The sequence below is a fragment of the Mercenaria mercenaria genome, chromosome 13 (genome assembly GCF_021730395.1).
Source record: "Mercenaria mercenaria strain notata chromosome 13, MADL_Memer_1, whole genome shotgun sequence".
In the NCBI taxonomy this organism is placed as follows: Eukaryota; Metazoa; Mollusca; class Bivalvia; order Venerida; family Veneridae; genus Mercenaria; species Mercenaria mercenaria.
Window position 1 is genome coordinate 57,859,283 of NC_069373.1, and position 72,089 is coordinate 57,931,371.

The window sequence follows — 72,089 nt, forward strand, 5'->3', positions numbered from 1 at the left end:
CCTAGGGCAGACACTCTACCACTTCCCTATAACAGCAGTAGCTAATAGCTATGCAGTTTAATTGCTGGATTACATTGCGTGAACTGGAACAATAATCGGTGAACTCCGGATTATCGGCGTATTCGCTTTGTTACCTAACGGCATTTTTTGTGTAAAGAAAAAATATAATCTAATGCTGCCAACGTAATAATTGGTCAAATCTGCCCAAATTTCTCTGACGTGTTGTTCAGAGTATGAACTTACTAACTGGCAGTACCAGTGAAATATTACTTACACTGAATATTTTATATTTACCCTTTTTGCAGCTGCCGAACGGCAAAGACGATAAGATTTGTCCAAATATAAATAATTATTTTACCAGTTTTGAGAGAATTTCAGTTAATGGGAAATTACAGTTACAAACTAAATACCTTTCTGCAACACATGGAGTCATTAGCATTCACTGTCAATCAGTATTATGACTAAGATCGACTGTCATTCATTCATTTCAAAGTTTCATAGACAGAGTCCGTTGTTTACATTTTTATCGTAACCGGTGCACTTGTAAAAATCACTTTAGTTTGAAAAATCAAAGTATGCGAAGAGCTATGGTACGGTCTCTATCTTTTGGGAGCATACATTACATTCAATGGGAATAAGTTATTTTTCTTGTCTGCCTAGCGGGGAAAGTATACATTTGTCCGAGCACGTACCAAGGATCTTTCCCTTTGCCACGACGATCTATTTTGAAAATGATAGGCAAGAAAAATGATCTAACATGTCTGCCTGTGTAAGACAGCTTTTTACCCAACCCTCGGGAAAGCTAGGATACAAAAGCTCGGTTTTTCATTCCACACTCTTCCTCGGGTAGGGAAACCCCGTCTTTCACAGGCAGCTCTTCCTCGGGTAGGGAAACCCCGTCTTTCACAGGCAGCTCTTCCTCGGGTAGGGAAACCCCGTCTTTCACAGGCAGGTATGTAAAATCCTTGTAGTCTTACATTGTATGTGTAAAAGGCGAACTATACAAAACACATGAGGATAGTAGGTACATATTCATCTTCGTTCTAAAAAGTTGATCGTATGGTTTTCGGGTGTAGAAAATAACAACAAGATATTTATGGTCTTTCACAGTTTTAAAAGGAATGTACAATTTGTGTTGAAAAAAATGTTAGTTATATCGAAGAAAATTGCGGTCAAAGTAGGCCTGAATGAACTAATGTAATGTATGTTCATCGTAATGTAATACCTGATGACATTCAGCTGAGGCAATCGATATCGCTTTTTATCTTCTAAAACCTAGAATTAGCGGATTCTAATAAGCACTAAATTGCTTTATTCCAATTTGCAGGAAACATCATTAATTCATTGATTCTTTCTTATGACTGTGTCGTCTCCTTTCTAATCATCTTCCTCTAATTAAAGGTACCGGTAAACGTCCTGGAAACATTTCTCAAAACAAACGAATAATGACATGATAGCATATCCGCTTGGTGGTGATTTCATGTTTTAACAGTAACTGAAATAATGTTGTAACCGACGCTTTGCCCAAAACAAACAAAATGATTATGAAAGCAAAAATATACAGACACGAAAGAGTTAATATTCGTGGGGGAGGGTAGTAACATTAATTACATTCGTTATGTGTGGGACTTATGGGCGACAAAACATCATAAAGTGATCTTCACCTTTAAAATAGTTATGTTCGTCTCTATGACACCAGTGATATGATACTCTCATTTGGTCAGTCGGATTTGGGACATGTCATGGATTCGTTAGGGACTATTTTCATTTAACATATGCATTAATGCATTGTACATATGCATTGTAAATAAATATTTTCTGAGGCAGATCAGCAGAAATGTGAGTTTTATATTAAAAAAAAAAAAAGCTTGCATGATTACATCCATTTTGCCTATCCTTGTTTCTCAACCGAAATGGACAAAAGAAATGGAATGGCGATGTGAAACATAACATTCGCCCCATGTGGTTCTGGACGATCTGTGTATGAAAAGATGATTTTAATATTCGATTAATAGGGTCTTAACACTTGGTTTTGCAGTAACTCTGTGATTCCAGCAGGTGTGCAAATTTTGATTCCATACCTCATATTTTTATTTCGATGTAAATGAGATGTGGAACCAAAATTTGTAGTTCTGTTTGGCGCCATATAACCTATACTGTGTTGGTGCGCCGTAAAACCCAAAGAAATAAATAAATCGATCTTTGTTTGGAATATTGAAATATCCTAAATGCTATCAAAATAGATGTGAAGAAAGAGAAAATTATAAATCGGACGAAATACTGAGCTTTTAAATACTGTATCCTTGAAAGGAGGCCATTACAAAATTTTATCAAAAATCAATGACATATAAGTCATCTGTTACAGTTTCAGTTTATTGGCAAATCGGCAAATACATTTGCCTTTGTCCATCTAACAAATATCAAAGTGAATATGGCCAAGGCATATATAACATATATAACACAATCATAAATCATAAATGCGACAACTCAAAATATATACAAAGGCATATTAAGAAACAGTCAAATCTCTTAGGGTATCAGAACGCTTAACTAAAGCTTCTTTCAGATATTTAGAAACTCTCAACAAAAGACCTTTCTTATGTGTAGACATTAAATTAACAAACTTTTGCATATTTGGCCAGGACACTGGCCCAAGATACATACGACGCAAGTCGGAATACAATGTACAGCACATGAGAAAATGATATTCTGATTCGATATTATTTTGATTGCAACATTTACATAATCGATTCTCTCTACTGATATTATTATATCTACCAGATTCAATTTCAAGTGTATGAGAACTTAACCTAAAGCATGTAAATTGTTTACGTAATGTATCATTTTTTAAAACATCGAGATAAGTTTCGTAACAAAATTCAGTTTTGTATTTCACATAATAGTCAAGTTTTGGCTTACTACTTACAGATACAAGCCAGTTTTGTATGTACTGATCTCGTAGACGTCTTTTTAGACTATTGAAGTAATTAATATTTTCATCAAAATCAGTTAAAAGGTATGAATATCCTAAATTTTCTAACAAAGAGTTCATACAATATCCCCAACTTTTTCTATCCGTGTTGTTACATTTTTCAGTGTACATAGTGTTAATAGTTGTACCAGCATTCTTTTTTACTTTTAACCAGAATTTAATTGCTCTTTCCTTAGCTAAAACCGACAGTGGAAATCTACCAAGTTCACCGTAAACTGCTTCGTTTGGTGTTTGTTTTCGTACTCCTAATATTTGCTTACAGAATCTAATATGTAATTTATCTACTTCCTTATAATTGTATGCCCCCAAACTTCTGCTCCGTATAATATAATTGGTACAACCATACAGTCAAATAGGTACAATTTTGTTTTAATATCTAAAGGAACTCTATCGAACAACGCCAAAAGATTATGATACGCTTTTAAAGCTTGGCCTGACAATGCTGTTACGGTACTAGCCATGTTACCAGTATATGTAAATTTTACTCCAAAATATGTAAAGCTATCAACTTGTTCAATATTTTCACCGTTTATACATATATCAATATTGTTTACCTGCTTTCGTTTCTCGAATACACAAAGTTTAGTCTACAAATAGTTTTATGCTATCGCCCATTTTACTATAAAACTGCAAATTGATCGAAAAGGATTGACCACCACTGAAGTGTACACTTAAATGTGGCCGCTTTATCAAGCATGCTGCAATAGTTGTTATATCATACCATATGTCGCATTGAATACCCTGAGCAAATAATGTTAATGGAACTTTAAAGATACGCTTGTTATCAGCAATTACCGCGGGGGACGACTGGGGAATAATAGTAAAATATGACTCTCATACAGCAAATATTTTGAAATCAATACGGAATGCAAATATATAGTTATCTCTTTATTATTAGCCTTCATTAAGAATAAGTATCATATCGGTGTGTTAAAAGCAAGATACTCAAATACAGTATGGAGATAACCTGGCAAATAAGTTTGTTTTGACCATACATGAAGAAGTCGAAGGCTATTGTTCGGTATTACTATTAACAATTTACATCTGGGGAGGGCCCCCGATAATGTTGTTATAACTTCTGGCCCAACCCTTTTGTATATTTACATTGATGTATTTATGTATGCTTGTTGTATGTGTGTGTATTAAATATGTATATATATACAATAAAATATGATTAAACTAAACTAACAATTTACACTTTTATAGAAAGTTTTCCTTAAAAATCGATGTACACCAAACAAGAAGTGACCTCCGTGTTACAAAAATTAGTATGAAATATAGTTCAGTTGAATAAATATAATATATTTCAAAGTCAGACCACATTCATTGGACTTCTGAATTGTTGATTGAAAGTATAGTTGTCGAGTTCTGAAACCCATACTTTGTTCGGTTGTGACAATTCATTTCTAAAACGTCATGGGCAAATATCTAATACACGAACACAATTGGTCAAAGCCTCGGAACTGTAAGTGCCAATAATATCACAATATTATCTAAACGGGTTAAATGTACATAAAATATCACTCTTAATGTCTACCATATTCTAACTTTATCTCTAATAGGACAATGAAAAATGTGTTATCACTACCATTCGAACCCCTAATGGCAGAAAAGACACGATATATAAACCACAGGCAAGTAATTGTATAAAACAAAAACAAACTTAAAATAAAAGTAAATAACATCCCCGTAAAAATCAGGTTGTGACATATATGCTGGTTATTCTCAGTTACGATGGATCACGACGGATCATGAGAGAGGAAGTGGTGATAAAATAATGAGAATTAACTGATACAGTAATAAGATCTGAGGCTACGAACATCATCTTGTAATCAATACTGATCTTTTATAGTCCGGTATAACTTTATGTAGGAATCATCAAAGTATATTGTTGAATACTGCTGAAGTTAAAGGTAGTAATTTAACCGCTTAAGGTAGTTATTTATGCTTTACAAGATAAAGCTTGATGAATAAGTACGGACTGCAATATTTTGATATTTAGTCCACCAGTCTTGACAGGCTCTTCTGTCAATGACGACAAAACACTTTCCCCAGACAATTCTATATATCTGCACAAACCCCCGATAACAAAAGTATTCTTCCACACATTTTATAAAACTTTTATAAAATCAGATGACTGACATATAGTTTGCTAATAGTCTGTTAATTAAAAAAAAAACTATTTTTCTCACCGTGTACATTCTTCGTCAAAGACAGAAAATCAAAATACAATACTAGTTTAGAAATACCATGGGGAAGCTTTGATATAAAGAAGGCGTTAGTCCATTTGTTCATCGAAAAAAAACTAATGATATAATGATATATGCAAAAAGACACATACATTTTTGAGGCTTCATTCTAAAAGAGTTAAGGTATTGTTTAAGTTGAAATGTGTACAATTATAATTGTCCCGCTATTACTCTCGTTAGGCTATTCGGCAGTCTTCGAACTTAAAGCTCAATGGGCACTTGGCTTTCCGTAAAACCCGATATCACATAATAAGAATACTAAATTTGCTGATTGTCATACCTTAATAGGATGGTCAATACTTCTTTTTATTATTAAATGAAGGATTGAGTAGGATTGAGTAGAAAGCCAAGCTGATTTGAAACTCTCTCCTTGAATCATTTGATATTATTTACCTGTGTTCTTTCTGGATGTGATGTCTTAATACATGGTATATCATTTCACATTTAAGCAATTACCATGTACATCTCAGAAAAAATGGCATTAATATCGCATTCACCTTGGAATGAATCTTTAACAAAGCCTTCTTCTTTTGACATTTTCTCAAGAGAAATAAAGCAGAAGCTATAACCATTTGAAACATGCAATAACATTGTTAAACCATATCAGAGGAATTCTCTCCAAATCTACATTATTACTGGGTATACCTGTTCTTAAGAGATTGTATTAACCTTAAGCTGAATACGCAAAATATTGTATTGCAGAACAAAAATCAAGATATTCTGAACAATTGCAAAATGTATTTGAAATCTTATATCACCCCGGTGCCCGGAGCTTTCGAAGACGAATTAGATATATTAAATTCAAATCGATTCGTGTAGAAGCACGAAATTGTTAGGATCGCACCTAAATATCTGTAATTATATCTTTGTGTCATCTATGGCAAAGTTATGGTTTCAAGTAATTCAATATTTTCTTTAAGATTATGCTAATCAAATAAGGTTGGGAAGACTGAAATGTATGTAGTTCATTGAGTGAATTTGTTCTGAGATAAGTGGATAAGGGAAAGGTCAATGTCGGATTACTCTTTTCGTATTATATTTTAGAATTCTTGAGTTCTCCAGGTATATATTACGGTTCTCTTAAACACACTGAAATAATATTACAATATTTATATTTGAAACACCACTTAGGTATCATCTGGCAATACTGATCAATATTTCCATCTTTGATATTACTCTGATATTATTTGTTTTTCATTACACAATTGAGCATGAAATCCAACAGAAATTAATCAGCGCAGTTAGTCCCAGTAGTACGTTTACCAGACCTCGTACGTAGTTGATGTAATTAAATAGTGTGGTGTTGATTTAATAAATACCGATTTCAAAACGGATGTATGACCTAGAGTCTCCGTACTAGGAACGTATGTGTCGCAAGTGCGACTCTACCCTTACCTGTTATTTCCTCACTCAAAATAGCTATAACAATAGCCTTTAGTGTGATACTTGTTATTGAAGCCACATGGAATGCTAGTTAATATACGTGTTACACAAAAGAACCAGGTGGGATTTCCAAAGCTTATGGAGCTTTTTGGCTGCGGGTTTATCCCGCTACCAAAGTTACAAGTGTATTTCTGACAACCACATAGCATCTTTATTTTATTCCGAATCACATCCAAAGGATGTTCATGTGCTACACAAAATAGTCCCATTCATGAAAAATGCGGATGATTATCAATGAACAAGCAGTTCTTATTCAACCTGTATCTACCCACACTGACCATTTAGATTATATAAGATCTATCAATGATAAGGTATTTCAGCCCATGGTTACATCACAAGCTAGGTCAGGCAGAGTTCATCTTAGATATGAGGCACATAAAATTTGTATATGTTTCTCATTCATGTATATTCATAGACTGGCATTTAAACAGAAAATAAATCTACCAAAACCCGCTACCATCAGATATTTCAAGGCTTTGATTTCATATTGTTATCATTATTATTTTTGCCTTCTAAGATATGTTCTTTCTAAGTTTGTATGGAAATACTCATTGTAAAATAAAATATGTTTGCCATTTACCAGTCAGTACACCTTTAAATGATTGTAAATGTATAATATGCGATAAATTAGAAGATGAATATCATTTTGCGCTAGAATGTGTTATATATTCTGAACTTTGAAAACAATTGTTACCTCTGTATTACTGGAAACGTCCAAATATCTTTAAATTTATAGAACTGTTGAATTCGGAAAATAGCCGAATATTAAAATGTCTCGGAAGTTTTGTAAACAAAACATTTACTATGAGATCAGATTTATTGTATAACAACACATACCTTAGAAACATACATGTAACTAGTTTTATGTAACGTTATTGTTATGTAATCTAGTGGTTACTAACAGCACATTTATTTCTGCAACAAACAAGCGTTATTTTCCATCGTTTTTTTTTTCTTGTCTTTTTCGTTTCGGACAAGATAGACATCAAAGTGGAATGTGCTTTTGAATAACATTATATTAAAACGATCGTTTGATTAATATGTGTATTGATAATGGCGTTACATATTTTGTAATAATTAAATACTGTTAAACATGTTTATCAAAAACCACTTGTGAATCTTATTTATTAGGTTTACTATGCAGTGGTATAGTATTGATCACACTATAGATTTTTTAAGTGCCTCGATCGTTTTGTTGTTGCAATATAATTATGTATAATGTAGGACCTACGACAAATTGTGTTGTGTTGTAACATTACAAGTATGTGTATGTATTAGGTTTACTGCAAATTTTGATATATGTCATATTATGACAACTAATGTTTCATACAATTATATTTATTAGAATTGTATAATTCAGTGCAAATATGAAATTATATTATAAGTGGCATGTCCGTCATATTACCCGTTATTATTTGTACTAAAATTGCCACATGGGTCTATAACCTAATGGATATATGAAATAAACTTGTAAACTTGTAAAACTATTTATTCCAATTTGTGTTTCCTTTTTTCTGTACATAACAATAAAAAAGTTAAGATCAATTTGATTTCTTTAGTTTATATGTCGTATTTTTGTTATAAAAATACAGCAAATAAACAAACAAAATATACCTGTAAGGCCGATTCTAAATATCGCGATATAAAAGGTAGAACGGCTAAAATTTCTTCATTTTCTTTTCATACGAAGCATAGACATATTACCTAGTAACCTAAGATTCTTTGTCAGTAAAATGAGAATGTCTTCCCACCCTTTGCGTATTCATACTTGTAAATATGGTATAAATAGAGTTGTTAGAAATGAATATTACCGTATTTACAGTAACACGTATGATTTGGAAGATGAATACCATTTGAGCCGCGCCATAAGAAAATCAACATAGTGGCTTTGCGACCAGCATGGATCCAGACCAGCCTGCGCATCCGCGCAGTCTGATCAGGATCCATGCTGTTCGCTAACGGTTTCTCTAATTGCAATAGGCTTTGAAAGCGAACAGCATGGATCCTGACCAGACGGCGCTGATTTAATTTAGTAACTGGATGATACTTTCTTCGACTTTTCCATTTGCTGTTAAACAAGCTATTGCCATCCTGCACATATAGCTATGTCCACCATCAAATAAACAAATAAACTGATTTAAATATTAGATTTACTATTGCAGTCTTTTGGCCCGGAAATAAGGGTTACAAGAAGGACTTCCATTTTGAGACATTTGGTCAATAGTAACACTATGTCGTTACTATTATAAATTGCAATGGAAAAACTAAAATTTATCTTAAATTAGAGATTAATATTTGATTGCCCTGTGCAATGACGGGACAATTGCCCAAAGAACTGCACAATGACGGCCATCATGTCTTCAATACCAGTGTTTTAATCACTGGGCAAAGAATTTTAAAAGGGAACCGGTTTGTAAATGGGTGACGTCATAGTGTACAATTATAGTATTTTGTTCATAATATTTTGAGTTTTTTTCATGAGTTTTAAAATCATGAGACATTATATGGAAATCAGCAGCTAGCGCGCAGATTAAGTTCCATTAATTTAAACGGAAGATTTGGCAGGAAGCTTGCAGTTTGAACATGAACACGCCGAAACAAATTGATAGTGTACGGCTGAATATGTGGATAGGGATACCTGGCTCGATGGAGACTGTGATAACGAGATGAATTGTGATGATTGTTGTGCGCATGTCCCTCTGTTGTGCGCATGTCCCTCTGCTAAAAACGTTAGAAAGAAAATCATAGTTTAGTTACGACTTATGTCATAGTGTTGCATTGGGTCACTATGACATCTTTGTTTATCTCGTGCATTTTCTCTTGTGTTGTGTTAATCGTTTAACTCGTAGCGAAACAATTCCTGAAGTCTAATACAATTAAAGAGACTGGAAAAAAAGACAGAAGTAGACGGATAAAAGGCAAAATAATGGCGCAAAATATTTGTAAATGACATGGTTCTAGCTTTTGCAACACTGTAAGCTGAATTGCTGATGCAGCATAGTATCGTCATTTTATTGTTTTACATCCGCCTTTGTATCGTTATTGAAAATAATTATTAATAGAATTTTTCAAAGTGTTTCTTATCATATCATGTCTTATCATATCATGTCATATAATATCATGTCTTATCATATCATGTCTTATCATATCATGTCATATCATATCATGTCATATAATATCATGTCTTATCATATCATGTCATATAATATCATGTCTTATAATATCATGTCTTATCATATCGCTAGCTCTAAAGTTCAATTAAGCATTACATGAATGCAACTGTTCTTAATGGCATATCATTTAAATGCATGTGCACACGTAGCAGTGCATAATTACTCAGTTAATTCTTTAACAGAAATTCGTTGCTGTTTGTACAGAGTGACTTGCTAGTTTATACCGTGCAAAAACATCTGCACAGACCGATAGTATCACGTCTTATCATATCATGTCATATCATATCATGTCATATAATATCATGTCTTATCATATCCTGTCATATAATATCATGTCTTATAATATCATGTCTTATCATATCGCTAGCTCTAAAGTTCAATTAAGCATTACATGAATGCAATTGTTCTTAATGGCATATCATTTAAATGCATGTGCACACGTAGCAGTGCATAATTACTCACTTAATTCTTTAACAGAAATTCGTTGCTGTTTGTACAGAGTGACTTGCTAGTTTATACCGTGCAAAAACATCTGCACAGACCGATAGCGTTTTTGTGTGTGTTTGGCATCCAGTCATGGCAGTTAACAGATTTTCGGCCGCACCGATTTAAAACAATGGAATATTTCAGGTGTTTATATTTCTGCTATCCGTTTTATTTTTCAACAGACAATTTATTTCTTGGAATCGACTATTACTTTGCAAGTACATCAAAATAAATATAAAACTCCTTTCTAGGAGATTTGCTCCTTATCCAGTTTCCATTGTATATTCTAAACGCGTTGACATTACGAAATTATATCGCCGCTGTTTTTAATGTTGTAGATTGAAAATTGATATAAACTTGAAGTAAATTCTCAATTGCATCGTAAAGGGCACTTTATGATGCCTTTTGCGTCATTTCTTTAGAAGGCACACAGTTTAAAATGGATATTTTGTAAGTCGAACAACTTAGGATTTAGTAAGTCGCACAACTTAGGATTTAGTAAGTCGCACAACTTAGGACCTCATGATCCGTTCCTTACTGTGTGTCTTCTAATTTACGAATCAGAAATTCATCAACTATTTTATTCGTAATCGCAGAGATGCACGTTGACAAAGTCCTTTATTCAACAGTCCATAACAGTTTAATCTTTACTCATATCAAAGTATGCCAACCGCCTTTTCTTACACTACGAAAAAATGATGAAAAGAAATCTTTATTAAACACAATTTAATGTATATAAAATGTATACATATCATTTTATAATACACGCTTAAAACACGGCGTTAAGAAACAATCTTAACATTTGTCTAGCCTATTTGATTGGAATTTTGCTACGTCAGATTGACATTCTGTTCCTGCCAATAACTTGATATATAGTCATTGCCTGGTTTCATTTTATTCCCTGTGATAGCAGCTATTTTAAACAGCTGACAGTGTTTCTATGAAAACCGCTATAAGTATTTTTCACGTCTAGACAGAGTGGAATTTTGCGGTGAAAAGTAGGATTGGTTTGTGGAAATATGCGTCGGCGGCATTTCTTTAAAGAAATCGTCAATATGGTAAGGTTTTAAGTTATTTTTTTCATGATTTTTTTTCATGTAGTAGTATTATTGACTGAAATGCTTGTGATAGCTCTATAATTGCAAATTTCTGTGCATTCACAGATAATAGTGTTAGTGGTACAGAATCATTTATCGACGAATGTATGTGAGCCGTTATGTTAAAAGGTGCAATCCTGTATTGCATACAATACCTTATTTTCGAAATTATCTTTATCATATTCCTTTAGAGTAAAAGTTTTTTTCAAATGCATTGGGGTTAATTTATGAGAAACAAGGAAGATATAGCAAAAGTCACTGAACTATGGCATTTTTCCTTTGTAAATGTTTGAGCCATTCCTATTGCACTTGGGGTGACAAAAAACCCTCCTAGCTATTAACTTAATCCTTTCAAACTTGTACCAGGTTTTCCAAGAGTATTTTATACTTTTGAATATGTCACTGGTTAGATTGTTAACTTATATTTAGAAACATCTTTTTTGACATATTTCAAATCATTCAAATCACAGAAATCAGGTCAAATTGCATTTTAAAAAAAGAAGAGAGAAAAAAGATTATCATCATATGTTATTATATTGTTATATATTATATGCTTATTACTTGGTAAACGATAGACAGGTATTCTTACGGTTATGAAATGTAAAAGATCATATTGCTATTTGTTGTACTTATCATGAATCTTAGAAAAAGGTTTATATTATTCATATTTTACTGATTAGTGTTTATTTTATCAATAAGTGAGTACTGAAGAGCTTTCGGAATCACCTATAATATGAGTCCAAGAAGTCAAATTCCTAGCAAGACTATCTGTTTTATATTCCTTTAAGGTATCCGATTCGCAAATAAGCAAGACTTAGTGCTATTGAAATATATCAAATATTGATGCCTGTTCAGTTCATATAATTTTGGTATCATTTGGAAGTGTATTGTCTGCTGAAAAAGAAAATGAAAATTACACGACACAATATGCTATAGAATATTTTTATTTCTTTACTTTATAGTTTTTAATGATACTTCAACAGAAATCCAGCTAATACAGTGCAAGATTTAACATTTCGCAGTCAAAACATGACTGTCGTGATTCATGCATATTATTTATAGAAATAAGGTCAGTAATTCGGTCGAAAATGTGCTTCGGTGGTGTAGTCGAAAGAAGTCCATAATAAATAGATCCTAATTTTCCCATTTTCTGCGCAAATTCGTGTAGAACGAGTGCTTTTATCACACTTGTTCACTACTAGAATACATTCTGCATGAAATGGGACGGTTTTCATGTTCATACAACCCACATGGCAAGTTTTGCAGATCGAAACCGGAAGTAGGTGTTTATTGCGCGGAGGAGAGCAAATATGCGTCATTTTTAGGGTAGCAGACCACAACTGACTGACATTTCACTAGGAACTATTCAACCCCCTATTTTCTTTTCATTTTTTCGTTAGTTTGTGATAGAATTTTCATGAAAAATTGGTGTAGGAAAAAGTGATGTTCTCTAAAGATACGTAAAGACGACTTGAAGTTGTCGTTTTTTATATGAAACAAAGAAGGATTTGAATTACTGACCTTTAACCTTATGATCCTCTTATTTACCAATTCTTGTTCAGCAGACATAGACCAAAAATATGGGGGCGCCAGGATCGGATACCTTAAGATGAAAATATTGGCAAAGCTTTTACACGCTATTGAAGTTTTTAAGCAAGCATATAAAACTGCATTATTTTATAACATATTTATTTTCAATCCACCCTGAAAAAGGAAGTAATATTAATTTAAGAACTTGTAATTCTGTTGTATTTCTAGTAAATATGTGATTTAAAAATGCATTTTTCCATTTCCAAGAAATATAACTATTTTTATATTTATATGATTTCGTATTCAAAAGTATGTATATCAAATTTATTTTTATTCCTGTCTGGGCAATCAATAAGTTAGAAAATTAAATTTTAAAAACACTTCTTATCAACATCTTACACATAAATAGGAATAAGTGTAAGTGAACTGTCTTAACAATGTTAGACAGACCACACTTAAGAAAATATTAACTGTAGATATAATTTTATTTTTATTTTTTTTTATTATTATTATATTTATAATATTCTCAAATGAAGCAGATATATCTTTATTTTTAACTGTAAAATATTAGGCATTCTGTCTAACAAAATTTTTATCGGTTTGATTTTTTCACAGAAAGAGTATAATATAATTATATGAAAGAAACTATTCATTCTACCTTACATTTAAAAAAAAACCTCGTACTATTTTGTTGTTGTTTTTATCCCCTTTGGTGAAGTCTTTACACTTCTGTACTTTATGTATCATATAAAAATATACGATCTGACTTCTTGAACTACTGCATCGTATACTTATATTATCATTAGCAGATTCTTCCAGTACACGTTTCATCAATTTTAGGTTTCTGTTTATCGCCCTTTCACATGATACGTTGTCATATTAACGAAGTTATAAATTTAGGTTTACCTACCGTGATAATTGAGGGAGATGTTACCTGATCTTTATCTTGATTTTCACCAGAAATGTTTTATATGACAGTGATGGACATGTAGAATCTAGAGGAGATAGTTTTGCTAAAAATCGATTGATACAGGTATTTGTGTTATTTGCCTATAGGAGTACCTGAAGGCTTACAACTATTTATTCCGATCATTACTTAAAAATGTAGAAAACACTTTGAGCCTTCATCTTTGAACACTTTGGTGGATCTGGGACAGATCTCGAGCCACACCCCTACCACTGCCCCTGAAAGCTTCTAATCAACCTGATGCCCCAGACTTCATTTTGAAACCAATGGGCACAGAGGTAATTAGCACAAGTACCATCAATACTGTTTCAGCTATCATTATATTTTGGTGACATCCCAAATGACTGGAAACAGGAACTAGAAAGGAATAACTTATGGATCTTTGAGCATTACATTAATTACATGCAGGCAGCTTGAAAACTTAGTGCACAGCAACATCATGAGCATAGCATACTTGATGACAGTCAACAAGAGTTCCGTCGGAAAAGTGGCAACAGTCTATGAAGTAGCCTCATTAGCAAAGAAATGATAGGTGGTTATGATCTTGCTACATTAAACAAAAGTCTCATACTGCTATTTAATGTCCAGCATGACCTAGTGGACACAGACCTGTCACAGTGCTTAAGAGCCAGCGACTTCCATACCAGAGATCATGCCAAGGCCGTCCAGGAAAGTGAAACATAACAGGCGTTATCCAACACCTTACTTGGAACGGATCGAGCTTGGAACCAGCTTCCTTAATGTACCAGGACTGCGTCTGCATCAGCCTTTAGTCCTCGCTGATTGGTCTCCTTCATCAGCCTATATATATTTTTAAATAACTTGCGATTAAACTGGATCAATGTCCTTGAATCTGAAATGTCACTGCGTTGCAGATTTAGATGGCTGGCCTACATACGGTCTGCGAAGGTCCCAGCTCATTATTAGAGAAAAGTCAGACGAAGTCTCATTAATTGAACAATTTACGAAATTTTATTAAGAACTATTCAGTCTTACAAAGATATTAACATTTTCAAAAATGAAAAATTGGTGCATAAATATGTTTACACGGAATTATAAGATTTTGATTCATTTTGCCTGGTGCTCATGCATATGTGAACCATGCCTTTAACAATTCAGGTCTTTATTCAGTGAGTGAATTGATCGGCCTGGCTTACCACAGTATCTGGTAGTCCAAGTTTATGCACTTATAGGTATTTTAAAACATCTTATAAACGTAAATACTATTTGGATAAAATACCTTTTAAAGCTAAGAGTGTCATCGCACCAACTACATATTGAAACAGGGCATTATGGTAATGATAGAATTAAAGTTAATCATTGATACTGTATAATTATGCAACTCTGGTGACCTTGAAGACGAGTACCATTTTATTTCTTGCTTTTTATATGTTCAGAGAATGACCAAATCCATAGATGTCATATTAGTAGACATTACGTTTGTAGACCAAGTTTTGTAAAATTTCTAGAACTAATTCAATATGTAAGTTATGAAGTTGTATTTAAACTATGTAAGTTTATACATGAAGCCTTTGCAATTAGACAAGGTAATTAAATTTAAATAGTCATAATTAGACATGTAATACATTTACTGTCAAATTATCCTAACCATCATTTACATACCCCGCTTTTATCTTGATATGCCATAATTATTAATAGCATGAAATCTTGGGATTATATTGTACTGTTGTTCCTTTTCATGTGATAATGTTTGAGATGTACTCAGTCCATCCTCATGTGCATGTTGAAATATAGATGGTATTGCCTATGTAGTTTTTCTTTCCATGTCCGTGTAGGCTTACATATTTGTAATGTTTGCAATGTTACGTTTAGGAAAATTATTATAACAAGAAACGTCTATATGTTTACGTTACTTAATAAAGAATCTTGAATGTTTAAACATGCATGCACACCAAAAATATGTATATATAAGCTGACTTTCACAGAGATAGTTATCTTTTGATTATTGTATCAAGTTAGAATATAGATTTTTACTGCATGTAGAGAGAGAGAGAAGGGTAGTGTCACAAGAAGAGAAATGCTTGAAATGCAGATAAAAAGAGTTTATAGCAGAGCTACCGGCGCCGCATTACGGTTAAACGTGTGAAAAACAAAATGAATAAAACTGTGTATAGAATTACTATAGAGCTGAAAATTCGTGGTACTTTTTTGGAATCGGTGTTGTTCGGGTTTCTTCCAGCACACAATGCTCATAGTAATTAATCAGTAAGACGTCAGTAGACACTTGTTGTTTACGGTTGACAAAAGCGTTTTGTTTGCGGCAAATTTGCGGCAATATTGTTTTGTCCATAACTGGAATATGCAAATAAGTTTGCAGCAAATTTGCGGCAAACAAATCTGGTTTGATAAAAAGTTTGCCGCAAATTTGCCACAAACCTAATTTGCATAGTAAAAGTTCGCAAAAAATAGTTTGCCGCAAATTTACCGCAAACATTGCGGCAAATCTGCCGGAAGCTTCGCCAATGCTTTTATTTTTTGGTAAGGGACTGCTTTGAACGTTGAATAAAAATGTAAATGGGCGTCTGATAATAAGAATTTAGTGCTAAATACATATTCTACGAAGAAAAAAAAAGATAAAATACAATATTTTCAATGCGAAACGCTTTTCGTCACGCTTCCATAATTGAATTTTATCATATATACTGATATTTAGGTTGATGACGTCATACTTCCACATTGGTGCGTGCAGTGGTAAGCGAGTTCGCATTGAAAACCAAAGGTCGGGAGTTCGATCCTCATCAGATGCATTTTTTTTATTTCTTTTTTATTTCATTTTTTTTTTTCATTTATTTATTTATTGAGTTTTGAAAGCATAATAAAGTCATTCATGTGAAATTTAACAAGTGTTTTGTTAGTTATGTCAGGTTCCAATGTACTGTCTGTACTGTAGATAAAACTTACTTTTAAAAAAGGTTTTGGGATCAAAATATACAGGCATTGAACTGTGAAAAGCACATAATGCTCTTCTCCCCGTTCACATATATTACATCCACAAGCTTAAAAATCACTGACCAGAGTTTATTATTAGGAAAAAAACTATTGCCTATGGTTTACCAATAAACATCAAAAAGGCTCCTACTACCATTCCTATTCTATACCAGTAGTGTTAAAAGATTAACCATAAAAATGTCATAGACTGTTAACTTAGCAGTTCAGTAAATAAAATAGGAGTTTTCGGGAATTTCGGCAAACAGTGGGTAAAATTCCCATCACTAACTTTTAAAGATGGCTAGTCTTTTGGATTTTAAACAAGCTTTGTACATGTTAATGGTTTTCATTCTCCCATACCAGACGTCTATCATAGCAGTACTTTTGCCTTAAAGTTGGACACATTCTTCCTTCTAAAAAGAACCGTAACTTTCTTATTTTTTAGTTCGTATATAGCATATTTGTACAGTAGAGTTTTCGCATGTCAAGATTTAATCTTAATGCATTCTAAGACATTCATTCAGAAATCATGAATTATCATCAATTCCTAAAATTTTAATAGATCTTAATAAACATAAACTTCCTAAAACGGATCCATAATTCCAGCAGCACTCCTTTAATTTTCAAGGGACACTGGTGATTTTTCAAGGGAACTCTGCCTTCTAGGTAGCACCTAAGTTCATATTAATATTCATTTTTACTTTTACATATAAATAAATTGCTCAGACGTTTAGTTTACCCTTACCTGTTGTGAGAATTTAGTTTTATCTGACCTAATCTGCCGAATTTTGGTGGACTGCAGCCCTACTTTCGTTTTTCAGCGGAAGTTTCATGTACGCATGCGTGGTATTTGTTGACGAGTTTGAACGTTGAGTGTGAAATGTTGAACATCTGTCAAATGTGAAACAAACAAATCCAAAGGTGACATGTTTTCACTTTCCGTGCCTTTCAGTCATATTTTTCTTGCCATTGCAAATACATTCATCGGACTGACAAATAAGGGTCCTATTAAAGTGATCTCATACACCCGGGATCTTAGTCTCCTGTTCAGACATGCATAATTTGTAGCACTGAACACAGATGGGTGGGGTAGTATTGTTTTGAAGTTCATTTACTGATATAGAAAGGTAAATACATTTTATTTGCATTTTCACTTGATCTTCAGTTTCATGGAATTGAAAATGTTACGCTTTGTACTGTAAAACAGTGTAATATGATATAGTAAAATTTTCTAAGGCAGTCGCTAACTAGGATAGTCCGGGCTTGTGACGTGATTATCAATTTCATTTCAGTCTGATATTACGTCCGACTCAGCCACATCTGAAAACAGGCGTAATCATTAGTGATTAACACCGAACATAGATTTTAAGCTTTACAGTGTAAAAAAAAAAAAAGAAACAAATATTTTGATTTGCTGTATGTTATTGATCAGGTCGAATATCCCGGCACTTCAGCGTATCGCGTTGCGTAGCAACAAGCGGAGGTGACAGCAAACGCTAAATTGTAATTGAAGAGCGTTTCATGTTTCACTAGTGCTGGTTGTTTTTCTTTGCTTAAAGTAAAATTTTGGGCAATATTAGTAAGTCAGTGAATTTATAATGTAGCATGATGTTCCAGATATCACTCCCGAGAAAGAAACCTTTCTTTTTTAGGTTTCAGACGTGATATTCATCATTGATCTGTGTAAGCTGCAAGGTCTCATATTTGTGACGGACTGGATGAAAATTATAATTTAAAAAATCGGAGGTCTTTTTAAAGTAAATAAAACAGAAAATCTATTTCATCTAATTAGGTTTCTCCATTCGTTTCACTTTTCTCGTTCTATTTAGTAGTCTGCCATTAAAATAGTTCTGAAAGCCAGATAGCTTATACTGTGGTGTCAAAAGTGATTCAGTCACTCCAAATTTAATCAAATCAACACCTCTTACCTAAATTCTCATTCGTGTGAAATTTAATGAGAGGTGTCATAATTTAAAGCTTAATAGCACATTATGCGTAAATACTGGAGAAGGGATTTTTTTCTCCCTCGAAGGGTATCAGGATCACAATAGCATTTATAACACAAAGCGGTTTTTAGCTCGACTATTCGAAGAATAGTCTAGCTATTCTACTCACCCTGGCGTCGGCGTCGGCCTCACACCTTGGTTAAGTTTTTGCATGCAAGTACATACAGCTATCATTTAAAGGCATATAGCTTTGAAACTTATTTATTCTTTTTCTAGGTCAATTACCTACCTCTCTGGGTCAAGTCCCATAACTCTGACATGTATTTTGAGCAAATTATGCCCCCTTTTGGACTTAGAAAATTTTGGTTAAAGTTTTACATGCAAGTTACTATCTCCAAAACTAATGCAGATATTGAATTGAAACTTCACATGTGTCTTCGGGGTTATAAAACTAGTTGATAGCACCAAGTCCCATAACTCTGACATGTATTTTGGCCAAATTATGCCCCCTTTTGGACTTAGAAAATTCTGGTTAAAGTTTTGCGTGCAAGTACATACAGCTATTACTAAAAGGCATATAGATTTGAAACTTATTTTTTCTTTTTCTAGGTCAATTACCTACCTCACTGGGTCAAGTCCCATAACTCTGACACGTATTTTGGGCAAATTATACCCCCTTTTGGACTTAGAAAATTCTGGTTAAAGTTTTACATGCAAGTAACTATCTCCAAAACTACTACAGATATTAAATTGAAACTTCACATATGTCTTCGGGGTTATAAAACTAGTTGATAGCACCAAGTCCCATAACTCTGACATGTATTTTGGGCAAATTATGCCCCCTTTTGGACTTAGAAAATCCTGGTTAAAGTTTTGCGTGCAAGTACATACAGCTATTACCAAAAGGCATATAGCTTTGAAACTTATTTATTCTTTTTCAAGGTCAATTACCAACCTCACTGGGTCAAGTTCCATAACTCTTAACATGTATTTTGAGCAAATTATGCCCCCTTTTGGACTTAGAAAATTCTGGTTAAAGTTTAACATGCAAGTTACTATCCGCAAAACTAATGCAGATATTGAATTGAAACTTAACATGTTTCTTCGGGTTATAAAACTAGTTGATAACATCAAGTCCCATAACTCTGATATGTATTTTAGTCAAATTATGTCCCCTTTCGAACTTAAAACTCTTTTGATATTTAACATTTTGGGTAATAATTTCCTGCTTCTGTGACAATATTTCGAATAGTCGAGCTTGGCTGTCTTACGGACAGCTCTTGTTTATATGTTACAATTGTTTTAAATGTAATATGACATCTAGAGCTACTGTGTTACACTCAGAGATAAAATGATATATATAATAACTGCTTGCTAGTTTCTTTTTTTACGAAAAGCCAGGACGTATCAATAAATTGATGACTTCCAATTACAAAAATAATAAAAAAAATACTGATCTCTGTTTTGTCAATTATTTAAAACTGAGAACGATAATTTGCACGCTTTGTCTAGAATAATGTTAGTCATATCTTGTAGTTTTCAATATCCATTTTTTTTTTGTTAATTGTTAGACTGTCACAATTGACTGCTTCCACATACCACAAAATTAAAGCATTCATTCTAGTCATAAATCACTATGGAAACCAATCAGTATGTGGTATATTGATGAAAATCAGTTTTGACCAGTTCCTAATGACTATAACTTATTAATAGATTGATAATGATTTCCTGTTTGTTTTATCCCTCTGATGTACCCATTCGAGCCCTTATGGTAATTTCCTGTCTTATCCGTTTGATGTATGCCTTCAGGGTCTTATGATATTTGGAAGATGCACATTATTGTTATTTGCGTGTCAGTTGACAAAGGGATTAATAGAGCTACTACATAAAAAAACTTTAACCAATACACATGCCCGAACATTTAGTTCATTTGAAACTTTAAAATTAATTCACCAAACTATTTTTTGGCTGGAAGAACATTTCTTCAAAAAAAAAAATGTCTGCAATAAGATTACATATAGAATAAAGTATAATTTTTCAACTTTATTTAAATGACTTTCATACTTAATGTACTTCGACATTATAGCATTTTACATTAACTAAATAAAATATATCGCACAAAGTACATGTAGAGCGGGTGTGGGTATTTCCGAACAGTTAAGCAATAATGTTGAATGTTCGAAAATACCCACTTATATTGCCATTTAAAAACAACTTGTTTATAGAGTGATTCCAGCTGATTTAGCGTGTATAATTCCGAACTATATAAGTATACAGATATTGTCAGTATAGTGTATTGAAGATATTACCTATTGGACGTGTATTTCCGAACAGAGGGGGTAATTCCGAACAACAGGGGGGCTAATTCCGAACAGTTCCAACTTCTTAAAAACAGAATGTTTGTTTGTTTACAATGATAAACAAAGACATTCTTTACGGTATTACTTGCATTTTTAACAAAGAAACTTTATAAAACAAAACATATAACTGGAATTTACAGAGCATCTGTATCTAAACCTAAATTTGCAGAAGCACAGCACAACATCTGTGACAACTTTCTACATGATTAATGTCCGAAACATTTAATATGGTATTAACACCCTTATACATGATGGAGTGTGCAGTGTTAAAAATGTCTTGGAATCTGTGTTTAAATTAACAGTATTTGCATTCAAACGGAAGTTCGTCTGTATAGCCCAATAATTCATCTGCCACACATTTAGGGTGAAATCTGCATCCACAATTGGTGCATGTAGGGTTTTTTCACATGCATAGCAGTAACGTGGACCTTGTCCTGCAGGGTTGTCTTGGCACCCAAAATTTGCTTGCAACTCTTGACAAACTGCTATTGCTACATGAGTCGCCGCCTCCTCTACCAGAGTCGGATCATATTGCACATGTTTAAAACAAGCCAATATGAATGAAAGGAAGTTGAACACATTTTACAAAGTAGTAGATTTATTTATTTGTTTGTTACTGTATCTTTTTTATATATATATTTATTTATCAACTTATTTATTTATTTATAATCTAGCTCTAGTTATTTGCTTCAAATATAGTACAAGTCTTTATATATACTTATTTTGGATAAACTGTTCCTCATACATTGATTGTTTGGAATTAGCCTCACATTAATTAACAAGTGTGTCTAATTCCGAACGTCTTCTTTGATCTTTCAACGTTTTCCATAATGAGAAATGCAGTTAACTCCCTTCCCACGGGACACTTGTGATGTAAGAATTCCATCAAAACATTGTCAGCGGTAAAAACCAATACTTTTAGATCCTTACATACTACTTACATCAAAATACGAAAACAGGTAAGAACGACATGCATGCAAGCTGTCGTATAAATTCTAGTCTGTTATTTTGAAAAGGTGCACGACAAAACTTTGCATTCATTGCAATATGATATGGAATTCGTTGTTATCATGTATGTGACGCCGTGGATTAGATTGGTGACTTTCAAGAATACGAAAATGTCATTGGAAAAATGTGTTCGGAATTACCCCCCTGTTCGGGATTACCCACACCCGCTCTAAATTTCAGAAAATGGCAACAATATAATTATTTCAGAGCATTAAAACATTTAGAAAATCAGCTTATTTAAAAAAGACATAAAAATATCAGAAAATTAATTTACTATTTATTTGATCTGTTCTTTCTTAAAAAGAAAAAAAAAATTCAAGACACTTGAAAGAGATGAAAGAAACAACTGCTACGATTTCAAGCAAAGAAGTTGAATAAAAAAATGTTTTGTTCTCAGATATTTAGTTTAGATTAATATATATATAGCAAACTGAGAAAATATTGAATAAGCTTGGGAGCTTGTTTTAATTATATCTGATCCGCAGCGCCGAAGAGCAGACAATACATAATCTGTCACTTTTTCCAGACCGTTTTAAAATGCCACAAAATCAGTTATCACAAAAACCCTACTTTTTTTGAAAAATATATAGATTGTACCATAGCGTAAGGACTGCAGATGATAAAAAAGATGACTCTTGATTTGTTTTATTTGAGAATTAAAACATCACAACCCACACCGCTAGTTAATTCGCTACGAATTGCGAGGTCCTGCTTTCACCTCCAAGGTAATTTGCATAATCGATTGCTCCGGATGTGACGTCACGCCGACCTGATCAATATGTGTGACGTCACAACTTTTGCATGAACTAGCAGCGCGTGTAAATGACAGAGGCACGAAGATATAGGAAGGCACGAAGATACAGGAATTGGGGATATATACTAGTTGTAATTTGTACATTTATCAAGTGTGAACAGAAGTGTTGTTTGACATGTTCTGCATAAAACCCATAGAAAAACAGCTATCAAATATAATGCATGAACTAACAGTATTGAGCACAGTGACACTGTTTGAAGTCATGCTTGATGTGTTGACCAAACTTTATTCTGGGTGTTCATGAAGGAACAAGCACATGAGAGTAGATATGAATATATCTCTCCACAGATCTGCCTTGTTTTCAAATGATGTAATTTAACTTTAGATACTTGTAAATATACAAATAATATTGCAGTTATACACCTAGAATTATGAGTCGTTGTGTCTTCCTTTATCTGCTATCGGGTACAGGTACATGACGGTGAATGAAATGTGCCAATAGTAATGTAATATTAAAAGTATTAGTAATAAGCTGTGACGTCACCAATGGCAAAAAACAAGTCAGTGGTTAATGGGTCACTTTCTTCAGGTTATGCGAAGTGCTCAGGACATGACATATATCATGTATTACACAAAAACAAGTACAAGAATAAATTTGCTACTCAGAAATATTTTTCTTTTCGCCATTAAATCATCATTTTGCTGGCAATCATGTCTGAAGCCAGGACTGAAGTACCTGATGGGAATATCTAGGGTAACTATATAGCACCAAAACAGATAATGTCAAACCAGATGTTCCTGTCTGCATCTACAAGTTGTAACTACTGACATATTTTCAGAATGAAATTAGTCACTTTTAGTGTTTTCCTCAGGATTTAAGGATTAAAATGATAAACTTTTGTTTTCCTTTAGTATTTTAGTCTTGGATTGTGCTCATGAATTGTTGAATTCCAGGGTTTTTTTCTAGCTAATTTGGGAACATAGCCTTTACCCCAAAAATTGGGAATTTTGATGCGGAAATGTTCCAAATTGGGAAATGTTTAGTCCCATAGGATATAGTAAGGATGTGTTTAAGCACTTTTTCATGCACTTGTTTCACTTTGTACAACCTCTTTAACATACTTCCATTACAAAATTGTCCATAATTTGGTCAATAGTTGTGCAATTTTGATGAATTTTTTTTCAGAATGTAGATTGGGAATTTTTGCACTCATTTTGGGAAAAATACATACTTTTTGGCATTGGGAATATAGCCGAATAACGGCTATAAAAACGACCGAAAAAAAAACCTGAATTCATTTTAATTCATAGAGAAATAGTTGCGGCTAATGAAATTACTGATTTTCAAACAGTTTGATTGGTTAAGCTGAGATGTTTACACATCAGTGAATCATTTCTATCTCATTATTACTTCAGGCCTCTTTTTATGCCCCCCTGACATTTATGTGGGGGCCATATAGCGTTGTTGCTGTCCATTCATAATTTTAACATGTCCGTAAAAAAAATGACACTAATTTCACTTGGGTAATGATTACATTTTACTCGGACTTTATCATAGACTAGCTCTTTGTGTTTATTCTAAAAATTTAAACTATTTAAAATCAAAGTATTAATTCCATATAATATTTTGATGAAACTTCGAAATTTTACAGTTTGTAGCATCATCGGGGGCATATGCAGTCAAAATTTTAATTTTATTTCTGAAAAATAAAATGATATTTATTTCTAAAGTCACTATATACTCATTGTAAAAATGCTTTTGTTTTACCCAAGTGGAAACTGACAGGTACTTGAAAATGCAGCTCTCTGATTGGTCAGTTGAAACTTCTGATGTCATAATAAAGTTATGAATACGTCCCAAAATCTTGTGTCCAACTCCTCCCACACTATTAGTATTAGCCTGATTTGCTTCAAACTTTCAGATGAAAATGAATGAAGGATTTTTAGCTCATCTGATTTTTTGAAAAAAAATGATGAGTTATTGTCATCACTTGAGCGGTTGTCGGCTTCTGCGTCGGCGTTGCCTGGTTAAGTTTTATGTTTAGGTCAGCTTTTCTCCTAAACTATCAAAGCTATTGCTTTGAAACTTGGAATAATTGTTCACCATCATAAGCTGACCCTGTATAAAAAGAAACATAACTCCATCTTGCTTTTTGCAAGATTTATTGCCCCTTTTGGACTTAGAAATATCAGATTTCTTGGTTAAGTTTTATGTTTAGGTCAACTTTTCTCCTAAACTATCAAAGCTATTGCTTTGAAACTTGGAATACTTGTTCACCATCATAAGCAGACCCTGTACATCAAGAAACATAACTCCATCTTGCTTTTTGCAAGAATTATTGCCCCTTTTGGACTTAGAAAATCAGTTTTCTTGGTTAAGTTTTATGTTTAGGTCAGCTTTTATCCTAAACTATCAAAGCTATTGCTTTAAAACCTGCAACACTTGTTCACCATCATAGGCTGACCCTGTACAGCAAGAAACATAACTCCATCCTGCTTTTTGCAAGATTTATGGCCCCTTTTGGACTTAGAAAATATCAGATTTCTTGGTTAAGTTTTATGTTTAGGTAAACTTTTTCTCTTTAACTATCAAAGCTATTGCTTTGAAACTTGCAGCACTTGTTCACCATCATAAGCTGACCCTGTACAGCAAGCAACATAACTCCATCCTGCTTTTTGCAATAATTATTGCCCCTTTTGGACTTAGAAAAATCATTTTCTTGGTTGAATATTATGTTTAAGTCAACTTTTCTCATAAACTATCAAAGCTATTGCTTTAAAACTTGCAACAGTTTTTCACCATCATAAGTGGACATTGTACATCAAGAAACATAACTCTATCCTGCTTTTTGCAAGAATGATGGCCCTTTGTAGACTTAGAAAATCATGGGTAGGACAATATTTCTATTATACAAAAAAAATCAGATGAGCGTCAGCACCCGCAAGGCGGTGCTCTTGTTTTCTTTGACTGTTTATGGACTATTTTTAACTGCAGATATGGCCCTGTGATAGTTTTTGCTATATATATATATTATGGCATAAAGAGACAATCGTGTGTGTCTAACTCCTCCTACACTATTATCTAATTTGCTTTTAACTTTCACAGATGATTAAGCTTGATGTGCAGATGACCATAAAGAAAGGAAAACATTTCGTTAGTTTGTTCATTCGTCACAACGTTAACTTTTTGCATAAAGGCACTTTACTCGCGAACCACTGCACCCAGGACTTTCAAACTTCACGTGCTGATAATACTTATTGAGTACACAACCCCTACTGACTTTGGGGTCACCAGGTCGAAGGTCAAGGTCACAGGGGCCAATGTTAACCCTTTGTATGAAGGCACTTTACTCGCCAATCACTGCACCCAGGACCTTCAACTTCACATGCTGATAGTACTTATTGAGTACACGACCCCTATTGACTTTGGGGTCACCAGGTCAAAGGTCAAGGTCACGGGCCAATGTTAACTTTTTGAATGAAGGCACTTTACTCGCGAACCACTGCACCAAGGACCTTCAAACTTCACATGCTGATAGTACTTATTGAGTACACGATCCCTACTGACTTTGGGGTCAAAGGTCAAGGTCACGGGCCAATGTTAACTTTTTGCATGAAGGCACTTTACTTGCAAACCACTACACCCAGGACCTTCAAACTTCATATGCTGATAGTACTTTTGACTACACGACCCCGATTGACTTTGGGGTCACCACGTCAAAGGTCAAGGCGCTTCGGGGGCATTTGTTACCATTAGTGACAGTTCTTGTTTCAGAAACTGCTATGCTGAATGCTTTCTAATTTGTATATATAAGTCTCTTGAGGTGACTTCACATGGCAAGTTACACAACCAGCTTTTCTGTTGTCAAAATTGTACCCCTTAGGCTTTTTTAACACAGAAAGTTTATTGAGTTGTATTTTTGAATTTCTTTTTTTAGTACTACTAACTGATTTAAAATGATTTAAGGAGCAGTTTTATCTTTTATTTCAGTTTAAGTGGAAGCGCCCAAAATCATTAAAGTACTTTATGGTCAATTTTTTTTAATATAACTAATATTTTTATGTTTATTTCTAGGGTGCAACAATGAATCTGAGTTTTCCAGGGAGTCCCAGTCCCCTGGGACGTCCACCTATGTCCCCAGGGGCACAAATGCCAAAGCTGGTGCAAGATACAGAACTTCAGAAATTACTAGCTGATGAAAAGATGAGAAGCCAGATGCACAAAACAAACTATGAACAATTAAAGGATGAAAATAGAAGGTAAGACAGAAAGTGGAACTGACTTTTCTTATTACAGTGACTAGATAATAATCATCTGTTTATTATATCTAGGATTGTCATTTACCCAGATTATGTCAATATTGGCTTGTCAGTATGAGTCGTCAGGCTATGCCAACTTTGGCTCAATATATTACCAATTTATGCCAATGTTTGCTTTTTAGAAAATGCCAGCGTTGGCTTGTCAGATTATTCCAGTATTGGCTTGTCAGATTGCTCCAGCATTAGCTTGTCAGATTACTCTGGCATTGGCTTGTCAGATTTCTCCAGCATTAGCTTGTCATATTACACCAGCAGTGGTTTACTGGTAAGGATGATTGCATAATGTCTTTATTAACCTGTTTGTTTGAACAGGTTACAAGATGAGTACAACAGTTTGGAAGAAGAGATAAGAAGAACAATAGAGGAAAGTAAGATTGTACAAGAGAAATACAAGTCCATGTATGAGGATAGTAGACGTGAGGTGGCAGATAAACAAGCCATGCTTGAGGACCTTAGAAATAAGGTAGGCTTCAGTAATTTATTCACATTTTGTAGAATAATGTTTTGATGTTTGTCTGTGAAGTCCCCGGTTCATTCTTTTTCATTAGTTAAACCCTTAGCCTGCTGGCAGTAAGTTGTTTTGCCTTTGCAACCAGTGCAGACCAAGACCAGCCTGCACATTCGACAGGAAATGTAGTATGAACTGTTATCTAACAAAAATCTCTATAAAACATAAATTGCAGACTGTGATGCTACAGCAATGATTTTAGAAATAATATGAGCCGTGCCATGGGAAAACCAGCATAGTGGCTTTGCAACCAGCATGGATCCAGACAAGCCTGCGTATATGCGCAGTCTGGTCAGGATCCATGTTGTTTGCTAACAGTTTCTCTAATTTCCAATAGGTGTTGAAAGCGAACAGCATGGATCCTGACCAGACTGTGCGGATGCGCAGGCTGATCAGGATCCATGCTGGTCGCAAAGCCACTATGTTGGTTTTCTCATGGCACGGCTCATACGTAATTAACAGACTGAAACATAACAAAAATGTTCAGAAAAAATACATAATTTAAAGACTGTTATATCAGTGAGTTAATAATTTGCTGAGTAAGACACCAAAAAAAAAACCATTCATAGAATACATTATAGATTGTAATACCAAATTTCTTTTAAATAGAAATACATAACTACTACATGTATATACAGACTGTGTTCATGTTTCATATTTGTAGAAAGTCTCACAGAAATTTTAAATATTCGATAAATATAAAATTTGTAGACCATGACACAACAACAATAGTTTTAGAAATAATATTTTTGCAGACTGTGACACCACAAAAATTGGACATGATAAAGATGCAGGTGAGTGATGAGCTTGAAAGATCATACAGAGAGAAGTACCAGAAACAGGAAAGCGAGATCGAAGAGCTGCGGAGTATGTGTAACAAATACAAGCATGAGTTATTCTTCCTCAAGTCAGAGTATGAGCATGAACAAGCTGAAAGTCGACAAATTCTTGCCGAGATGAAATTACAGCATGACGCTGAGGTTTGTACAGGATGTTTATAGATACACAGAAAAAGTGTTTTTTTGCTCAGCTGAGAATGTAGTTCTAATGTTGAGCTTTTAGGATCGCTGGATGTCAGTTATCTGTCCATTGTCCATGACTTGATTCAAATAACTTTTACTTACTAACTACTTGATGCAGTTCCACCAAACTTGGCCGGTAGAATCCAAGCATTGAACTGTCTTAAATTTATTCAGATGATTCTGTTTAACTGTACACCTTGGTCACAAGAGCTAACAATGGTAAAAACGTTGAAAATCATCTTCTCCAAAGTTTCAAGATCCAGAGCTTAGATATTTGGTATGTAGAATTTCTAGTGGTTCTCTGCAAAGTTTTTCAAATTATGATAGGCCCCTTTCTGGTTTTACAAAAAAAATCAAAATCTTCTTGTCCAAAACTTCAAGCCATTTAGCATATTCGGCATGTATCTTTGTGTAGAAGTCCTTCACCAAGACTGTTTAAGTAATGCATCTGGGAACAAAATTGGCCCTGTACAGGGTTCACTGGTTTATACATGTGTATATGAAAAACCGCTTCTAAAATCATCTTTTCCCAAACCTCAAGCCCTGGAGTTCATTTTCATGTACTTTTTTCTTAAAATAGATCCATTATTTATTTATAATATTTTACTCAGGGAATTGAAGGAAACAGAAGGAGGCAGTTTTGTCAAATTTAATGTTGCCTTATGTGAAGTCATGAAAACATGACTAATTGTCTAATCAAGTAGCATATGATCAAACTCTAATTATTTTACTTTTTCTGAGGAAAAAATAAGTTATTTAGAGCAAGTTTTTAACTTTTCGAAGAAAAAGTAGAGCTATTGCACGCCCCAGCGTTGGCTTTGGCGTCGTAGTTGGTAAAAGTTTTTGATAAAGTCAGATGTCTCTGTCACTGTCATAGCTTTTGACTTGAAACTTAAAATAGTTATTTACTATCATAGTCTACACTAGGAGAAATCATCCTAATAACTCTGATTTGAATTTTGACAGAGTTATACCTTTTTTTGTTTTGGTTAAAGTTTTTGATAAAATCAAATATCTCTGTTACTATCATAGCTTTTGACTTAAAACTTAAAATAGATATTTCCTAAAATTCACACCAGGAGAAACAATCCCCATAACTTTAATTTGAATTTTGACAGAGTTATGCCCCTTTTTAACTTAGAAGTTTTTGGTTTAATAAAGCTTTTGATAAAGTCAAATATCTCTGTTACTATCAAAGCTTTTGACTTGAAACTTATAATAATTATTTACTATCAAAGTCTTCACCAGGAGAAACAGTCCCCACAACTCTAGTTTTCATTTTGACAGAGTTGTGCCATTTTCAATTTTTTTGGTTAAAGTTTTATAAAGTTTTTACTGGCAGAGCTCTAATTCAGAGTCAAGCACTGAGAAAAGTCGAGTGTGCTGTCTTATGGACAGCTCTTGTTAGTTGTTGTCTTTATCTGGCAAATGTTGTGGCAGGGTAGCAAAACGTTGAAGATTGTGTATGCAGGATTTTTTGTAAATAATTCATCTTTTTTAAACTGCATATGTCTCTAAATTGTGAAAAATATTATTATGATAATAAAAAGATCTTTTTCATCCAATATACAACCTGTATCTTAATTATCTTTTAAGAGGCTGCATGGTATAAATATTAAATTGTGATGTTTTCCACCACAGGTAACAAATCTAAGAAAGGAACGTGAATCCACTATCATCAAGATCCAGTCAGAGGGCTCACAAGATTCCCAGAGGGTACGAGTTCTTCAACGTGAGAATGCTCAGCTCCACCTCAAAATCAAAGGCCTCATGACAGAAATGGATGAAGTTCGAGCCAATCGTGAGAAGATAGGTTCAGAGTCTGAGAGTCATGTACGCATTCAGGGAAAACAGATAACTGAACACCAGGCTACCATCAAATCTCTCGAGGTAATAATATACTGTAAAATCAGTCTGTGGTATTTGATGGTAAAGTGAATATACCACTCCTTTGGCATGCCGATAAGAATATCCCACCTGAGGCTGATACATGTCCAAACTCAAAGAGCATTTTCCCAGCATAACCATGGAACAGTACATTTGATATTTTTTCACTGTGAAATTACTAGATAATTATGGTGACGCGTATTCTTTTAATAATTCACTGATTAACTTGTAGTAAATAAGGATATTCATTTATACAGGCAGAGAGGGAGTCACTGCGCCGACAGGTGGAAACTTTGTCTCGCGATTTCTCAGGAACCGCTGACACACACAATAAGCTGACACTGCGTATACATGAGCTAGAGAAGGAGAACATGGTCTATAAGAATCGAGCGGAGGAGGTTACACATAAGAGTAAGGTTGACCTCACTAACCTCAAGATGGATATGTTGAAACAGAGGGGAGATCTCGAGAGGGAGAGGGATAAACTATCAAATCTTGTTGAAGGTAAATACCTCATCAGGAGTCTTTCAGGAAATCATTGCGTCTTTTGTAACAATTTGCAGTCAGAATCAAAATTCTATTGATATTCTCATATATGTGGGTGGTGGGGAGCTTGTTAAGGTCACTGACTTTGAATTACTTGTCTCTCACTGGGTTTGAAACCTGGCTTTGGGTGTAGAATTCTTTCATATGAGGGATCCATCCAGGTGGCATTTTGGAAAATCATTGGTTCTACCCTGGTGCCCTCCCTTCCTTGCCTGATATAAGGCACAGGGGTCTTCCTCAGCCACAAAAAAGCTGAAAAGTCACCATATGACCTGCAATTGTGCCAGTGTGACATTGAACCCGACAAGTAAAAAAAATTGTCTATATGTGAATTCTACCTGTTGACAGTGGCAGAGGACAGCCTCATTAATAAATTCTTTTACAACTCCGAAGGGAAGTATACAGTAATCACACTGTCCATCTGTGCTTTAATTTAAATTTTTGTCTTTACCCTGAGTACTTCTATATTCATTCTTAAGTTGTATGACGAATTTCACCATCTTGGTCCCTTAGTAATACTACTAATATATTAATTGTAATATATCTAAATTTGTATTGTTAAATTTTTCAGGCACTATCATAGCTTTTGAAAGATTATTATTTATCTGACCATATGCTGAATTAAGAATCTTAATCTAACATGAAACATGACACTACCAGATGGAATGTGTATAAACTCCTATTTTTTTTGATTTTTTTGGCAGATTTGCAAGTGAAAATAGACATAGCTAAGCACACAATACAACAGCAGGACCAAGCCTTGGTCGACAAGGAGAGGGACTGTGTACGTAGAGTACAGGCAGCCAGAGAGGAGGAGTTTGAAAAGTTTGCCAAAGTTGAAAACGAGAAGTAAGGAGGCAACATGCCTACTGCAGATTTATTTATATTAAAGCATAAAGTTAAGCTACACTTTTTGCAGAATAGATAAAGCTATGGTATAGACTCGCAGCTTCCACATCATGTACTGATATTGTGTTCATTGTCTTTCATAATGCTCAGAATTTTGGAACTTATTATGTCTCCCACCACACAGTCATGTGGGAGACATTGATTTACTCCAGTCTGTGTGTCTGTCACAAAGCTTGTCCGCACTTTTCTCATCTGATCTTCACCAAACTTGATCAAAATGTGTTTGACCATAAGACCTCAGCCAAGTTCAATGACAAGCCAAATCCGCCCAGGCACTTTTGAATTATGGCCCTTGAATTACTGATTGAGTCCACTTGTCTAAGCCATCTAGAGAAACTAGACATTTTTCATAGGGGCAGTTGTGGGAGACATGCGCTTTTCTCAAAAGCATCTCTAGTTTAAATATGTATACAGCTGTGCATGTTACTTCAATTTATTCAGTTTAGCTCTTATCAGTGTTTCCCATAACTTTATTTATTTAAAACTCAGAAAAAGACTTTGCTGATAAATTTTTTTTTATCACAGAATAGGAAGTTAAAAGCACTATGGCACTTAAATGTGTTTTTGTAAATTAATAATTTTTTTTCTTCTACGTAGGTTGGAACTTGAGACTAAAATTCAAGAGAATGAAAGAAGGAAAATAGATGAGGATGCATACAGACAAGCAGAACGTGAGAAGATGGAAGAACGAGTAGGAGCTGCCATGGAAGCCAAAGACTCAGCAGAGAAAGAACTACTAGTCATACAGTAAGACAATGGAGAGGTTTACTGTTCATAAATATATGCAGTTTTGTAAAAAAGATGTGTATTTAGAACAGCGCTTGTGGTTAATTTACATGTTGAAGGGTGATTGTGCTAAAGAAGTCAAAGTGCTTATATATTTATATGCACTTAGACCTCTTTTGCGTTCACCCCTCAGTGTAGACATTTAATCACTAAATGTTGTTTTTTGTTCTCTCATAGTTACATGTACACAGACTGAGATGAAATTTTGGATAAATGTATGCTCTGCATCTAATTTTATAAGTTTAAATTTAGTACAAATTAAGGTATTGAAAATTGAATATTTGCAGTTCTTACGTTTCAGTTTCAAACTTTAAAGGATGAATATGAACTCAGACAATGAATGACCTGTATACAACAAACAAATTTCTGTCACCATTTGTTCACTGTAAAGAGGTTAATGCAAATGTACTCGAAATATTTAATGTTGATTTTGTAGATCTAAGTTGTCACATCAGCAGTCTTTATTGGACCAGCTGGAAAGAGAACGAACAGAAAACTCGGAATTAAAAAGTAAAATTGCTAAAGTCGAAACTGAACTCAGTAGTTACCTTGGTAATGAACACGATATGACAGATGAAAACATTCGTATGAGAAATCAGGTGGAATTATTACGAGAAGAACTCAAGTTAACTAAAGAACAATATCATAAAGCACATGAAAATCATGAGCGAATACTTGCCCAATCAAAATCGGCACTAGTGGATGAGAAAACGAGATTAGAATTACGGGTACAAGAACTTGAAGATAAACTTGCAGATTCTACAAAGAAGTATGCAAAGGCTGTTTCAGTTTATAAAAAGGTAAATTATTAGTTTACTTGTGTAATGACATTATTGATAAATATTATCTTCTTTGAAGTGGTATTTTATACTTTTATGGTTACATTTTTACTGATTGGTATGTTTTACTTGTAAATAGTAGTAGAAAAACACTAAATAGATGAAAAGGGGGCATATATTATATATCAACATTATTGACCAGTATGAAAAACCTCACAAGCAAATTTGCAGGGATATGAATCAGTAGACATCCTAACAATAACCAATATGGGAAGTTGTTGGATTTAATAATAAATCAGTTGTTGCCTTTTAGGTTGAGTCAGCATCAGGATTTATCAGCATTAACCCTTATCATGCTGGACACGAATGATTCTGCCTTTGCAACCAGTGCAGATCATGATCAGCCTGTCTGATCATGATCTGCAGTGTTTGCCATTCAGTCAGTATTTTTTTTCGTAAGCACCCTTTGTAACAGTTAATGGTACTGTCCAAATTGAAAGATGTTGAAGTTCATTATAGAAATTTAGAAGGGTAAGGGTTAATAGAAGGCAATAATAGTGTTGTAATTCTTGTATTTAGATATGTTATAATTGAGCCGCGCCATGAGAAAACCAACATAGGGGGTTTGCGACCAGCATGGATCCAGACCAGCCTGCGCATCCGCGCAGTCTGGTCAGGATCCATGCTGTTCGCTAACAGTTTCTCCAATTCCAATAGGCTTTAAAAGCGAACAGCATGGAGCCTGACCAGACTGCGCGGATGCGCAGGCTGGTCTGGATCCATGCTGGTCGCAAACCCACTATGTTGGTTTTCTCATGGCGCGGCTCATATGATAATAACTTTGATATCATAATTGTGCTGGACCGATGTTTAATTAAAAATATGTATTTTTCTAGTACAAGAGCCGGAGTTCTAAAGTTATAGAGAACTTAAAATACAAGTCACAGATCTTGGAAGCTAAGAGAGAAGAAGTGGAACTAGAAAAAAAGGCATTACAGTAAGTAATTTATCCTGAATTTATATACCCATAAATTAGCAACAAGAGTGGTCAGTGAAATGTTGGTGTTCCAACTGAGTGTGGTAATACTTGAAATGAAGAACTGTGGACTCCTTAATATTCTCTTGAGACTCATTTGCATGGAATTTGTGTTAGAGTAAATCCATGAAGTTAAATCCTAATGAACACTTGTAAATTTCCTACTCATTTTATGTTCAAAAGTTGAATTCCACAAATTAATATCCCTGTGCCATTTTGGCAAAAACCACCAAGTTTCATGCTCAATTACATGATTTCACAGTATTAAATGAGAAATTTGTTACTGTTTGTATAGGATTATGTATGAATTACATTTAGAAATAATCCTTTCAGGTCATGTGTACCTCAAGATACTTACAATAATCTCAAAAAACAATTGAAAGATCTACAGCGTCGACATACAGAGTTCCGTAAAGTTCTAGTTACCCAGGGAGTACAGCACGTGCCTATAGGAGATATGTCTTTCGCTTCCATCAACTTAGATGCTACAGTACTCCCTAACTATAGCTTCAATGAACAGGTAACTCATTTTGTAATTGTTATAGCACTTTCTATTGTGAATTTGTGTGAGTTTAGGTTAACACAATTTTACCAGCACCTGCTTGTATACTCACATTTCCCTTGTTCATAATTCAAATTGTCATAGATTCTGGTAAATGGTCACCATTTTATTGCTAGAAATAGACGAGTTTTTAAGGGCTGGATTTTGTACCCCTTTCTTCCCCACACTTAAAATTGCAGATTATTTGCTTTTATTCAGTCAGATATGCAAGTTAAATGTGTGATTCGTCACAGTATAAATAACTGTACGGGTTTTGAAACTTCTGATATTTAGATATTAACCTTTAGCATGCTAGATAAATTGTCGTCTGCTGGAAATGTCGTCTGCTTAAATTGTAAAGTTCATTCAATTTGCTCCAAAATTGAAAGAGATATAGTCAGAGTAGCAAACAGCTTGGAACCTGATCAGACGCCGATTTAATCGGCGTCTGATTTGGTTCCAAGCTGTTTGCAAAGGCTGTTAAATTCGCCTGCAGCAGGCTAAGGGTTAAAGACATGAAGGAAAAAAAGTATTTACCTATGCATAGTTGATATTTATTTTGCTGTTAATTATGCTAGAATGTAAACATTTTAGATTTATATTTATAATCTTTTTAAAACTTGATTCACTTCTTTGGGTGGTCCTTTTTACATGTTGAGACAGATATAACCATTAAGTTAAGATGAACAGGCATGAACTTTATAAAGATCTTTTGTTCAATATATGAGCCGCGCCATAAGAAAACCAACATAGTGGGTTTGCGACCTGCATGGATTCAGACCAGCCTGCGCATCTGCGCAGTCTGGTCAGGATCCATGATGTTCGCTAAATGTTTCTCTAATTGCAATAGGCTTTGAAAGCGAACAGCATGGATCCTGACCAGACTGCGTGGATGCGCAGGCTGGTTTGGATCCATTCTGGTCGCAAACGCACTATGGTGGTTTTCCCGTGGCGCGGCTCATAGATACATGAACATTGTATGTCAGTCTGCTGTAAAGAAAACGTTCTATGTATTTAGATAAGGTAGATTGTAAGTATTTTATCTACTTTTCATTTGAACTTTAAACATTGTATTAATGGGTTGTTATTTTTTATGTAAAAACCAAATACAAGAAAATACTTGTAACAAAAATGTTTTCATAAAATTTTACGCCAGACCGTAGAGGCCAATAGGGACAGAGGGCAAATAGGTGTCAGTATTGACTGGTAAACCATTCAATCACCATTTTATTACATGACATCAGAAATAATTTTTCATTAAATTATGTGTTCTTCAAGTTTTGACTTTAGCCTAGCAAAATATAGTGTTGAACTATAGACTGGTCAAATTATGGAATGTTGATGTAATAATTTTGAGCAAAGTAGTTCATGCTATGCGCTTTCTTTCAACAACCCATTGATATGATGCTGTTGACAATTTTACAACACACATTCATCTCTTCAGATGTTATCAGTTATATTGTTTCTTATGATTTTAATGTTCACCAACACTATTCTTTCATTTCATATTTATAGGCTTGGGTAAGTTTGGAACCTTATATATCACCAGCTTAATCATTTTCTCCAATACTGTTAACTCTGTTTCCCTCCACTATCTGTTCCCTGCTAACCCTTAATTTTGCATGTTGAATATTGGGGGAAAAGTACATGTACTATGAAATAAGATGTTTAAATTATGCTTCTTTTTAACTTTAATTGGTGAAAAGATAACAAAAAAACACACTATTACTGTTTTGACAGGACAGGTTTCATAACTCTGGCTTACATTTTGTCCAAATTATCCCCCCCATTTTTTAGCATAAAAAATTGTGAAAGTTTTGCATGTAAAATGTTCAGGGCTTTTCATCAGGAAGTTGGGAAGAGGACTTGGCCTTTCAAATTGGGGAATTAATGCGTGATAAGTGTCAATTTTTAGAAAAATAATCAACTGGAAGTATGGGTAAACACCGAAAAACGAATTAAATTTATCTCCCCTAAAATCAGGCTATGGAACATAACGGATTAGACTGGTAATGCATCACATGTTGTTCTGTGCACTGTTCGGCTGTAGTGCAACAAAAAGTCAATACCAGACAAACACTTCTTCTTGAAATACTAAAATATAAACAAAATCTTAACCATCTGTTGGCATGATTTTGGGAAATCTTGCCTTGTATTTTGGGAAATATCTCTGCCACAGTTGGGAAAAATAGTACATTTTTGGACTGGGAAGTGGCCTACCATAGGCCTCTGTTATATAAGGATGAAAAGCCCTGATGTTTGACCAAATAACTGGAACAAGTAATTTCAGATTCTACACACTTCATTGTCATCATGAGGTGACCTCTTCAGACTTGTGTATTAACTCTTGTTTGCATTTTAGCAAAGTTATGCCCCCTTTTTCACTTAGAAACACTGCAAAGTTAAAACAAAAACTGCATGTAAATGTAAGTAGGTTTCTCAGGAACTTTTGTACTGAATGCTTTCAAACTTTTCATTTAAGTCTTATTCATCATAAAATGACTGTTCTGAGCCAAAATCTGTATCTCCAAATTACAGTTTACAAAATTATGCTCCTTTTTAAACTTAAAAAAAACAACTTTGGTAAAACTTTTATATGTAAGCTAGTGTTATGTGAAAGAGTTTCAATTAGTCAAGCATGTACTGCCATTAGACAGCTCCTGTTTTAACTATGTCATAGACTTGTTCTACTTTAATATCTTAAAAACTCTAAAAAAAGCTGCCCTGGGAAGAATATCTTGTCATGAGATATTTTGTGTTAATTTTTTCATTGTAGTAAATTCGTCTTCTTACTTTTGAAACTCTCTCTTCCCTGGGCACTTAACAGATAGTATAAGTATAAATGTATAATAATAGATGTGGGGTATGGTTTCTCAAAGCTTTACATCGTCTCTGTGAATGGTTTTGCATATTTAAACATTTAATTCAATGTTGTCCACTTCCTGGCTCGGTAACCTGTGCAGACATTACATGGATATTTGTAGCATTGCCCCTTTAGCAATTTATATGTATAGTCAAGTGTATTATCATCCTATCAAGAAGTGAGAAATAATACTTTATCTGTTCAGAAATACAGTAATTTAGTCTATACTAGTTAAAAATATTTTAGCACAATTGTGATGAACGCTTGAGGCTTATTTGAATCACTATCAAGGCTACTTCAGTTTGGTCGTGACTCCAGCGGGAACCGGACGCAAGACCTCAAGTTTCAGCAGATGACACTGCAACCATTAGACCAACACTGCAATGATTTCATACTATTTTCTTATTATTTTATCCAATATCACCAGAGCATATTTTAATTATCCTGTTAAGTACACTTGTTTAAAGAAAACTGGCTTTTGCTTTCAGATATTTTGATGTATATCAAGGTATATTGAAATTTGTATGTCAGAATATATGCCATAAATGTCTTGCTAATATCCTAATAAAGACATGTATATTAATCAGAGTAACCTCTCTGCTTTCTTGCTCTCCATCTGAAAAATGACATATAGCTACTTATGCCACCTGTTATGTACATATATTATATTTCTCATTTATTGTATAAATATACATGTTTTGAACCACAGCTGTTAGAAACTCAGTACATAAGAAAACAGATCAGCTAAACAGAAGAAAAAAACCATTTCTGAGCTTTATTATTTAAACTACTTTGATTTATTAAAATAAAGACCTCCACAAAAGATACTGAGTAAGTTTATGTATCATGTATATTGTAACATTTCTTATGAAAAACCTTTTAATTTTTTTTTGTTTTCTGTATGTTATCAGTTATGCAAATAAATCCGAACTTTTCTGTAGCAAGACACTTTTCACTTTTTATTTACTACACTTATCACTGTTTTGTTAGACAATCAGTTAGAGACTTGATATAAAAAAATTATGTTGGATTTTCTGTTTAAAAAATGTGAGATAAAAATCTATTGCTTTAATTATCCTGTGTCAGCCACACAATTGCTGAGAAATATAAGACTATATATAAATATATAAGTTTTTATTATATATTGACCAAAAAGATGGGGGTAGGGGTTGCAATAGTAATTGCACTGTCTGTCTATGTGTTAGTGAATTTGTCTGTCTGTCCGTCTGTCAGGAACACTTCGTGTCAAGTTTTAATTCCAATGAAATGTTTCATAAATACTGAGCATGATGGGAAGGCATGTCATGTGGAAGAGTCAGTCCATAAAAGGTCAAGGTCAGAGGCAAGGGCACTTTCAAATCATGCTTGCCCCCGTGGTTAAATTCTTCAGTAGCGAAGGTAAATAACTTCAGTACACCCAAGGGCAATTCATTTTGGGGTCAGTCATCACTTATTAGTGACATTTCTTGTTCACTTTGTTCTGGTTTGGATGCATGCTGTTTTGTTGACCCCATATATAGCTGAGAAAACATATGTTTCACTGTAATAAATTTTGTTTAAAGTAGATTACAGTTGGATATGCAAAAGAAAATGTACCTTTAGTAATTTGATAGTTTTCAAAACATGTAAAAATATAACTTGTCATATTCATATACAACTTGTTGATAGAACAGTTTAAACTGACCGAAAGAATTCCAGTAAATTTTTTTCGAAGATTAACAAAAAAGCAGTGGAAATATCAGTACATGTAGTGTATAATTATATTGACAAAAAATCAGACATTACATATTTATCATTTTAGGAAAGGCGACACCAAGAAGATCTGAAATTATTGCGTCAACGTTTAGACCTACTCGATGATAATCAACAACAACAGCTAGATGAGTTTCAAGAAATAGCTCACAGTACCCTGCGCAGTACACACCACGATGATTTTGAGAACACCAGTAAAGAAAAGATAGACATTGAGAAAGCTACCTCACCACCACCTACCTAGCATTTACTTTGTTGTCCCGCTGTACATTTAATACTGTAAAACACTTCAAATTTGGTCAGATTTTATTTTGCTAATTTAGATTTATTCCGCTAATTTGCTCTTTATTTGTTTACAAAATGATGAATTTGTTCTGTTTTGTAATTAGAAACTGGAATTTTATTTGGATATACCATGTATATACTCAAACTTTGAATTTGCAAGGTATAAAACTAACAAATATTTGTTAAATTAAAGTTTTTGCCAACAATAAGTGTTCTACAGTATTGAATTAGGATTTTTTTTGCCAACTTTTATACCTAAGTTTTATGGTTGTTTTTAGCTCACCTGTCACGTAGTGGCAAAATTTTCTATTTTGGCCCTTTCACTATATAGAAGTTTCATTTATGCTTTGATTTGATACAAAGTTGCATAGAATGTTTATCTTGATGATCTCTAGGCCAAGTTTGAAACTGGGTCATGTGGGGTTAAAATTAGGTCACCAGGTCAGATCAAAGGATAAGTTTAACACCCTAGAGGCCACATTTTTGACCCTATCTTCATGAAACTTGGTCAGAATATTTATCTTGATCATTCCTAGGCCAGGTTTGAAACTGGGTCATGTGGTGTCAAAAAGTAGGTGACCTGCTCAAGTCAAAGGAAAAAGCTTGTTAACACTCTAGAGGCCATATTTATGAAACTTGGTATGAATGTTTATCTTGATGATTCCAAGGCCAAGTTTAACAAGTGAGTGATATAGGGTCACCATGATTAGTTCTTTTGAAACAATGTAACAGAGAGGATTGTTTAGTTTTAGGCAGAAGTACAAGGAAAGAAGGAGAACATCATCAAGTTATTTGGAACATTTTCTGTGTCTACATTAAATAGATAAAGTCTGATACCAAAACAACATATGAGCCGCGCCATGAGAAAACCAACATAGTGGCTTTGTGACCAGCATGGATCCAGACCAGCGCAGTCTGGTCAGGATCCATGCTGTTCGCTAACAGTTTCTCTAATTGCAATGGGCTTTGAAAGCGAACAGCATGGATCCTGACCAGACTGCGCGGATGCGCAGGCTGGTCTGGATCCATGCTGGTCGCAAAGCCACTATGTTGGTTTTCTCATGGCACGTCTCAATTATTTTTGCAAAAATACAGTAGCATTACATTGTTCAGTTGTTACTTATTAATACAGTTACGGTTTCTCAGTATCAGCAGTTAAAATATAAAAGTGTTCTGTGAGGCGTTGTGAGATATTTTTGCATTACAATAGTATGTTATTCTGTGATATCTTATAGTCTTTTTTATATTAAGTAAGAGATGTGAACATAATTTTGTTGATTTCAATGCATTTTATATTCACTCCTTGAATTACTGTAAAATTGGGGTTTGGGTATGTTAATTGCTATTTGCCAAATTTGTCCGCATGTTTGTTACACTGCAATACAGTAAATCTTTTAGCCTACCAGTGGCAAGTGATTCTGCCTTTGTGTCCAGTGCAGACCAAGATCAGCTGCACATCCACGGTCTGCACTGTTTGCCATTCAGTCAGTAAATTTTCAGTGAACACCCCTTAGAATAACAAATGGTACTGCCCAAATTGAATGATGGACCAGTCCATTTTAGAAATGTAGCAGGGTAATGGTTAAACAATTTAAATCAAGAGCTAAATCATTCTGACAGTCCCAGGAATGGCAGTTATGTTACAAGATGATGGCATGGAGGCAGCTAGCAATGGGCAGTTAGAAAGCAGCAATAAGAAAATGTCATTTAATATTCTAGGAGTCAGGACTATTGCAAACTACATGTCACACTCGGCAAATAATTGTTTTGAAGGTTTTGATCCATGTTTCTAAAGGGTGCTTGCTGAAAATGGAATTCACATAAGAATTGCTTACTGGATGCGTAAAAATTGTAATTTTGTAACAACTGACATTTGGTATTTGGCACTTACCAACCTGCATTCCATAAAATACTGAAGATTTATTAGTTGGTGTTGTGAAGTTTCCTTTACCATATTTATTTCTATAAACATGTTGATATTGAATATTGTGCTACTGAGATTATGTTTTTTTCTAATTTAACTATTGTCTTAAGTTACATGCTACTAGGACTATTTTGTTGTATTTTTTTCAAATGCCTGTTTGTTAATTATATAAATGTTTCTGGTTTGAAAAGTATTTAAAAACTATTTAAATGATCAATCCTATCGCGAAATATACAGAATTTTTGTAGCCCGGATGAAATATTTGGCAAATTAGGGGCAACGTATTACTTTGATTAAGAACAAGTGTATATTTCTCAATACTTGTACATTTCTTTTAGTAAGTAAGTGATATATTGTCTAGAGTTGTAGTCTTTTGTTAATTCTTTACGAACAAACTACTAATTTTAGGAGCACTGGTTTTGACATTTTAAATTTTTAACATTATTTGAGGGTGTAGTGCCTGATTAAACAGAAAACGTTTGTGATAAATTTGGAGGAAAAATTGAGAATTATTACTTCTTTAAAATCGAGGAATTTCTTTTCACAATATTTGCCAATTGTCCTTCTATGAGAAAATAAATACAAATGTATGTTACTTGTAAGGTAATATTTGGCGTATTTTGGCTAATTAAGGTGCTACTATATATATAATACACAGACTTGTATTTTTTATTGCAGGTTGTGCCTTAATTATTTGATAACCATAATTTATTACATCAGGTTTTTAATGTGACGTTATTGCAGATTTTTTTTTGAAGGCAGATTATTTCTTTTGAAATCATTTATATATGTGTATATGTATACTAAATCTTTGGAACTTATTTCAAAATATTCTAACTTAAAAATGATGTGAACCAGGTCATGCAAGTGAAATTTTTCTAAGCAGTTACAAAAGATAATGAATTACATGTCTTTTTATATTGTCATGTAAGTGCATTTTTCATTTCTTTTAGAGCAATAATTGTTATAAGTAGAGCTTTAAACAGCAGCCATCAATGTTCTGGTGCTTTTGAATGCTATCTTTGTGATTATAAAATGTTTGATACTGCAAGCATCTGTTAATTTAGGAAGTAATGGATGTTTTAGTAACTTACATATGTTGTATTTTTGAAAACTTGATAGGTGTGGAGAAGTGTTAAATAAGAACAGTAAAGTTTTTGTTGACATTAAATGGTTATAGTGACATTGTTAGATAATGTCAACTGTACTAGAGTATTAATGATTTTTTTTTAAATACATCAAACTGTTTCAAAAGATAGTAATAACATTTTTTCAATAACTCGATCTTGATCATGTTTTTATCTATATAAAGAGGTTGTAATAATTTTATATATGTATATACTTTATAATACAGAACATGGTAATGAAATTTAAATTTCTTGTACAATTTGAAATGTATCTTGTAGAGTATTTCTTTGTTATGAAATAAACTATAGCAATACTTACCATATTTCTGTGCATTGTACTATATTATCCCTACATGTCCATAAGGTATATTGTAAGCAAGGTTGTTACTAGCCTGCAGTGGATCATATCTAGTCCACTGGAACCAAATGCTCAGTATGAACATTTGAGTTTTGTTAGGCCTCTTCCTTTTTGTGTGTTGAGCATCAGGCTTCAACACTAAGTGCTGAAAGTGAGCATTTGTGAATGCCTTGTGTACGTTTTAATGGTATGGCATCAACTACTTTACCTTTAACCCTGTAAAGTCACAATTTTGGCCAAATGCTCATATACAAGAAATTTGATCAGAATGATGGATAGTTTCGATACAGGGTTATCTGGGGGTCAAAAACCAGTTTGGTCACAAGATTTCTTGTTGTCATTCTACAGGCCACATTTTCATCCTTCATGAAACCTTGTTACAATGTTACTGATCATCAGATCGAGGTCATATCTGAAAATGGGTATTTGAGGTTAAAAACTGGGTCTCTTGGTCAGATATTAAGCTATAGGCAATCTTTGGGCCAGATGTGCAGAAACTTGGTAAGAATGTTTGATTGTTTCTTGGTGTGTTCTTTGGGTAAACAATCTAGGTCACTAGGATTACAAAAAAAACAACAAAGACCCATGTCAACCTTGTAACCTACTTTCTCTTCCCACATGAACTTCGAGAAAACCATTCTGATAATACTGGTGTAATACAACTCTATCACAAGATGACAGGCGGCCAATTTAGGCATTCCCTGCAATTAATGTCTGAACTTCATTTGCAATTCAGTCAATCTCTTTTCAGTTTAGTTTTAAGAACATAGATAAATTATTGTCTTACCCTGTTGAAAAAGAGTGGCCTAAACGCAGTACATGAAATACTGTGCATACTGCTACATTCATTCTATAAAATGTTTAGACATTAATTAAACATTGTTTTTGCCTTATTTAGTATGTCACTGTCAATTTGTAACTAGATGCTTGTATTTCTCCATTTTTCGCATGCTATTCATGTATAATTAACATGGCAATACAAGAGAATAAAGTTATTCCGCGGTGCGTCTTTAGACACTAGCTGTCACATCTTTTCTCTGATTTTCATAACACCTGGCCAGAATGCTTATCGTTAACAAATCTATATACAGTCTGAAACTGGGAATCTGCTGTCAAAATCTAGGCTACTGGGTCAAACCTGAAGAGCAGTTTAGGAGATGCGGGAACAATATTTATTATCGTCAGACTGAATGTCAGTTACTAAATAGAATACCGGAACAAAAGGACAGCCAACACTGTCACAGTCACTGTTTGAATTGATTTTTATGTTTCAAAACACTTTTGTACATGATGTTGATATATTTTTTTTAAAAAAACGTGGACATGTTGATGTCATGCGCGATTTCTGACAGAGACGCCTATTTCTGACAGAGTCGCCTATTTCTGACAGAGACGCCTATTTCTGACAGGCCTATTTCTGACAGAGTCGCCTATTTCTGACAGAGACGCCTATTTCTGACAAGAATAAAAGTCAGAAACGCTTTTCATATGTGTTTAATTTTATAAAAGTCAGACAACTTTGAAGAAATGGTGATTCAAGAATTTGTAATCGACTTCACCATGTAATTAAAAACTAATTATATACACTTTTGAAAATACATGCTATGGATTTTGTATAACATTAATTAGAACACGAGCTCAACCTGCACGACAATGGTCTCTCATCAGGTAACACAAACGAAACTACTTTTTTGGTCGTACACTGTATATAATTAACAATTAAAATGTGTATCAAAATATTTGCATACAAGTTGGAAGAATGAAATAATTGCCATGAATTGATGCTGTGTTTTGAATTTTCTTGAGTGTATACTACTGTAATGCCTTCTGTGATAAAATAGTTAAAATATAAATATTGAGCTTCTAATACAATAGATAGCGGCAAGTGTTTCTGCCTTTGCGACCAGTGCAGACCAAGACCAGTCTGCACATTCACCAAGACCAGGCTGCACATCCGTGCAGACTGATAATGGTCTGCACAGTTCACTACTCGGTCAATGAATTTTCAAATAATAGATTGTACTTCCCAAATTGAATGAAAGACCAGTCCATTTTAGAAATTTAGCAGGGTAAAGGTTAAATGAACATTTATTTTTACATAGGGATATCAATTTGTGATAACTGATATAAATATTAGTTATGGTATCAATGCTAAAAATGTAAAACACGATTGATAATGTCTGTATTCTTATTTCATGTTATCAAAATTTTATCAAAATATGTTAGAACTTATCATCGTATCTCACATGAAATCAACCGACTTAACGCACTGTATCCTGTTATATGTACATGTTGTGATATAACTAACATCCTTGAGATTTAGCTTTATCTCAAGTATGTTATTTCAAAATGTAAAAAAAAAAATATGTTAACGTACATTTGATGTGTCCGCGAACGTCGACGAAAATAATGTGCATTCTTGCATACCAGACGAGGATTTCCGGTATTTTTACCGGTGCTGGAAAAATCCATCTTACACCCCGGGGTGTAAGATGACTCTCGTGCTGTAAATGACGTATTACGAACTACATATATGTAGAAGATTTATGTAGTGATTTATATTTTATTTAAAAAAACGGAATAAAAATTCAATACCTTGCGGTCCCTATTGGTTCCTGATAGTATATTTCTCGATTCAAATCACGTTATTTTATCAAAATCCATAACGTTACGCTGCAACTGATAACACACAAACCGGAACTAAACGCTTCATTGTTTTGAAACGTCATGACGTCTTTCTGTTTACGGCGTTGGTTACCCGCATTTTGTTTAAAATACACTGACTATAAAATAGTAGTTCTAAAAGAAAAGCCGTTCGATTGATTTTATTTTTATCAATTATTCTTGAAAATCGGTATGCAAGAAAAAGATTCGTCACTGGTTGTAGGTGCAGATGGAAATATCCGCTCTCGGGTAACTGTTTTAGGCGTAACTCGGCATGAGCTCGTTAACGCTAACAGTTACCTCGAGGCGGGTATTCCATCTGCACCTACAACCAGTGAAGAATCTTATAGTGTTTTACGCAAGGAATTTAAATTGGCTCATTTTAGCCTGTCGCACCACAGTAGAGATGACTTTATTTTTGCTCAGGTACTGTTTTGTTCGTAAGTTTTAATTGTTTTCTTTGACAAACATCCGGATTAACATCAAAATACAGTTGTTAGCTCGCCTGAGCACAAGGTGGTCATGACGATCTCCTGTGGTCGCCCTTTGCCCGCAAACCATCATCGTAGTGCGTCATCCGTCTTCATCAACAATTTTACTGTTAACACTCTGTAAGTAATATTTTTGTCCAATCTTAATGAAACGTACGTAGAATGATAAATCTTGGACGAGTTGAACACTGTATCATCTTTTTGGGCCACAAAACTACTTCATGAATAAATTAGAGAAAAAGCTTGTTGACATAACTCTCCATGAAATATGGTCAGAATGTTTCTCTATATATAATTTAGGCAAATTTAAGCTTGCAACTGGGTCATATGGAGCCTTAATATAGGTCACTAGCTTAAATCATAAAAAACTATAGTTAACACTTCACATAAACTTTGTCAGCATGTTTGTCTGTATAATCTAGACAAAGCTTGAATAGGTCATCTAGGGTCATAATATAGGGCACTAGGGTAAATACTTACTCTTAAAGAGGTCAGTTTTTACCTGACCTATATATTAACCCAAACTTAGAAGTTTGTCATTATGAATCGTATCACTCTTTGAAGGTGTGTCACCTGGGGGTAAAACACTAGGTCAGAATGTTTGGTATTTACAAAATCTACTTTTCAGAACTCGCTTATCTTGGGTTAAAGACATAGTCATTATGTCAAATTTTAGAAAACCCTTATTACCATCTCAGCAGGCAACATTTTCAACCCGATCGTTTTGACACATGATCGGAATGTCATTTCATATAAAATTAAAATCAAGTTTTATACTGTATCAATTAGGGTCAAAAATTGATTGTTTTCAATTTTTGCCCAATCTTTATGAAACTTGGTCGAGTGTTTGTCACAATAAAATCTAGGTCGAGTTTGATACTGGATGATCTTGGATAAAAAACTTGATCACTAAGTCCTGTCATAGTAAAAATGTTGTTAACAATATAGAAGCTATATTTTTCACCGGATTAACATGAATATTTTTCTTTCTGAAATCAATGTAATGTTTGGGACTTTGTCATCTAGAGTAAAACTAGATCACAAGTTCAAATCGTAGAAACTCCCTCTTAACACTGTAGATGCCATATTTTGTACCTTGGTAGTTGTCTTTATGAAATATTTGTCAAGATCGAAAATGGATCAAAACTAGGTCACTAGATCAAATCATAGAAAATCTTTCTAGAAACTCTAGCTTTAAGAATATTGTTAGAAATCGCTTCTCCAGTTTCATGGTTATTAGGCAGAAATCTTTCTTAGATGAATTTCTCCCGAAATTGTTACTTGTTTGAGCGGTGGAAGTAGGGTGATCGATTTAGGACGATGATGGAACTCTTTGTAAGAATAAAAAAAATGCCTCGAAATATCGAAACACCAGCAACGCAAAATGATCACTTATGATGGCTGAATTCTGTCATTTCTTTCTCGCGTTTTTGTCGCGTTCGAAGAACGCCAACACGACAAACTAGCGCACCAACACGAAAAACTAGTGTTGGCTAACGCGCCAACACGACAGATACTGTATTTGTCGTATCGGAATGCTAATTTGTCATTTTGGCATGTTGGCGTGTTTGAAGAACACACTAGAACGACAAATTAGCGCGCCAATACGCCAAGTTCCTTATTTATCACATTGGCGCGCTTATTTGTTGTTCTGGCATGTTAGCGCCCTTCGAACGCGCCAACACGCCAGAACAACAAAACTATTCTGGCTTTCTGGCTTGTTGGTCTTATTGGCGCGTTTGAAGGGCGCCAACACGCCAGAAATACAAATAAACGCGCCGATTGGACAACTCTGTCGTTCTGGCGTATTGGCGCTCTTCAAACGAAATGGCAGAAATCAGTCACCACCTAAGTTCATCTTAATTTTGTTTGCGACGAAACGCGTTGCAAGGCTGCATAAGATTGATTTAGGATTCTGGAATTTAAGAACATTCTCATCATGATCAAGGTCGTCATAACCATCATTCATCATCGTATCATCACTATCAGTTTCACCATCATTTTTATCATTATCACCTCAATCAATATCAACAGGATAATTTTGTATAGTACAAACATAGGAAAAGAATGCCAGATTGCCTCTGGTATCAGACAGGTTGTTATAGAAACAAGGAGGAAGAGCCAGCGTTTAAGAGTAAAAACCCATACATGTCCCTCCAAAACAGCGGGGGAAAAACGACACATCAATATATACATGGATGTATACATAAAGTATACGTACACAAACATTCACTGAAAAAATAGGCAAATGATGGCAAAACAAACAAGTAAATGGAATGGTCAGCGGCAATAATCTAGACTCAGTGGAATTTAAACTGGTTAATTGTTCACAAGCGCTCTCTCGTGTCCTCACTATGATCCAGAGATATAGGAAAATATATACAAGTTACCCCGTCACGTGAATTCCTAGCACCTGTAATGGTGGTAAAAAAGGGCAAGTCAATTCAGTTTAGAAGAAGTTCATTATTTGAAAAAAAGTAATATGTACAACAGAATTCTTTCTTGAAAGCAGAACAATGCATTTATATCACGTGGCCATAGAGTGCAGTAAATGTATAAATTACGTTTGAGATTTAAAGATGTGTTGTTTTCACCCAGGTAAATTGAAGTTGACAGCACGCCATACGTTGTCAATTTCAAATTTGGAAGTTACATTAGGGTCTCTTTTAAATGCAGTAACGTTTAGTTGGTTATTAATAATATTTATCAGCAAAAGCAAGTATCATCGAATCTATGCTACAAGCAGAAACATATGTATTGCCAAATTGTCTGTTGGTGTTCAGTAATGTAGTTCATTTTCTATAATGTACCTACGAAACTGTCAGTTGGTGTTTAGTAATTTTTTATAATGTACCTACTGCACACTAAATTGTGTCTGTCTTTACTATTTCAGTGGGAAAGGACGCATGCTGTATTCCAAGTGTACCGAGTATCTATTGCTCTCTACACATCAGCGTTCATTCTCTACATACTTTCAACAGGGATGAGCAATGATATGGCATATCTCACCACGTGGACATATCTGGTGCTGACCTTTTATTTTCTGTTTTCCGCTTTTAACGCAATCTTTTATACGTGCAGAGGACACGTGCGCCATCAGCATGAATCGGAGTCATTGGCGTTTGCAGAAAATAGATCCGGTGAACACACATATGATAGTATCGCACACGAAGAAATGGCTGACAGTGGCTATTTGCAGAAAATCAGCAGAAGTGAAATATCACCTACTATAGATGCTCATGACAATGTTAAAAATGGACATATGCCAAGTTATCTCAACCAGGAAGGCACCAGCCCAACAAATCATGATGTAATTACAATACCAATGAAAGCAGCATGGGTTCTTGGAAATACTTTGCAAGTGTTTGCAATAATTGTCAGTCTTGTGTACTTTATTGTCCTTTATCCTGCCATAGGTCACACGAGTTTCTGGGATATCAACTTGCATGGTGTTAACTCGTTTCTTGTCATAATTGACACGTGCATTTCTGCGAGACCAGTCCGTTTGTTTCACTTAATTCACCCTTACATTTACGGCGCGTGCTATGTTATATTCAGTGCCATCTACTGGAGTTTTGATCACGCGAATAATGTATTATATCCGGGTGTACTTGACTGGAACTATCCCGGAACTACTTTGATATGGGTCGCGGCTTTAACACTTGTTGTTGTCCCATTATTACAGTTAATATATTTCGGTGCATACCGTTTAAGATTGAATATTTACCATCGCTACAATGCTTAGATAAACTGAGAACTTTGAAATATTTGCTAGGGATTGGGTATGCGGAATAAGGTTGATGGAGGTTTGGCAAGCGGTTTGTTTGCGGCTGTACTGGACTCACATTTGTCCCGTTCTTCAGTGTTTTCTTGAAACTTTATACAATTATAGCTGATAAATAGAACTACAGCCTTGTTTTGCATTTTTATAAAACGTACTTCTTTGTCTACCTTTTGTGAAGTTTAATAAATGGAAATTAACAAACAAACATTAATACAGTGATGAACAGTTACATTGCCGTAGTCCTGAGAGTTTATAATATGGTGTGTGAATGGATGGGTGTGCGGGTAAAATCAGCAATCTTATATATATTTTCCTCAAACAACCGAAAAAACTTCCTCCCTTTGCAGAGGACTACAATACATTCTAAGTTATTTATCATTCATTGACTTATATAATGCTGCAAATAGATCTACCTTAACATATCTGACATGTGCAAGATATTCAAAAAAACATCTGACTAGATAGCTGTTATTATAGATAACGTCCAAAACGGCCGCCAAAATATCAAATCTCTGTTTATAAAGCTTAATGGATAAACCGTGGCTCTAAATGGCATGGTTCTTATAATGATGCACCAAATTGTACCTAAATAATGAAATTATTTGATACAGAGGACATTTCTGTCGGGCATCACTGATATTCAAAATGGGGTTGGTTGTCCTTTTCACTAAAAAAGTCGACAAAGAACACAGCATAGTTTAGAAGCTTCGTCGAAAATGTACAGTACCGATGTTGGTTGTTCTTCGGGGATTTTTACAATTGACGGAGAAGTACACGACATAGTTTGGATACTCCTCCAAGAATGAATATGGGAAGTAGAAGAACAGCCATATATGGTTGTATACAAAAAATGAATAGCACTCAGGGGGTGAACTACGGCTTTCCTAAAAAAATAATTAACAACCGACGACGAACACAAACAAGAGGGTCATTATGACCCTGGATCGCTCACCTGAGTAATATGAGCTACATATATCAAATGTCAAACTGATGCTAAAATATTAAGAAAATAGGTCAGTAAGTCACATTCATGGTCACTGAAAGTCAGTTTTAAGATCAGTGTGCAAAACTGTACATGTCACCCAAATTTCAAGGCTGTATCTTAAAAAAACAAGAAAGTAGGTCAGGGCAGGGCCTCTTTTCACCCCAGGGGCATAATTCAAACAATCTTGTTAGAAATCAATTAGGCAATTGCCACATACAAAATATCAAAGACCTTAGGCCTAGATATTTTAATTGTTTTCCTGTATAAGTCTATGTAAAACTTGGGACACCCTGGGTGGGGCCTCTTTTCAACTAAGGGGCATAATTTGAATAATCGTGGTATAGAGGACCACTTGGCAATGCAACATACCAAATATCAAAAGCCTAAGCCTTGCAGTTTCATACAAGAGGATTTTTAAAGTTTTTCCTATATAAATATAATTCAAAACTATGGACCCCCAGAGAAGGGCCTCTTTTCACCCCAGGGTAATAATATGAATAATCTTGGTAGAGGACCACAAGGCAATGCTACATACAAAACATCAAAGGCCTAGGTCTTATGGTTTCAGACAAGAAGATTTTTAAAGTTTTTCCCTTACAAGTCTATTTAAACCATGTGACCCTGGCATGTGTGGGGCAATATTTGACCCTAGAGGGATAATTTGAACTAACTTGGTAGAGGACCATTCGATGATGCCACATAGCAAATATCAAAGCCCTAGCTACTGTGGTTTTGGACAAGAAGATTTTTAAAGTTTTTCCTTTCGGTTGCCATGGTAACCAGAGTTCTGCATGGATTTCAATTCTTTGGCCAGTTTTTATAGGGGACACCCAAGGATCATTTCTTTGAAGTTTAGTGTAGATCTGCCAAGTGGTTTTGAAGAAGAAGATTTTTAAAATTTACAATATAGCCATATAGGGAAAATAAGCCCCGCCCCCTGGCAGCCATGTTTATACCGAAACAGAATGGCTTAGGCGATTTTGGTAGAGGGTCACCTAGAGATCATTTCTACAAAATATTTTTGAAATCCGGCTAACAGTTTCTGACATGAAGATTTTCAAAGTTTTTCCTTTTGGTTGTCATTGCAACCAGAGTTCTGGATGGAATTAAATTCTTTGGACAATTTTGAAAGGGGCCACCCAAGGATCATTGCTGTGAAGTTTGGTGTAAATCTGCCCGGTGGTTTTGAAGAAGAAGATTTTTTTACAAATTGTTGACACACGACGCACGACGGACGACGGACATCAAGCGGTCACAAAAGCTCACCTTGTCACTACGTGACAGGTGAGCTAAAAACAGGGAAATGTATAATATGCGGTTGGTTGTTTTTCGTTTCCTTACAAAAATCGACAGAGAACACAGCATAGTTTAGATATTTAGTCGAAAGATAATGGTGAGATGTGCAATACCGGTGTTGGTTGTTCTTCGTCCTTTTTTACAATCGGCGGAGAACGACACGATATAGTTTGGATACTCCAGCTCTCACAGTAAATAAGTGAAGTAGAAGAGTAGCCTTTATATGGTTATATAGTAAAAAAAATAATACAACAATTGACAGAGAACACACCATAGTTTTGATACTTCGTCGAAAAATCGCGGGGACATGTACAATACCGGTGTTGGTTGTTTTTCGTCTTTTTTTCCTACAATCGGTGGAGAAGAACACGACAAGGTCTTGAAACTCCTTTTCCAACAATATGGGAAGTAGAAGAACAGCCATTTATGATTATATAGGGAAAAATGAATAGTACTCCGGGGGTGAACTACGGCTTTCCATAGAAAACAACTGAAGCAGGAAATGTTCTTCCGAGTAACAATTTTTATAATTTAACGAGTTTGCCGCTGTTGTGAACGTTGGGTGGGGGAGGAGAGAGGATGTGGTTTATGACTGTACTGAAATCATATAAAAAAAAATGCCCCGTCCTTCTCTACATTTAAGAAAAAGTCTCTGACGTCACTGAAGCATACAATGACAGATGTGATATGTACAAACACCTTTACTCTGTCTTGAATAATGACAAAATTATTTCCCTTCTTGCAGTTAAAATCTTTACTCTTTTGAAATTGTTACACCAACAGTTTCGATTCTCAAATGTAACTTGATACTTTAATACAATAGCAGATGGTAAATAGCACCATAGAACTATAACTTTGTTTTTGCATCATATCTAAACTTACGTCCATATTTTATTTTGGTATAGTTTTTCATATTTTAGCTAATGCGTGGAATTTAACCAACGAAACTTATTTCATTTTTCGGCTGATAAGTGGAATTTAACCAACGAAACTTAATACAAAGATAAACAGCTACATTGGCGTAGCAGTATTCAAAATAAGGGAAATGAGGAGTGGGATGAGGAGTGAGGTGAGAAACTAACAACGCTATCCTATTGTTCCTCAAAATATTTGAACAGTCTAACAAAAAACTCTCTTCTTTATTTAAAGTTTTATAAAATTTGGGGTTCCCAATTTAATTTTTAGATGTCAGGCTTTTTTTAAAAATTTTAAAATTTATTTTTAACCCTTTTTCCCACCATTTTGTGATAAAATAACGCGGGGGGCCCAAAAAGGGCAAAAACCCTTTTCCCAACCCCCAACGAAAAAATTTATACCATACCGGAAAGGGGACTTTTCACTGTTTTTTGAATTTTTGTTGGGGGGCCCAAAGCAGTTTTATAATTTGGGGAAAACCCCTCCCCCCTGCATTCGGCTTTACCTTTTGATATGAATAATGGGGGGGCACATGTTCTTATTATTATTATTATAACACTATTTTCCCCTTTTTTCCGGCAGCAGGGCGGTTTTGTTTTCACCTTTTTTTCCGGGAAAAAATATCTGGGGTGAAGGTCATTTTAAAAATTTTTGGGGGATTTTAAAAGGTTATTTTTGGGATTGGGTGGTTGACTTTTTTTAAACGGGTTTCCCGGTTTTTTTTTTTTTTTTTTTTTTTTTTTTTTTTTTTTTTTTTTTTTTTTTTTCCGTTAGACCCCTTTGGGGAAATCCCTTTAAACGTCAATCAATTTCCCCCGGGTTATAAAACTGCGGCAGATTTCGACTACGTTCTGTCACTCTGTGGAGTTATCTCTCAAACGGTTTACAGCCCCAAACTGTTTCCCCTAGTCAACTCTTCCCCCAGTCAACTCCCCCCTTTTTGGGTCTTTTCGTACCCCTTGACGAAAAAAAAAAATTTGGTTCATTTCCCCCCCCATTTTTCGGCGCCCCTTTTTAGTCTTTTTTTTTAAACAATGCCCCTTGATTAGGTTTAATTATAATTATGATGAAAATAGGGGTTTTTTCTGAAAAATTTGTCCTAAAAAAAAAAAACATAAAATTTTTTACTTTAAAAACAAAAATTTTTTAATTTTGCTTTAAAATACTCGATTTTTTGTAAAAGAGCAGGGTGCTTAACGTTTCGTAGCTTTAAAGTGTACATCGAATAATGGGGCCGGGGATCTTTTTTAAAGTTTTCGCCCTCACACTTAAACTATGTAAGACAGTTTTTAATTTTTTAAAACCAAACTTTTTTTAAATGGGCCCTTTTTTTTTGGGGGTTCAATTTCATTTTTTAAAAATTCATGAGTCCCTTCCTTTTTCCCCCGTTTAATGTCCTTATTTTAATTTAAAAGTTAAAAAGTTTAAAAAATTTTACCAGTTTTTTAAAAATTAAAACGCTACTTATTTCCCAGAAAAATTTTAAATTTGGGACGCATTTCACAAACATTGCCAAAAAAAAAGAAAATTGATCTGAATACAAAAATAGTCAAGGGCTATATTTGTGGCAAAGTCGTGTGGTCCATCCTTTGACAATTACACAACAAATCCCCCCCAAAATGATTTAATTAAATATAAACCCAGCAAAAAAGTTTTATTGGGGGCATGGGCCACCCCTAATGATCGGTTTTGCTTTACGTACGAAAAAGCCAAAAACAGCGAACTATAAATTGTAAGATAATATTGGAAAACAAAATAGCAAAATTGTAGGAAAAATTAGTGTAAAACTAATAGCTAATTGTACAGATTTTATGTGAAACTTTTTGCAAAATTGTAAGAGCTAATTGTAGAGTTTTTAATTGGTGAAACAAAATAGCAAATTTGTAAGATATATATGTGAAACAACTAGCAAATTTGTAGAGAATTATAGTGCGAAACAAGAAAAGTCTGCCCTTTTGTTTTCCCCTTTTTTTTTGGGAAAATATAATTATCTGTGTTTTTTTTTTTTACCTGCTTTTTTGGGATTTTTCATAAAGGGACAAGGGTTAAAATGTCCCAAATTAAAATTCACCAAGTGTCTAAACGTAGTTTTAAAATTAAGAAATTTTAAGACACTTTAAGGGGCGCACAAAATATTAACGAAAGGATTTTTTTACATAATTTAACAAAATGAAATGGGGAAAATTTTTAAAAGGGGAATTCGGGTTGCACTTTTTCGGTTTGTCTCACAACCTCTTGAAGCTTCTATTTTTTGCCCAAGTAAGAAATTTTATTAAAATTCCATGTTTATTATTTAACTGTTTATAGCCCCGTCTTTTAAAAGGTTTAAAGCGTCAAACCACAGCCATTTTTGGGGGAAGTGAAAAAAAAAGTCGTTTTTGACAAAAAAGCAAAATTAAAACCCAAATTTAAAACATTATTTTTCCCGAAGCGGGTTTCAACATTTGTGGTCTTTAAATAAATGAGTCTTTACCCAAATTTTTCGTGAAAAAATTTCAATCCCAATGTAGTTGGTATTCTTTTTTTACCTACACATGAATTTGGGGGAATATTTTTAAAAGCCCTGAAATAACTGGAACTTTTTTTTAAAGCAAATAGGTCTCAAAAGCAAACATCATGTTAACCCATGAAAGTACCCGGGGTACCATACTTTGGGTTTTGGGGAATTTTAAAAATTTTTTGGGCCCTATACTTCTTTCAAAACATTGTTTTGCATAAAAAAAATAGATTTTTTGGCTACAGTACAGGTAAATAAGTTTTTATACAAATAAAAATTTTAAAAAAAACAACATTTTTTAACCTTTTTTGAGGGCAAGCCAAATTAAATTGCGTGTTCGGCACGTGCGTTACATCTGTCCCTTCGGGGAAAACCAATCGGCACTTGACCGGATTTCCCGGGAAAATCGGAGAAGCTGCTGCGACGTTTGAGGTAGCAGAGTGAGCCTTTTTTTCGGGTTTTCCCGAAAGGGTTGGCTTGAAACCGTTTTCCCCTTTAATTGGCAAAAATTTTCAAAAATTTTACAGAATTTGAAAGAAATAAAGCTTATTTTTGTCATCTAAAGTTTTTTTTCGTAAAATTCAAAAAAAATATCCAAAAATAGTTTGTCTAAGGGAGACAAATATAACGTTATTATTTCCAAAATCTATCCCTTTTGGGAACGTGGGTCTTTGCTGGTTTATGATTTTCCCGAAATTTCACCTTTTTAAGAAACACAGAATTTTAAAAACCAAACAGTTTTTACTTTTTGAGCACTTTGAGTTAAAGGGAACCCAAAAGCTTTTCCCCAAATTAAAAATTTATAAAAAAACCTTTTTATTTTTTTTTAAAAAGACAAAACACCTACATACGTTTTAAATTTAATTGTCAGTTTGGGAAAATATGGGTTTTTTTTGCCCAAAAGGAAAAAAAATTTGAAAATTTTAGTAAAAATTTTCAATTCATGTTCAATAAAGGGGTGGTGATACTTTTAAAACAAAATTGGAAGCAAAAAGATGTTCATTTAAAATATTTGAAATTCAGAGTTATGTGAATTTCTCTTTAAAATTTACCTCCCAGGGAAAAAACAACTTTAAATCAATAGAAACCAGTAAATTTTTATTTTGTTTAAAAACCATTTGCGAAACTAAAAACACTGTTTTTATTCTATGAAAATTTTTTATTTGCAGCGGGCCAAGGGACCCCGCATGCATTTGGGTGAATCCCCAAAATGGACCAAACAATTTTGTCTGTTAGGGTCCCTCCCTTCAAAAATTTCTTCCCTTTAATCCCAACGCTAAACATGTGAGAAAATTCGAAATATTCCAAAAACCGTACGAAAAGCTTTTTTTTTCTTTATTTTTTTTTTAAAGGGGAATTTAAATATGAAATTGTTCAAGAAAAAAACCAAAGTTTAAATAATGTGCTTTTAAAAAAGGATGGAGAAAATTTTAGCTTTTAACCCCAAAAATCCCAAAATATTTTTCCGGGACCAATCCCAAAATTTAATAATTTTCCCAAATATAATTTTCTTATTTTGATGGGGCATTTTTTTAAAAAAAACCCTTTCAAAACTCCCGGCGGAGTTGTTTCCCTTCTATTTTCAAAAAATTTCCATTTTCGGGTAAGGGTTTCATTGCGCAAAATTAAAAAAATTTATCTATTTTTTATCCCCAATTTCTTTTTTTTTATAGCATCAACTTCAAATTACAATGTGGCATTACGTTAATTTAAACACATCTAAAAGCACAAAAACTGAAAATTGCTTTTTTGGGAACACTAAACCCAAAACACACTACATGCAGTATTGGATGCGCATAATGCCATTTTAAAATATCCTCTCATACTTATTAGGCATTAAGGGAAAATTTAAACGCACACTTTTAAGGATTACTAGTTTTTTTTGGGGTTAGGGTTTTTGAAATCTTGGGGGAAATTTTTTTAATTTTAAAATGCAGGGACTTCTGCACCCAATTTTTTGGACGGTTTTTTTGAAAAATGTATTACCCACCAAAATTGAAAAATTTTTTAAATTTTTTTCTCCGCGAAAGGGTAACTTTTTTCTATTATTGTAAAAAAAACTTTTTTGCAAACGAAAATTTTCAAATGCGTAAATTGCTAAATGGTATTTGGGTATCTTTTTTAAATTTGGATTTTAAGATTGATAGTTTTAATTAAACCCAATAAAAATTTTTCAGAAACACCCAAAAGTTTATATTTAGCGAAAACTTTTTTTCTTTTGAGAAAAACTGATAACTTTTGTTCTGTTTCTGCTCCTTGATTTTCCCAATAAAAAAACTTCCCATTTAAAATTTTGGAACACAGAGTAACACGGGTGTCCTTTTTGTGCTAACAAATTTCCCCGATTTCCCAAATTGAGAAAATCGATTTTAAGGGACATACTATAATTTTGTTGGTTTGTTTTTTTTGAACGACGCCTCGTTGCCGTGAAAAGTTTTCTTGTGTAAATGACCCACCGCAAAAATTTAAAGGCATATGGGAATTTCTATTTTTTGATGGGGGAGGAAGACCCCAGGCCCCCCCGCGCATCATTTACAGGGGGCGGCCACCTAGGTAAAAACCACACCGACCTTCCTTCAGATCATTTTTAAAAAGCCCTTTTTGAAAACTTTTTTGTTAAAATTGTTAGCGGGGGTTTTTTCCCAACGTTAAAAAAAGGCCCCAGGGTAAATTTTTTAAAGGGGGGTAAATTTTTGAATTTTTACACCGGAACATACCAACTCTTGGGAGGGTAACCTTAGTTTAAAACTTGCATTGATTAATGTCTTTTAAAAATGTCTAAAAGGGTAGGCTTTTTTTTTGAACACAAACTGTAGTAAATTTTTTCCTTTTATGGGAAAAGGCATGTATAATCAAACATTTTTTAACCAATCATAGGGCATTTTTTCCCAAAAGTTTTAGGGCACCCCAAAGGCTGATAAAAAATTCATTAAAATTTTTCCTCTCTGCCCCCAGATATTTGTTTATATTCCCAGAAAAGAAGGCATATTGGGCCATCTAACTAGATAAAAGTATTTTCACACATAAATAAAACCCCCTCGATACCCAAAGGGTAGGGGTTTCCGTTTCGATTTCGGGAAAGGTCTGGCTTCGATCCCCGCCCCGCCCATACCAAAAAACGGGGAAAAATTTGGTACCAGTAGCTCCCTTGCCTGGTGCTCTAAATTAAAAGGGGGAAATCGGGCCCCTTTTCTCTCTTTCCCTCATGGCTAAAATTTCACAAATGGGGGGCCCGAGAGTAAAAAAATTATAATTTGGGAAACTTCCTTCACATCGCCCCAAAAACAATTTGTAAAAAAACCAAATAAATTAAAGAGAAAAACCCTAATGGTGGCTCATTGGGGCCCAAATTTTGTAGGGGGGTTTAAAGGGAAAATGCCCGGGTATTATTTCCCCTTCCTTTATTTGGTACTTAAATAATACATGAACATGGAAAAGTATATAGAAGGGTTCAGAAAAAGTTGGGGAATTTTAAAAAATTTACTAGTTTGAAAAAAAATTTTAAGGCCATCCCAAAATTTTGATTAATAGTTCTTGGGAAAAATTTTAAAAAAAATTGGGGCCCGACGAGCAAAAATTTTTTTTTTTCCAATTTTGTTTTTTTTTCGGGAGGGGGTTGCTTTTCCATGGAGCGAGGGGGTTTTTTTTTTTTTTTTTTTTTTTGCAGTTATATTATACATAAATTTAAAACATTTTTTTAAGAATAACACAGAATTTAAAAACTTTTACAGTGTGACTAAGACTTTTAGATATTTTTTCTGTAGGGTTTTAAAGCCCTACATGAATGATTTTCCCAAAAAAATTTCAAAAACTAAAACCACTGAACCCTTTTTGTTTTTTTTTTGTATTTATAATTACTGGGGGGATGAGTGTCTTATTTTAATTTTGATTGTTTACATTAATCTGAGGCGTGCCCATTTAAGGGAAAGGGGATGGGGAAATATTTAAGACAAAACGGGCCCCAAGGGGAAAACATTTTTAAAAACCCATTAGAGGGGTTTCGCCCACATGAGAAAACTTTGTTGCCCCTAGTGGACCCCAAACGGTAGAGGTGGGGGGAAAGTAATAAATCACTGAAAAAGGGAAACCCAAAAACGGAGTGCTTCGCATTCCCAAAAAATCCTTTGAAATAATTTCTTAAAAAGAAAAAGCTTCGCTTAAGTTTTTGGGGTAAAAGGTTCTTTTCATTTAAAAAATGATAACGAGGGAAAAAAAATTTTCCCCAAAAAAAAAAAAAATATGGCCACTTTTTAAAAAGGTTTTTTGTTTTTGCTTTGATTGACCAAGAAATGTTATTTGGGGAAGGGTTTCTTTTTTTTTAGATTCTTTCTTTCAATAAATTTCCCACAGCCAAAAATATACCCCACAAAAAAATTTGGGGGTTACAAAAAGACAAAAATTTTTTTTTATTCGAAAACCAACTTTTTTAAAAAAGTTTAAACTTTTTTTTAAAAAATTAAATATTTTCCCTTTTGATAGAAAAAATCTGACTCCCGTACAAAAGGAATTTACGTTCAAAACGATTTGGGCCAAGAAAAATTAAATTTGTGATGGGTCAGTCGGGATCTGTGAAAAAATTTTTTTTCAAAAAAAGCCCTGTTTTGGCTCTAGATTTTAAAATATTTCCCTAAAAAAACCCCTGATAACAAAGGGTTTGAAAATTTTAAATCTAAAAAAAATATTTCTATTTTTAAAACCAAAAATTTTCAATTTGAACCCCCCGTGGCCGTGCACGTCTTATAAGTGGGGTTTTTTTTTCCTTTTCACAGTAAAATTTGAACAATCGTAGAACGTCCTACTTCATCCCCTCCCGGGGCCATCAAAGGGCCATGGGGTGGCACTAGCACAGCCCACTTCAGTTTTTAAAGGGAAAATGGGGAACAACACCAAAATTTCCGGGACTTTTGGAGTTTGTGCCCAACAGCAAACCATGTTTTTCAAACCCCGCATGGTTTCCCAAATCAATATCACTTTGACGAAAAAAACCAGCGATAAAACCTGTTTACCTTTTTCTTTCCGGACCGCGAAATCAAAAAAAAAAATTTTCGGGCGTTTTTTTTGTACGTGCGGGCGGGTGTTTTTTTTTTTCTTTTTCTGGGGAAATGAAATCTTTGATCCCGTGTTTCCGACGAACGACAAATAAATTGGTTTTGGCCCTTAAAATACGTTAAACTCCCAATGGACGTTTCTTAGAGAATTTCCCAAAAATTCTTTTTTAAAACTATTTTTCACAGATTTTTTTCCTCGGCAGAAACGTGAGACATTTGTTGTATACCCTTTTAAAAAGTCTGATATAAAATAGATTTCATGTAACAGTGGGGTAGTATTAGAAATACCGCAGCGAGCTCAATTGGCCCCCCTGACCCCTTACCCCTTTTCTAAAAAAAATCCAAGGGTCGGACAATTTTAAAACCCTTTTGGGTTTTAAAAAATTTTAAAAGTTTTAAATTTAAAATTTTTAAAATTACATTGTTTAAAGATGAGTTTACAAAAAAAAATATATTTTTTTGAAAAAAAAGAAATTTTACAGATAATGAAAATCCTCACTATGTTAAAAAAAAAAATGGAGAAAAATGATAAAAGCTACCTGTTCATCTTGTGGAAAAATAAAAAAAAAGTTTTTTAAAAATTTCCGGGGGAAAATTTAGATATTCACAAAGCAATTTTAAACCTTTTTACCAAAAAAATTTAACATTTCCCAGGAAAATAACTTTTTGTGGACCGGGAAAAACCCTTTGAAAAGGGACCCCCTGTAAACAAAAGGGTTTCAGTTTTTTGGGACCATGATTTTTCTATGATCAAACTAATTAAAAGTGAATTTTGGACAAAAAAATGCTTTCCAATTTAAAAATAAAACAAAATCAAAAACTTTTGGAGAAAAGATTGAAAAAACTTTTAGTTGTGAAACCTATAATTAAAAAAAATAAAAAATTTGGTTCTGGGCCCAAAAGAAAAAAAAAACCGGGAAAAGGGGGTAGAGAAAAACTTTTTTTTAACCCCCAAAAAAATTTGGGAGCATTAAATTTACAAAAAAATTTACAAAAAACCCAAATTTAAAAAAAATTTGGGAAAAAAGGGAGTGATATTTTAATGATATTGATAAATATTTGGCCCAGAAAATTTAGTTGACATGCAAGCTTTTTCAAAATATAATAAAGGAGTAAAGTACTTTTTAAACCTTTTATTGTTTATATTTAGAAAATTATGTTTGGGGTTTTATTCCATTAAAGAATAAAAACTGGAGAATCTGTTATAAAGTTTTTGGGAAAAAAAATTTTCTAAAGGACGATTACCAAAAATTTTTAGGGGTAGTTAAAGGGAAAAGAATTTTAAAATAAAAATTTTAAATTTTTTTTTTGAATAAAAATAAATTTAAATTTATGAAACTTTACATTTAATAAAGGAAAGGCTGTAGTAATAGAAAGTTTTAAATAGAATTTTAAAAAAAGAATAATGGGGAAAATTATTTTACACAAATAATACTTATACTTTTTTAAAAAATTTTTCCAGGATAGGGTTTGTTTAAATATAACAAAAAAAAACATTCTGAAAAAAAAATGACCCCAACCAAAAGCTAGAAAAAAAACTTAAAAAAAAGGTACTTTTTATTTTAAAATTTAAATATGGTGTTTTAAAGATACCAAAGAGAAAAGCAAAATTTAAAATTGGTGATCGAGTTCGTTTAAACCAAATTAAAAAACATTTTAAAAAAGGGAAAATTTCCCCCAAAAACTGGACAAAAAAAAATTATTTAAAATTTAAAAAATTAAAAAACAAACCCCAGAAATACCTTTTTAAAGATTTAAATGATGAAAAAAATTCAAGGTTCATTTTATGAACAAAAACCCTTTTACCTCTACAAAAAAAGGGAAGTTTTTAAATAAAAAAAAGTTATTAGACGGACTAAAAAAAAAAAACAAACTTTAGTAAAAGGGAAAGGGTTTCCCCAATAAAAAAATTTAATAGTTGGGTACCATTTAGCAAATTTTGAAAAAATTTAAATTTTTGAAAAAAAAAGAAAAAATTATATAAATTTAGTAAAAAACCCTTATTTTAAAAATAATGAATAAAAAAACAATAGATAAATTTAAAATTATTCATTTAACTAAATAGCTCTGTTTTACGAAAAAGTTAAAAAATTTTTGTGAAAATTAAAAAATACTGGATTATATATTACAGCAGGAAATTTTTTGGGTTTTCTCAGCTCATTATTTACTTGTTCCAGCTTTTCCTATATTTGTAGCATTTTGCGGGCGCTTTTCCATCGTAATTACCTATTTACTAACAGACTAAAATTTGGGACGAAAAGAAATTTTTTTTAAAATCACATCACCCAAAAAAAAACCCAACTTATAAAAAAAGAGGGTTTGGGAAAAAGTAAATAAAGAAGACCCAAAAAAATTTTTATTCGGGAAATATTTTTAAAAATACTATTAAAATGAAAAAAAGAAAAAAATTTAAATTTCAACCCCCCTTTAAAAAGTTTATAAAGGAATTTTAAAAATTAAGGGATATAAAATTTTAAAAAAGAAGAAGACTCTTTTAAAAATTTTAAAACGTGTTTTTTTTTAAAGTTTTTTTTTCTATAAGTATTTTAAAATTTATAGATTTTTTAAATAAAAAGGTAGATAGAATGTTTAAATCCAAAATTATCTAGCACTTTGGGAGAAAAAAATAAATTTCCAGATGAAAATTCATATAAGAAAGTTCTTAAAAAAGAAATGTTTTTTAAAATCAAATTTAAATTAAATTTTTGCGATAAATTAAAAAAATTCACGTTATTGATAAATTAAAAAATGTTATAGTTTCCTTTATTTTTCGTAAAAAACTTTATTTGAATGGGCCCTGTGGTTTTTTTTTAAACAAAAGAAAAAAATTTATGAAAGATTATGTGATTGTCCCAGCCCAAAAAAATTTTCCCGAAACAATCCTAAAAAAGTTATTGAAAACCGATTGTGATACTAATAAGAAAAAATATATAAAAGCACTTACAAAGAAAATCTAAAAAATTTTGGTTTAATCCCGGGGTTTTTAAAAAGGTTTGTGAAGGGCCCAACCGAAATAAAAAGTGGAATAATTTAAAAGTTAATGGAAAAAAAATATAAATTTTAAAAATTTTAATTTTTTCTTAAAGATAATTTAAAACTTTATTTTTTTTTTTATTTTTTTTAAATTTTTTTTTTAATTTTTAATTTTTTTTTTAAAAATTTTTTGCTTTAAGATTTTTTTTTTAAATAAATTTTAGATGGAAATCGGAGATCTCAAAACAATAAATTTTAAAAAAATTTGAAATTAAAATTTTCATATGACAAGATCCCAAAAAACTAATTAAAATTTAACTAAAAACGCTCTTATGAAATTTCTTAAATCTGAAAATTAAAACTTTTTTAAAAAAATTTAAAATAAATGTTGGGTTTTTAAAAAAAACTTTTTTCAAAAAATGGAAAAAAACCCGATACAATATATAAATCAGCCCTTAAATTTTTAATCAAAGGCTTTAGAAATTATTAACACAAAAGGAAAAAAAAAAAAACTTTTCATCAAGTTTTGATGAAAATAAAAAGAATTGGTAATTGGATTTCTGAAGGAAGCGGCTGGGAAAAAAGTCAGTTTTATGCCATTTTTTAATTTTAAAATAAAATTTTAAACCATTGGCTGCTTCAAATTTTTAGAATTACCCAAAACCCTTACCAAAAATTTTTGAAAAAGGGTTTAAAAAATATAAAGAATATGATAAAAGAATTTTTAGATGGTGTATTTAAATTTTCAAAAATTTTTCCCGCAAAAAAAAAAATTCTGAAAAAAAGTTTCAAATTATAAAAACATAAAACGACTTTTATTATAAATGGAAAAAATTTCCTGTTACATTAAATCAAATACCTAACAATAGGGAAATTTTAAAAGAAATATCATTTAATATATTTGGATAGAAGAAAAAATTTTTTTAACCTTGTACAAATAAAATAACAATACGAAGAACACTGTGACATGTTGCTAATTACAAAAGTTAAAAAAAATATTATAAAATAAATGATAAAAAAAAAAATGATGACGACTGTAAAAACCCCCAAAAAACTGTAATCCAACCTTATTTTGGGGTTAAAAAACCCTTTTAAAAGATTTTGTTTTTAAAAAAAACCAAAATCAAAAATAAAAAAAAAATTTTTGTAAATCATGTTTACCCGAATTTTTTCCAAAAAAAGAAAATTTTAAAAGAAAACATTAATGGATTTTTCCCCGGCGTAAAAATGCCAAAAAGGGGGAAATAAAGTACAATTTAAAAAAAATTTTCATAAAGGTTTAAACAGTACCCTTTTTTTAATTTTTGCTGATTTTGAATCCCAAAAACCAAAAAAATTTTAAAAGCTTTAAAAACCCTCCCCGGAAAAAATTATTTACTGAACCCTATCAAAATAAAATTGAAATTTTGGGTTTCGGCCCCTTTAAATTGTTTTTTTTGTTATGACGATAAAAATACTAAACCCAAACCCCGATTTATAGAGGTTAATGGTTTTTAAGTTTATTGAAAAAAAGTTGAGGAAATGGAAATTGTAAAAAAATAATTTTAAAAAAACATTTTAAAAAAAAGATTTGAAAAAAGTCTAAAAAAGGGTTAAACCCAAAATTTAAAAAAAAAAAAGTTTTTTTCTATTGGGGAAAAAATATATAGGGGGTGAAGTGCCAGTTTCGTGACCATTTTTCATATAACAGGAAAAAATTTTGAGGGAAATGCTCATCAAAATTTTTAAAATTTAATTTTTAAAATAACACATAAAATTTTTTGTTATTTTTCTAAATTTTAAAAGGTTATGAAAGGTCCCTTTTATTAAGGGAACAAATAGGGGAAAATTTTAAAAAAAAAAAGTTATTCCCCAAAAAATATGGGAAAAATATATGGCCAAATTTTTTTTGATTTTTTGACTTGGGCTTTTTTTGATTTTATTTCAATTTTTGTCTCAATCATTGGGTAACTTAGTAAAAATATTTCCCGAATTTAAATTTCACTCAAAATGAATTTAATTGTGAAAGTGTTGTAAATTTTTAAAAACAAAAGGTGGGTTTTTCCATAAAGTTACATTGGGTTTATTTAAAAATTTTAAAAAAAAAATTACCCTTTTAAAGAGATTTTTTTTCAATTTTTAAAAGAAACTAATAAATTTTTGGTTTAAAGAAAACGAAAAAAATGCTTTAAAAGGTTTTGGAAAAAATTTTAAAAATTTAAAAAAAGGGAGAAAAATCCCTGATCTTTAATTTTTAAAACTGATGTATTAACTTTTAGCTGATGGTTTTTTAAAAAATTTTGAAAAAATAGTTTGAGTACTTCAAAATTTGATTTCCCTTTTCATTATTTTAGTTTCCTGGGGTTTTTTTGGGATGCAATGTTAAAAAAGACTGGAATTAAAATTATATTTAATTTAAATGATTTGAAATGTATCTTTTTATTGAAAAGGGGACGAGAGGGGGAATAAGGTTTTTATTTAAAAAAGGGTACAGTAAAGCAAACAATAAATATAGGAAAAATTATAATTTTAAAAAAAGGGAAAACAAATACATTAAGAAACCTTTGACGCCAAAAACCTTTACGGTTGGGTATGGGGTCAACCTTTTCCCTCTGGAAACTTTTAAAAAATATCCCAAAAAAAAATTTAAGAAATTAATTGCAAAAGGGAAAACTAACTTTTAGTTGAATTTTATCTTGAAAAACCCAAAAAAAAAAAAAATAAAAACCCCTAATTTATTACCTTTAGCTCCTTTTTAAAAAAATTTAAAATTTTCCCAGATCAAGGCTTTCTGTTTTTAGTAAAAATATTAAAACGAATTTGAAAAAGGAAAAGGGAATGTAAAGAATTTTGGTTTTCCCAAATTTAAAAGAAAAAACCAAAAATTTTGGGGTTTTATTATAAAAACTTTAACTATAAAACAAAAATTAGGGTTAAAAGTAACAAAAACTTAAAATATTAACTTTTGACGAAAGTCCCCTTGGGGTTAAAAAAATATAAATTGGGTTTTAATACTCAAAAAAAATCTAAAGGGAAAAAATTCATTTGAAAAAAAAAATTTTTTTAAATTAATGAACAAATCTGTAATTTCGGGAAACATGGGGAATTTAAATAAGAGGGTTAATATTAAATTAACACATGATGAAAAATTTTTTAAAATACATAGCCAAACCTTTTAATTTTTTATTCAAAGATGTTTAACTCTAACCTTTTTGGTATTCATAGAAAAAAGAAAGTTTTTTTATTAAACGGACCTTGTTATGTTGGAATGTGCATTCTTGATTTTTCAAAATTTTTAATGTTTTGTTTTTATTATAATTAAAATTTTAAAGGGAAAAATTAAAGGGTAATTGTAAATTATTGTTTACTGACACTGATTCCTTATGTTAAGAAAAAAAACCAAAGATGCATAGGGGGATTTTTTTAAGGGCAAAGAATTTTTTTGATAAATTGATTACGATAACAAAATCCCAAAAATTTTTTTTCGACAATTTTTAAAAAAGTAATTGGAAAATTTAAAGATGAAGCTGCCGGGGGTAATTGTTGAATTTGGGCGGATTTAAAAAGTAAAATTATTCATATTTTTTTAGGGAAAAGAAATTAACATTAAAAAATGTAAAAGGGAAAAAAAAAAACCCTTTTTGTTAAAAAAACAATAAATTCATAAAAATTATAAAGATACTTTGTTTAAAAATTTAAAAAAAAAAAATCCCCACCTTTTTTAAATTATTTGTTCTAATAAAAAACAATCTTTCCCCCTTAGTTATAAATAAAAAATCTTTATCAGTTAAAGACGATTAAAAAAATTTTTTGAAAAATGGGAATTTTTACTTTTGCTTATTTTTAATTTTAAATTTAAATTTTTATTAAAATTTTTATTTTAAAATTTTTATTAAAAATTTTTATTAAAATTTTAAACCCTTTAAAATTTTTAACTGAATATTTTTTAAGGGTTTTTAAAAAATTAATATAAAACCCTCATTTTTTTAAATTTAAAGCATAATTAATTTGAAATAGTTTTATTTTTTTTGTTTTTTTTTTTACATCGTTTAAATTTTTAAAAAAACATTTTCTTTTTTTTTTAATTGTAATTTAGTTCTCCTTTTTCCCAATTTAATTTCATCAACAAGAATAAATTTAAAATGCAATTTTAAAATTTAAATTTTTTCATTATTCCTTTTTTAACTAAACCGGACGGGATTTAAAAGTTTTCCATTGAAAACCACCATGGAAACTTGGGGAAAAAACTTTTAAAACAATGGAGGTTTTCTTAAATTTAAAAGCCTTTCTATTTTATTTAAATTTTTCATTTTTATTATTGAATATTCCCAAATTTTAAAAAAAAATTAAAACCAAATTTAAATTTTTAGTTAAATTTAAAGGGCCCTTTTTGGTTAAAGTAATTTATAATAGTTTGTTCAAATTTTCTCTTTGATTATTTAATTTTTTTTATTTTTTTACAAAAAATAAAACAACGGTTTTTTATTTTTGTAACATTTTAATGAAAAATTAAAAAATAAAAAACCACAAAGAAAACTTGTTTTGTCTTGTTTTTGAAAATTGTTGTATTTTTAAAATTTTTTTATAAGAAAATTTCTTTTTTTGGTGGGGGGAAGTCCAAAAGGGGGCAAAATAAATATTTTTAAGTAAAAACCCCAAAAGTGTTTTCCCGGACCAACAGAGGGCAAACCAAATTTATAATTCCCCACTTTTCCTTTTCTTTTAATTTTTAAAAATTAAATTTCTTAAAATTTCACCCCTAAAGTTTTTTAAATTTTTTTAAATTTTTTTAAACCCTTTTTTCAAAATTTTAAAGTTAGTTTTTTGGGTTTTTTTTAAAAATTTTATTTTTTTTTTACTTTTAGGAATTCGTCTGTAAAGGGGCCCCTTTTGAACAATTTTGTAGTCCTTTTCCACCAACAAGGTAATCAAAGGTATTCCTAGACTAGCGCCAACATACCTAAAAACCACCGTCTTGTTTTTGTTTTTGTGTTAATTTAATCACCCAGATCCTACTAAATTTTCTTTCTTTGATTTGGGGTAAGATATGGGTGATATCATATTTCTTTATCATAGTAAATGAAATTTAAACCATTTCCAAGAATTTTACAAAAACCAAATACCCGGCTAAAACCCCCGACAAAGCCCCCAAAGCCTAAGGGGCTAATATTTTTGGAGCTATTTTTGCTGCCCTTTGGAAAAAATTGTTTTTTCCTAACAAAAACCCGCCAAAGCTCCTAAAAAACCACCATTTTGACCTTGGGCCCGGACATTTGTTTTTTTGAAATTGTAATTTCTAATCCCTTCCCTTTTTTGGGAAAAAGTTTTTTTTTAAATTTTATTAAAATTTTTTGGGTTTTTTTTAAAAGTAAAGGGAAGTTTTTTCCCCGTAATTTTTTCATGTTTAATTAAAAGTTTGTGGGAATTTTTTTATTTTTAAGCTTGTGCTAAAATTTTTTTTTTTTGTCCCCTCTGTAAAAGGGTTAAATTTTTTTTTTCAAAATTTTAATTTTATGACATTATTACTTTATATTTATTTTAATTTTTAATTTTTTTTTATTTAAACAATAAAAAAGTTAATTTTCCAATAGTATTTAAATTTAAAATTTTTTCCTCATATAAAACAATTGCGTAAACACGAATATTGGTCTGGTGGAAAATTTTTAAATTTTGTGTTTAAAGTTAAAAATTTTCTTAGGGTCTTTTTGTAGTTTTCTTTCCTTTTTTTATTCCAAATTAAAATGAATTTTTTTTTTCCCCCCAAATTTTTTAAAATTTAAAAATTTTTAGAAGGGCTTCCATAGTTTTTTTTTATTTTGTTTATAATTAAAAATTTTTTTTTTTTTTAAAAACTTTTATCATAATTCTTGATAAATTGTATATTCTGTTTCTGGATAAAAAACCCCCATTTCCAAAAATTTAAGACGACAAGAGCTCAAAAATGAAAAATTTTAATTTTTCTTTCATTTAAATTTTTAAAAGTATTAATAAAGTTTGGGTTTTGTTTTGTGAAATTTTTTTTTTATCAGGTCGTTGTAAAAAAAACAAAGACATTTTTGGGTTTTGTTACCCAGCCCCTTTTTTCTAAAGGTTTTTTTAGTTTTTTTTGTTTTGGGCAGTTTATTGCGTCACCATTTCCCGTGGTATGAACCAAACTTGCTTTTTTAAATCTTTCATATTTAAATTTTGGGTCAAAAAACCCAAATTCATTGGGAAAAATTTAAAAGTGGAAAACCCCTAGAATTAATTTTTTTTACCCTTTTTTCTACCTGGAAACAGCAGTATTAGCTCTAAAAATTTTAAATTTATCATCATCTGTTTGCTCAGTGTTATTTTAAAATTTTACTTGGAGGGAAATTTTAGTTTCTAAACCCTGAAAAAATGAATAATTTTTTAATGGAAAATTTTTGCAAATTTTCCCCATTCCAAACCCGGATTTAAAACCCTTTTTAAATTTTAAAAACCCGAAATTTTCAGAGTAGCAGCATATCAGTAGTTCTAAATAAATAAAAATTTATTTGTTTAAATTGATTTTTCATAATCTTCGATAGTTCAAACCCCAAAATCTTTACATTTTACTTTTTTATAAAATTTTTACAATCTTTAAAAAATTTTTCCTTTTGTTTAACCACTAACTGATCAATTTAAAGAAGCTGCATTTTTAAATTTGAGCAATTTGATCTCCATAAGCGTAATTATTACCCTTGCAAATTTTTTAAATTTAAAACTTACTTCAAAATAACCCTTAAACCAATCAAATTTTTGAACTTCTACATTAATTTTTAAAAAATATCCCTTTTTTTTTTTTTGCTTAACATTATTTCCCCCGGACAGTTTTAAAGTGTTTCTAATTGAATAGGAGTTAAATTTTTTATCTTTTTGCAATATTTTTTGTTTTCTAAACAGGGAAAATTATATATTATTTTATTTTTTTTATTTTTAGTTTTTATTTTTGTTTTTTTTTTTTTTTTATTTTTATAAAATTTTAATTTTGTTTTAAAACGTTTTTGTTGACGAAGTTCAGCACGAGCTAAAGTCCCGATCCTGACAATAACTATTTAATTTTTATATTAATATCCCCTATTTTTCATTATTATTTTTTTTTAATTTTTTCTTTTTATTATTCTTTTCTTTTTAAAATTATTAGCAATTAAAATTAAACCCAAATGCCGGGGCAGGTTTTTTTTTTAAATTTTTAAAAAAATTTTAGCTGCAGCTAAATTTCCAAATTTTTTTCCCCAAACCCTTTTTTTTCCACTTTCTTCGCAGCTTTTTCCCGCTTTTTTCCAAGCTTTTTTTTCCCGCTGTGCTAATTGAAGTCGGCCCGAACGGGAAAACAATTTCGTTAAAGTGTCAAAAAAAACCTGTTCCGTGATGATTTTTCTTCTCCTGTGTGACATCAACTAAATAAATTTTTCTTTTTTTTTGTCATAAACTTTTTTTTACTTATATAAAACTAAAAATTTAAAAAAAGTTTTAAAACTTTTTTTTAAAAAATTTTTTTTTAAAATTAAATGTAAAACTTTTTCAACCTCATTTTTAAAATTTAAATTTTTTATTAAAACCCAAAAACATCTGTTAAAAATATATTCTAAAATTTTAAATTTTTAAATATTTAATTTTAAATTTTTGATTTTCCAAATCTTTGTGGTTCTTTTTTAAAAAAGGGTAAAACTCTTGTTAAATTGAAGTTTCTTTAAAAAATAGATAATATCACGAAAATTTCCCTCAAAAAAATGAAATTAAACAAAAAGATCACAATGGAAAGTAAATTTTATCCACAGAGTTAAATTATATTTGGTGTTTTTTGGGTTTCCCCCTTTAGTTTTTTCTAATTTTTTTTTTTCAAAAACCAAGCAA

General features: G+C 32.5%; 2 protein-coding genes across 6 annotated transcripts; both read left to right on the forward strand.

The window, feature by feature from the left end:
* Nucleotides 1–11,251: 11,251 nt before the first annotated feature.
* LOC123528676 (centrosomal protein of 83 kDa-like) lies at nucleotides 11,252–43,562 on the forward strand. Of its 5 annotated transcripts, none has more exons than XR_008366808.1 (13): nucleotides 11,252–11,401; nucleotides 27,030–27,214; nucleotides 27,587–27,737; nucleotides 28,538–28,762; nucleotides 30,446–30,694; nucleotides 30,949–31,195; nucleotides 31,942–32,086; nucleotides 32,744–32,893; nucleotides 33,369–33,732; nucleotides 34,608–34,708; nucleotides 35,081–35,267; nucleotides 36,804–38,659; nucleotides 39,953–40,088. XR_008366808.1 is itself a non-coding variant. In XM_045308585.2 (13 exons), the coding sequence occupies exons 1-12, from the start codon at nucleotides 11,363–11,365 to the stop codon at nucleotides 36,313–36,315; spliced, it is 2,052 nt and encodes a 683-aa protein (XP_045164520.1). In that variant the 5' UTR covers nucleotides 11,252–11,362; the 3' UTR covers nucleotides 36,316–36,318; nucleotides 39,953–40,073. The 5 variants fall into 5 exon arrangements, 4 of the variants coding, with proteins under 4 accessions (XP_045164520.1, XP_045164516.1, XP_053377905.1 ...); XM_045308585.2 differs by lacking the exon at nucleotides 36,804–38,659 and adding an exon at nucleotides 36,307–36,318 and having other exon boundaries at nucleotides 39,953–40,073; XM_045308581.2 differs by lacking the exon at nucleotides 36,804–38,659 and having other exon boundaries at nucleotides 39,953–43,562.
* A 2,313-nt stretch (nucleotides 43,563–45,875) lies between these two features.
* On the forward strand, nucleotides 45,876–50,996 carry LOC128547667 (uncharacterized). The gene is made up of 3 exons (XM_053520736.1): nucleotides 45,876–46,012; nucleotides 46,610–46,687; nucleotides 49,646–50,996. Exons 1-3 carry the CDS (start codon nucleotides 45,980–45,982, stop codon nucleotides 50,495–50,497), a joined length of 963 nt encoding a protein of 320 aa, XP_053376711.1. The 5' UTR covers nucleotides 45,876–45,979; the 3' UTR covers nucleotides 50,498–50,996.
* The last annotated feature ends 21,093 nt before the right edge of the window (nucleotides 50,997–72,089 follow it).

Excerpts from the sequence above, each read along its gene's own strand:
- LOC123528676 (XM_045308581.2), top strand. The coding sequence starts at position 11,363 with ATGCGTCGGCGGCATTTCTTTAAAGAAATCGTCAATATG. Across the intron at positions 32,087-32,743 it reads GCCAAAGTTGAAAACGAGAA|GTTGGAACTTGAGACTAAAA; the intron begins GTAAGGAGGCAA and ends TCTTCTACGTAG. Across the intron at positions 33,733-34,607 it reads CTGTTTCAGTTTATAAAAAG|TACAAGAGCCGGAGTTCTAA; the intron begins GTAAATTATTAG and ends GTATTTTTCTAG.
- LOC128547667 (XM_053520736.1), top strand. The coding sequence starts at position 45,980 with ATGTGTCCGCGAACGTCGACGAAAATAATGTGC. Across the intron at positions 46,013-46,609 it reads CGTCGACGAAAATAATGTGC|AGTGTTTTACGCAAGGAATT; the intron begins ATTCTTGCATAC and ends GAAGAATCTTAT. Across the intron at positions 46,688-49,645 it reads ATGACTTTATTTTTGCTCAG|TGGGAAAGGACGCATGCTGT; the intron begins GTACTGTTTTGT and ends TTACTATTTCAG.